This window comes from Anas platyrhynchos, chromosome 1, assembly GCF_047663525.1.
Source record: "Anas platyrhynchos isolate ZD024472 breed Pekin duck chromosome 1, IASCAAS_PekinDuck_T2T, whole genome shotgun sequence".
Classification (NCBI taxonomy): Eukaryota; Metazoa; Chordata; class Aves; order Anseriformes; family Anatidae; genus Anas; species Anas platyrhynchos.
The window spans coordinates 147,456,748-147,528,502 of record NC_092587.1 but is presented as its reverse complement, the minus strand read 5'-3'; the positions used below and the strand labels follow the sequence as shown (position 1 = coordinate 147,528,502).

The following is a 71,755-nucleotide window of genomic DNA, read 5'->3' as shown; positions in this document are numbered from 1 at the left end:
TAGCAGTTCTAAGGAAAATGGATCTGGTTAATTGCAAAACTACAAAACACATTCCAAAAGTATAGATTTATATCAAGCATCAGCAGTTGAACTACATGCATCTCACTTAGATGATCTGAGTGACTCCTGTCTCTACATTAGCTGTATAAAGTGCTTGGATACTTTGGTGCTTTCATAGATAGGTGCTTGAGGCATACAAAAGTAGTACATACTGTCCCTGCTGAAGAACTGAGTTTAACTTAGGTGTTGGTTTCCACATTTACGTATCCCACTAAAACGTATTTAGGAGCTGTGTTCTGCTTTAATATATCATGCATGAGTTTTAGCCACACAATTTTTGTGTACTTCACTGTGGGCTTTCAAAGATTCAATCCATTCTAGAATCATTAAGGTTGGAAAAGGTCCCCAAGACCATCTGGTCCAACCATCCAATTAATAGTTGTCATTCTAAAGTCATTTACCAGCTTAAATCTCCACTCCTAATAATGGCTAATGCAATTTTACTATCTGGTTAGATGAAAAAGTTAATTCTATAAAGAGCTCTTTTTGACTGCACAAATTAGAAACACCACAAAAAAGACCAATTAAAATATTTAACGCAAGTCCAGCAGGCTTAGTGCTTATATGTGTGTATTTTCCTGCAGCAGCATTTAAGGAATTATTGTCCAGGCCTATCAAACCTCATTCAGTAGCTCTTACCTGTCTGTCTTTCTTCTTTGTCAGGGATGTGGGGGTTTTTGATTTTGTTATTCTCTAGCAAAATCTCTGTGAATAAAATCTGTCTTTTTTTTTTCTCTGTCTTCTATAAAAAGTGGGTTACATTCAGTAATAAGACTTGACTGTTGACAAGTGGTGGTACTAAACAAATGGGGCTGGGAAGGAAGTTTTCTTTTTCTTTTTCTTTTTCTTTTTTTTTTTTTTTTTTTTTTACATAGAGATTAATTTCATGTATTCCATTCTGCCACATCGTCGTTCCTGCTTTCAAAACTCCCACCTTCTGCTTTCACCTGGAAAACTGAATTTTACTGCAGTATCTCATGTTGTTGAGCACGTGTTGCTGCAGATGTTAGTTTTGTTCTCAGTCCAGTGATTGCAACTGGAAGGCAAGGTGCTTTCTGTTACCACATCAGCTGATGTGTGGCTTGCAGGAAGCAGACTTTTGTGCTCTGCAGTTGCAGTGGATCAGCTGATGTATGGTAACTTCATTTGGTTGGTAAAGCTGATGAGACCTCCTCTAGAAGTGTGGGAACTGAATGGTCTAGGACCAGCAATGCCCAGTGCTGACCTTGACTGTCTCATCACCATAAGATGGGGAATCTGATTGCACTGCAGTTAGGTGATTTTTTTTTTTTGCAGCGTTAGCTTAAGTGAACTTTGACACAATGAGTGAAGAATGGAATTGCTAAGGAAAGAAAGGTAGATCCAGCTCCACAGAGGATGCTAAGTGTCAGATTTTGGTAGGCTGAAATCTGTGTGATTGTACCTAAAGATAAAACAAGCACTTGTCACAAGTAACAAGCCATGCTTACATTTATAAGATGATGTGTAATAACATTTTGAACACCATTGATAAAAATAATGTCTGTGAAATATTAACTTTAAAATATTCCATTTTTTTTGCCAGGCATTGCAAAATTAGAAGAAGGGGACGAACTTCAACTTACAATACCACGAAGACGAGCCAAAATATCCTTGGATGGCGATGGTACTTTTTTTGGTGCAGTCAGACTCTTCTGAAATCCTTTGATTCTGTTGTTATGCTTAGTGCAGTTTTCTTCTTTTCCAATGCATTTGTCAGGAAAAAAAAAATGAATTTTAATAAAGCTGCCAATTCAGTCTCTCTCCCACACCACCAGCTTCTGAAACCTTTTCTTCAGTTTAATAAGTGAACCCAAAACAGGAAACACACCAGACGTACTTGTGAGATAAAAAATATCATGTGATTACCAGAAAGCCAATTTATTTTAGACAATGGGAGACTCTAAACAACAGCTGTAAAGATATGGCTTTTGGCTTTGAAGTAATTTCTTGTCCATGAAACAAATCAAAGAAGAGTTGACCACAAAGTATAGCATGAGCAGGACCATTTTATTATCCAGAAATGGAAAACTAAAACACAAGTGCATTTTAATTTTGTTCCATCAAAAAATAAATAAATAAATAAATAAATTGAAGCATAAAGGATAAGGAAGAATCATCAAACACTAGATTACCTATCATGAAATGGTGGTGTCACCTGGTTTCTGTTTATTTATTTTTGTTTGTTTGTTTTTGTTTGACATTGAGATTTATTTTGGAAAGAAAGTCTAAATGTACAGGACGATTAAGTAAACTCCTCAGAAGTATATAGAATAGTAGCCACTAGCTTGCTTATCCTCTGTGGACAAAAGATATATACATTACTAAAGTCTATTAGTATTTACTGATTACAATTAATTTTACTGGAAAAAGGACACATAAGATGTTTAGACAGCTTCAAAGTATTGCTACCCATCAAGGAATATGTACATACATACATGTAAACAAGGCAGGCATAGAAAGAAATGTAATGAAATTAGACACAATATAGTAGGTATAATTGGATTTCTGACTCCATAATTTCTGCAATAATATATATATATGTTGTGTATATACAATAAATATATATATGTGAAAGTATATGCACACACATTTGAATCTTTGACAATTTTTTTTTTTTATAGAATTTTGTCTTCTTTTGAACAGATTAGTCTATGGAAATATAGTTGCATACATATTTGTTGTATTTCTCTTGCTTTTGCTATGATCCATTCTCCGCAATACAGTAAAGAAAAATTCAACAACCCTGAACCAACCATAAAAATTAAAAAAATACTTTTGTATCCCAGAAATCTGGACCCAATCCCTAGGATAACAATAGGGCTTTTTGTTTGTTTGTTTGTCTTGTGCAATTTTAAATATATTGTACAAATCTGTTTTAAACAAACAAAACAGACCTGTAAAAGGACTAAGTAGATTTTCTTTGCCTCTGTTTGTGTTTTTTTTTTTTTTTCAGTCAATGAGATTTCTTTCTTTTCCCACCCAATAATCCACGTGTATTGCTTCTAATAGGGTGGTCGAGGCTTCTAGCAGATATTGTAATGAAAACATTAAATACTTATTCCATTGATCAACAAAGTATGGAAGTGCTACTGAGGTAGATAAAATATTTAAAGCCACAGTAATGAACTGTGCTTAATTTGAAAAAAAAAAAAAAAGTCTAAGAATTGTGTCATATAAGCTCATTCAGTAAAGAAAAGACGCTTTGTATATTGCAGCCTCCTCGTCTCTTTTTATAGTGCTGTTTGATTTGAGTTCTTATGGTGATAGACAATAAATAAAAGTGATATAGGGCTAGGAATTATTGACTATGGTAAACTGATGAAACTGTTCAACTTCTCCATGCTTCAGAAAGACATTTCATCAATGAGGATATGTGCACTGGATTACCACACTGGGATTTTTGTGAGGCTTAACTAAGGTTTCAGAATGTCTGGAAGTCCTCTTTCTACAAATACTTTAAAATATTTGTTCTTTATTTATGTGTCCTGGAGGCAAAACTGAAATTTGTTGTTACTATTATTAGTAGTAGTATTTTGTAACTTTGATGTGCTAAGTTTGCCACAAAGATATCTTAAATCCTCTACTGGAGACCTCAATTTAGCCAAAGTTTGTGTGAGTCCCTGTAGATAAAAGAATTATTGGCATGCAATGAGTTGTCTCCTATTACTGAAGTACATTAAAGAGATGACCTGAATCTCTAATCAGATGTTTGTTATTTTTGGTGCAGTGTTGGAAGGGAAGGGAAGTTGTTTTTCCTTAAACATAGTGGCTAAACTTGCAAAATTAATTTTTGATATGTAAGTTTTCCAAGTGGATTCAGTAGGCTTGCTTGGCTTAAGCCAATTCTGAACCAAAGTGCTTGGCACTTTACAAAACGTAGCTTTGATAATTTAATTTATATTTATATATATATAATGGATTATAGATGTGTTTTAAGCATTTAGCAAAAGTGCTGTGAAGCAAAATCTGTTGTCATCACTGCCCCATTTCTTAACTGTATTTATTCCTTCTGCTTTCAACACACATGGATAGTACAGAAATTTTGAAAAGTGTTTCTGATGTGTGATGTGGGAAATCTTTTCTGAGAGAAAATATTTCAAAAGTGTTGCCTTCCTACAGTAGGATGGAACAGGACCTCAAGTTTCTTCACAAAAATTCTGAACCATGAATACTCCCACAAGTGCAAACAGTGCAAGACAACAGTCTGGTCAGATATTTCTACTGACAAAGCGGGCAATTTTGTTGTTGTTGGGTTAGTTTTCTGCTGGCTTCATGAGAAAACTTGTCTTCTTAAAATTGATCCACTTCTACACAAAGTTGAATTTTAACAGACCAGCATTTTCTGACCAAAGCAGGAAGAAAAAGAGGATATATCATTCCTGATGGTTCTGCTAACAAACTGACGATAGATGAGATAGCAAAGTCCATTCCGACCTCAGTCATGCTTATGCTTCAGTTAGTGGTCGTTACTGAAAACTCCTGCACTCAATAAGTGGTATTAAATGCATGATAGGTAATAAGTAGTATCTAGTTGATTGATATCTTATTTTACATTCTTATCACGGACATTTAGCATTTAAGATAGGTTTCTGCAAATTCAACAAACTGCAAATACTATGGTTCTTTTACATGCGGTGTGAAGCAGCAGCATGGCAGACATAAGGGAGATGAATATTTTCCTTTCAGTACATTTTAATTGAATGTGTGAGGTTGTATGTTCTTTCAGGCTCAAAGGGTTATAGCAAATGGGGCTACATCAAGCTTGCAGCCACTCATTAGTGGAGTTTTTTTAAATGTTTTTATGAACAATGTGTGGGTTCTGGACTTGAATGCACACTAAGTTTCCAAATGACAACAGGAGGAGCTGTCAACTTCCTCAAGGGTAGAGAGGCCTTGCACAGAGCTCTTGACAAATAACAGGGCTGGGCAATCACCAACTCCATGAAGCTGAACAAAAACAAGTGCCAGATTCTGTACCTAGGATGGGGCAACCCTGTAAATACATACAGACGCTGGAGAGCTGCCCTGCAGAAAAGAAATCATGTGCGTTTTGGTTGACAGCCAGTTGAATATGAGTGAAGAGTGTGCCCTAGCATCCAAAAGGGCCAACCGTACCCTGGGGTGCATCAGGCACAGCGTTGATATCTGGTTGAGGGAAGGGATTGGCCAACTCTGCTCTGCAATAGTGCAGCTTCATCTCAAGTACTGTGTGCAGTTTGGGGCACCATAGCGTAAGAAAGGCATAACTCTATTAGAGATTGTCCAAAGGACAGCAACAAAAACAGTAAAGGGTCTAGAGTGGAAGACATATGAGGTGTGGCTAAAGTAATTCTTGTGAGTCCCTTGCAACTCTGGATATTCTATGTTTTCTATGTTAATGATGCGCAGTTGGCAGATAACATAGCTGCTTTGAAACATGCAATTTATATATTAAAATGAAAATATGTATGTTATGTAATGTGCAGTCACACACAAGGTCCTTCTGCCTCTGATCATTTCTCAAGTTGCTCATCTTCTGCCATTCTAGGAACTTAATTTCAGTTGTCCCATATCATTGCCAAGCTTATACTGCTGTATCTGTTTTATGTCAGGATGAATTGTCTTGGACAACTTCAACCCCTAAAGTTCTGATGGTCTAAAGATGAGATTAGGGAAAATGCATTGCTTTAATTGTTCTTTTAATGATTTGAGTATTTTTCTTTGGAAAGGTCAGGAGACTCTGCTTTGAAAGAAGAAATGTGTGTAATGTGGGTTTTTCTTTGTTTTAATCAGATGTGGCTTTTTTTATTTTTGTTTTGTTTTCTTCTTTCTTGTGAATTTGTACTTGGCCAAGATGTATGCTTTTGAAGAATATTTTATGATTGCTGTTTGAAAGTATATTCTGTCTCCACAGCATTTTCATCAGGGAGAGGGGCAAATATAGCAGCTTTGTGGAAAAGACCCAACAGCTTCTGGGGTAAAGCAAACTAAACGTAAGTCCACAGTAGGCCCTGTCAGAGGTGAAGACTAGCAGCATGTTCAGATGTATTAACAGGAGAGTAAACAGTAGATTAAGGGAAGGGCATTTTTTTTTTCTTTCCTTGGCACCTTTCAGAGTGTATTTAGAATCATAGAATCATTTAGGTTGGAAAAGACCTCTAAGATCATCTGGGCCAACCTTTAACAACCTTTAACAAGCACTGCCAAGGCCAACATTAAAACATGTCACTAAGCACCATATCTACATATTTTCTGAAGACCTCTAGCATGGTGACCCAACTACTTCCCTTGGAAACCTGTTCCAATAAACATTTAGAACAGTACATCCAGTCTTGGACACACTACATCCCAAACACATGAAAGACAGTTAGAAACTTGAAGGGCGCTCTTTGAAATGCAAGAGGATGGTCAGGATGGAGCACACACCTGCGCTACAATTTGGAACTGAGGAAAGAGAATGGGTTTGTCCAGCCTAGAGAACAGGCAAGGGGGTCCTAATAGCAATACCTATTAGGAGGTTGTCAAGAAAACAGAGTAATACCCTTTCAGAGGTCTACAATCGTGTGAAATAGACAATGGGCCCAAATCAAACTTGGTATAAGGAAAATAAAGCTTGGTATAAGGAAAAAGAAATAATTACCATGGGGACAGTCAAATGCAGTCATTCCTGCCCAGAAAAGCTATGGAATCTCTGTTCCCAAAGATTTCAAAGACCTTAATGGGTAAAGCCCTGAGCAACTTGATCTGAATTCAGTGTTGCTCCTGCTTTGAGCAGGCTGAACTACAGATGTCCCAAATGATCCATTTGGCCTGAGTGATTCTGTGGTAAGAAATCAGAAGGGGGTGAGGGAGGGGAAGGACTGACACTAGAAGAAACAGATCAGAAAGGACCCTGCTGATGAAGGAAGAGAGTTCATTTTCTGAGAACAAATGAGACTTGGATTCCTCAGTGTGAGCTTCAACAGTGTTAGCAAGTATTTATGTAATGCACAGTGCAGGTTCCAGTAAAGCACAGCAAGCTGCTAGCACTCATCATGTACTGCAAGACCTGAAGCTCAGGAGTGCAAATTGAATCAAAACACTTGGACAACTAATAATCTTCATTCACTCACTTGCCAGGTTCCTTTGGCTTTTTTTTCCTGCCCTGCCTCCCCTATTCACTCAGTGAATAGGAGACACTTTTATCACATGGAAAATGGGATATTGATGGAAAGTGTTTTAAGTTGGGCCACAGCCTAATTCTCAGAAATATTGGAAGGAAGTAGTAAATGAGGCAGAATATACTGGAGTGGAAACTGTGATATCCTAGTTAAAATCAGAATTGTATTCTCTTTCTCACTGTGAGAGCTGAAAAGACAAGTTTACTTTCCACAGATTTTGATTATTGTTTTTATTTTTTAATTCCAGGGTTAGTTCAAGCCTGACCTAAAACTGTATCTCCCAAAATATTTTTTTTTTTTTCACAAGTTTCAGTTCCTCACATCCTTTCTCTAATCCTGATGACTAGTAATCATCCTTATGCCTTCGGGAACTCCTCTATATCTGTATATCGGTGAGTTGCCTTTCCAGACTGAGCTCAGGAAGGGCACTCACCTTCTAGAACTTCTTGTCCAGGTGAATAGTCTTGATGAGCTCCCTTGACACTGATGGTCCCAAGCAACCTGCATATCCCCCAACACATCTTTCAGATGTCTAAGCTGAGTTCCCTCTAGACCTCACTTTCGACCTGGTGAAATTTCCTTCAGTCTGAAATACTTTAAACAGAATGTGCTGGACTCCACAAAGTGGTGTTTTTCATGTAGCTCTGTTTGTCTGAAAATTTCCAAGCTGCCCTTGGCCTTACCACAGAGTTCCCTAAACCAAATTTTTCACAGGTGGTCACTAATTGAATGTTCCTCATTTTCTGGCTGACTGACTGATGTCCTTGTGGTCTGTTTTGCAGAAGTGTTGAAATTCATTGTGCTGAAGTGTTGCAATTTCAGTGCAACTGAAATTAGCTGTGCTTTGAGTATATGGAGGTTTGTATAATTACGCTTAGAAATTCTACAGCAACAAATATTCTGAAAAAGACATGGGGAAAATAATTTCTGATCTGAAGGCAGAATTAGTTTAAAGTGTGCAGTCAGCCAAGGGCTATGCTTTCAAAAAAGTGAGAGGAAAAATTCTTAAACTATTGGTGGAGTGCTGAACCCTGTGTACATTCAGTGTGATAAGGATGTTAATGGGAAAGACAATGTGGGGTTCTATAAAGTAACTTCTATAACAGATGCAAGGAAGAAGAACTGAGATTCTGAAGACAAATTTGGCTAATCTTCGTTGTAGGCATTTAAACATTGCATTGGAAAATTTGGTGGGGGTGAAGACAGAGAATGCCCAGAGATTTGGTTCTATTTCTTGTACTAAAAGAGAGGTTCTGCTCCTCACAGACCTTGCAGAAAATACTAAGTGTAAGAAGCAGTGATGATTCTACCTGTGCTTAGACAGGGTTTGTCTCCCCGTTATGGGAACTGGAGAGCAACCACTTCATAGTTACTGACACCACTGCAGAGCAACCATAGCAATTTTAAAGCAGGAAGAGTAAAGGGAAAGTTTTGCCAGAGCACTGAAGATAGACAGTGTCTAGCAGCAGACTGCTGGCTAAAGGTTTCTTAACTAGTTTCATTTGTCCTCTGAAAGAAAAGGTCACAAGGATGACACATCTTAAAGGCTATATACAGCTCTGTTTCACAATAATCATGTTACTGATTTTTTTCTCAAACGGGAGATTTGCAGTCTCCCCCCAGCCCCAAGCAAGTAAGAGTCAAGTGAGGGGAGAGGCATGCCTGGTGCTGTATTGAGTGTGAGGGGGGCAGAAAGGCAAGGCAACAACAAGAAGACTGCTACACTGCTGCTGCTGCCCGTCTTACCCAACTGTCTCTGTAGCCCCATGCAATCTTTCAGCTCTGTGCTAGTCCAGACTTTAATCACAAGTGTTTTAATTTGTTTGTTTGTTTGTTTTTGTTTTGAGACCAAGTTCAGCTCCTTCATGAGGGGAGCAGAGGGGCAGGTGCTGAGCTATGCTCTCTGGGGACAGCGACAGGACCTGAGGGAATGGCATGGAGCTGGGACAGGGGAGGGTCAGGTTGGGGGTTAGGGAAAGGGTCTGCACCCAGAGGGGGGTCGGGCACTGGGACAGGCTGCCCAGGGCAGTGGTCACAGCACCGAGCCTGCTGGAGTTCACTAAGTGTTTGGACAGTGCTCACAGACATATGGACTCAGTAATTCTTGTGGGTCCCTTGCAACTCTGGATATTCTATGTTTTCTATGTTAATGATGCGCAGTTGGCAGATAACATAGCTGCTTTGAAACATGCAATTTATATATTAAAATGAAAATATGTATGTTATGTAATGTGCAGTCACACACGAGGTCCTTCTGCCTCTGATCGTTTCTCAAGTTGCTCAGCTTCTGCCACTCTAGGAACTTAATTTCAGTTGTCTCATAACATTGCTAAGCTTATACTGCTGTATCTGTTTTATGTCAGGATGAATTGTCTTGGACAACTTCAACCCGTAAAGTTCTGATGCTCTAAAGATGAGATTAGGGAAAATGCATTGCTTTAATTGTTCTTTTTGTGTTTGGACAGTGCTCACAGACATAGGGTTTGATTTTGGGTGGTTCTGTGTGGTGCCAGGAGTCGGACTCAGTAATTCTTGTGGGTCCCTTCCAACTCAGTATATTCTACAATGGATCATACTCGTGTCTTTAATCGACTCTCTGTTTCTACTTTGCCACCAGTGGAAGCAGTGAGCAGTGGAACACATGGTCTGCCACTTCGTCCATCATTTATTTGCTATCTTCACCTGTTCTGTCTTTTTTTCCTATCACCACCAAACTCAGAACACACATATACACACATACAAAATAAATAAATAAAAAGAACAAGCAATGTATTTTACAGCATAAAAATAGCTAATTTAGCTTGCGACCCTCATTAATTATTGGTGGATAGCCTCACATAACCATAATCTTTTTAGTAATGGTAAATTCAGGGAGATTAATTCCTTCACTCAGATGTACGGACAGCCTGTCGCCCACCAGAGGGCAGCGGTGCCCACAGTAGTCGGGATTTCACATTTTCACAGAACTGCAGAACCACAAAGTGCCTGAGGTTGGAAAGACCCTCTGGAGGTCATCTGGTCCAACCCCCCTGCTCAAGAAGAGACACCTAAAGCAGTCTGCCCAGGACCGTTTCTGTCTGTTTTAATATCAGCACAAACCAAACTGGTAGTAAAAATCTTCTCTTTCTTCTGAGTGTATCACTTCTGATTCTGCAAACAAACAAAAATAAATAGAAAAAGGAATTGTTTATGGAGCACCAATGCCAATGAAGCAATCTTTTTATGAAAGTGAAGTAACAGTGAGCCAAAGCCTTCTGTTATGTACTGCATTTGCTTCTGAGGGCAACAAAACAAAACAAAACAAAACCATGCTTTCTTGAACTTCCTTTGTTTTACCTAAGAGAAACTTTATTATTTCTCAGGATACAATATTTAATTGAGAAAAAAAAATAATTTGGAAATATTATTTAATTGAGAAACAACTCACCAACAGACTAGAGAAGTCAGAAACTAAAAGCAAACTGGAAATACCTTTCCCCATACACCCTCTTCCACCTCTTCCCCCCAAGTGACACAGGGGAACAGGGAATGGGGGCTGTGGTCAGTCCATGATGCTTTGTCTCCCCCACTCCCTCATGGTCCCTCTCTGCCCCTGCTCCCCGTGGGGTCCCTCCCACGGGATGCCGTCCTTCCTGATCTGATCCTGTGGGGGCTGCCCATGGGCAGCAGCTCTTCAAGCACTGCTCTCACACAGCTCCGTCCCATGGGGTCCATCCATCCCCCAGGAGCAAACTGCTCCAGCACGGGTCCCCCATGGCTGGGCGGCAGCTCCCCCCAGACCCCCTGCTCCTGCGTGGGCTCCTCTCCACGGGCTGCAGCTCCGGCCCGGGGCCTGCTCCTGCGGGGGCTCTCCATGGGCCGCAGCCTCCTCCAGGCCACATCCACCTGCTCCACAGGGGGCTCCTCCACCCATGGGGGGGCTGCAGTGTGGAGATCTGCTCCATGTGGGACCCATGGGCTGCAGGGGGACAGCCTGCTCCACCAGGGGCCTCTCCACAGGCCACAGGGGAACTGCTGCTGTGTGCCTGGAGGACCTCCCACCCTCCTGCTGCACTGAGCAAGGGGTCTGCAGGGCTGCTTCTCACTCCTGCCTCCCAGCTGCTGCTGTGCAGTAGGTTTTTCCCTTCCTTAAATCTGCTCTTCCAGAGGTATAAACAACATCACTTACTGGCCTGGCTCTGGACAGCAACGGGTCCCTTTTAGAGCCAGCTGGAGCTGGCTCTGATCTGACATGGGGCAGCTGCTCGGCTTTGCTCACAGCGGCCACTCCTGCCGTCCCCTGCTGCCAAAACCTTGCCACATAAACCCAATATGGTGACTAAAATGGCTTTCTTACCACTCCAGTTCTTACCCCTCCAATTATGAATGCAACAGATCAGATCAGATTGGCTATGTTTAATCACCCAGGATACACCCAATCTTCTTCTGATTCAGCGAAGACGTGTAATGAGGATGCATCCATATTCTGAGGCAACCATTAAGTATTCCACTATGGTCCATGGAGAAAAATAGGCAATTCTGTGGCACTGTTCATCTCCTAAAACAAATGATTCATGGGTTCAGGGAATCATACTGCACATGAGCTTTTTAACCTCCATGGCTGTCAGACCCTCCAGTTGCAACCTCACACAATGTAGCTATCAAAATTTAGCTCATAATCTCACCTACTGCAGCAGCCATTGAGCTCAAAAGGGAGCATGGTATTTTATTAATGTAGTTTCACATACAGGAAAGAAACGTGACTATTGCTGAATGTTTTCCTTGTTGCAGCAAGAAATATGAAGGTTAAGAAAGAAAAAAAAAAAAAAAAAAAGCAACCATTTTGTTATACACCAATGTCAGACTCGTGTATAATAAGATCATGTTATTATGCTCAGGAGCAGAGGGAGAATTGTGATTTAATTGGAATTAACTGGTTAAAATGAAAATATTTACTTGGAGATTAATTGGTTTAAGAAGCTTTGTGGAAGGAAAAAGCAGCAAATCTGTAAAATGAGAAACAATGGCATATAAAAACAAATGAAAGAGAATGGTATTTATGGCATCATTTGTAATTTGGCATTAAGTCAAATCTAAAAAGGTGATCTTTTTTTCCCATTATTTAAGATCACTTCAGAAGAGGTTTATTGGGCAATATTTACTAATAAACTGTGTAGGCAAAGTAGCCAAGGAAATTCTGAGTGAGTAATACTGAACTGGAATATAACAACAGTCCTGCTAAGACTGTAAGTGTATTCAGAGGTTGTTTCTAATCCAGTATACTGTTAGTGGATGGAAAGCTTCAAGAAAAGATCTGGAAGTTCTAATACACTTTCATGTACTTTATATATGTATGTGTACATTTGTATATATATATACACTGATATTTAAAGAATGAAGTGGGAAAACATACAGATTCTGATTTAAAATTTATCGAAGACCTTACATGTATTTCTTAACAGGGTCTTGGTCTTGATGTATGTGGAGTTCTAAGGCCTATACAGGAAAGGCAGTACAGATCTATACAGTGACCTTGTTTTCCAGTTAACTCTTCTCACTTCTGGTCTCAGACCCCTACCCAAGCAATTAGCTTGTGAAATAATCCTTCCTCCTGAAGGACTCTGGCTATATGAAAGCTATAGCTTTCAGGTCTCTTCTTGTGCATTCACCTATGGGCGTATTTGCTCTGATGTGTCCCATTCTGCTTATGCTAATCACATAATTTAAGCTATTTGTACTATATCATATGGAACTTGTGTTAGTTCAAGATCATACTCCATGTTTTGAATAAATTATTTCAAATCCTTTTTTTTTTTTTTTTCTGTTTTCTCCCTTTTCCAAAATTTTATCAACCTGAAAATACTTTTGAAGACACAGATTGGCATTTTTTGTATCTCACTTCCAAATACATACACCTAATCCATCTACCTTTTCTTCTACATCAATAGCATTGCTTTGCTGCAATCCTTCACGTTACAGCCCACTGTTATTACTCTGTTCATGTTAATTTAGAGGCCTCACTGCCATCTAGGGGTTTGTGCTTGCCGCTTTGTATACACTTGATGAGAAACCTTTTGCCCCTAACAGCTCTACAATCTCAGAATTGCAGGGGACTGGTCGCAAAAAGGAGAGAGTGTCTTTCACACATTGTATTTAACGAACTGCATCACACGCACACACAAAAAGTGCACTGCTCATCTAGGAAAATATGGGGTATAAGCCTTATATTAATTTGTAGTCTCATGGAAAACACTTTTACTGTCTGCTTTGTATAATGAGACAGATACTGTAATTATTTGAATATGAACTTTATATCAAATCTGAAGTACTGATTCATTAACATCATTTTTCACAGCCTTTTAAGAGGGCTTACAAAATATTGTAACACTAGAGCAAGCAATTAATGAGAAATAGCTAGTCAGGTGTAGGTACAGATAATATGGAAGGCTGAAAGGAGATCTTTAAGAAGCTGAATAAAACTACACAAGATTGATTCAATTAAGATTTTGATTTCATCAGGTGTTTTTTGCTTGCATAAAATTACATAATTGTTTTCAGGTCTGACTCTTAAAATTCACATCTAAGTGAACACACCCAACAATGACTGTTGAAGAACCATGAGTAGGATGTTAATTGGATAGATAGAGACTATATATGCATTTACTGTCAAATGGACTAAGAGCAATTACTCTGCTCATGATTCTTGTGCAGATTGATCACAACACTGGGCCATCTTCAGTGGCTACAGAAGCGCAGATCAGGAAACCCAAAGTGCTAAGGTTGAATCCTGGCAGCATGAAAGAACCCCACAGCTGGCTGCCTATCCTTCTCTGGTGCTGTGGCTGGTGCTCGTCACTAACACAAAATAACCTAATTTGCCCTTTTCTTTTTTTTTCTTTTTTTTTTTTTTTCCTCACTTATCTTGCTGAGGTAGTTTTCTGTCATCCATGTGAGCATAAAGTGACTTTGGCTTGTAAAATCTGATAGGAGAGAGAGGTTTCCCTAGTGGATGATTCAACTGCCTAAACTTGATGCTTAATATAAATGCAGTGCCTTCGTGTCTACATTTTGTGCCCAGCAATATTTAAGAATCAGATAGCTTCTGCTGTACCTTGCTAAATGTAATTTTATTTTCTATTCTAGATCATGTCATATATGATAAGAGGCTAAGAGCTTCCCTCCATCTCTGTGGCTTTGTTTCATGTTGCAGGCAGCTAACTGACTAATGAACATCTGTACATATTTTTTACCCAACACAGTTCCAGAAAGCTAATGATAATGATCCAGAAAGCCATACACTGCATCCTTCCATCATATCTTATTGTGATTTTTACAGCTTATTCATCCCAGGGTGCTCTGAAATATCTTGTCTCTGAGTTTGATATAACAGACCATCCTAGGAAGAATAAATAGCAGGAGACAGTACAATTTTCAATTCTACAGACAGTTCCTGCAATTAAAGCATATATATTCCTTCTCTAAAGCAAGTTTCCAAAACCACCATAGCTTTAAGTGCTGTTTTCCCAAAAATTACAAAATACTTAGATGTAACAGGGAAATAAAATAAAGTAAATAAATAAATAATTTAAAAAAAAAAAGTTCGATTCATATACCTTAAAAAAGGCTGACACAAAGCAATTTATTGATTTATTAAAACTACATAATTAACTAGCCATCAATGAACTATGTGACCAGGATCAACTGCAACAGACAAACCACAGTACCAAACATAAAATGTTAATACATACCTTCTGGTTTCTAAATACCTTTTATAGCATCCTGTGCAGAACTCATCCCCACACATACCTCCATTGACAGTATTTTCCAATGAAGAGTTTGGATTCATTACCTGGTGAGCAATGAGCCAATCCACCTGCTAGGTCAAGATATTGTTTATTTGAGAATTGTGCAAGTCTGGGTACGAGGTGGTTTCCCACGAAGCTGGCACTCTTAGGACCTTCTGCACTACTCTTTATGCAATCCCTTATCAATACGTTTACATGTTTGTACAATTCCCTTGTCTCCGACTGGTTACCTAATTAGCACACTGCTGACATGACACAATCATTCTGCGCATCCTCAGAGAGGGAGGGTCCCTTGTTGCGCTGGGGTCTCACACCCCAGAGAGACTTAATTTTTTACTATTATCACGAGGTTTGTTCATGGATAGTTCACATAAGAATACTCCCAATCTTTGTTTTTCAGTCAGCTATTCACATTATATTTATTGGTAACACATTCAAGGGCCTAACCAGAATGTTTCCCTCAAGAATGTCAACATAACAGTTTGTCTGATTACTAGTTCCTCAGTTAATCATCCATCAGACATCTCCAAGGTCAGGGTCATCTTGCCCTTTCCTCAAAGCACATACTTTATCTCTTCCACACAAAACAAAGTGAACAAAACAATCAAGCTATTTACTGGTATCAACAGGCCCCGCCACCGTGGGTGCCCCTTGTGCACACCCCTCCTTGTGGGGCAGGTGCGTGCCCCAGCCTTGTGTCATTCCCCGGGCTGCTTCCTGCACCCACTGACCCATGCCCTGGTGAGAAAGCCCCCATGAAGCCCCTGTGCCCACCCCACGCTCCGGTGAGTGCATAGCTCTGTTCCCCATCTCCGTCTCCCAGTACAAATTTCCCTGCCTACTTTATACTGCTTTGCAAGCTGACTCCTGTTGCGTCAAAAATTTCTTTGTAATTTGCAGGTTGCTTTTTCAATTTGTTGAAGACTTTTTCCTTTTGAGTATGGCTGAACGGGTTTGGGTGTGATCCCTGTCACCCCCACCCCAAGCTTTTCCTATTGTATTAGCTGTTGTAATCCAGGCAGTTTAGTAAACAGGGAACCATGCAAGCACTCTCAACCACTCACAGTTTACATATGAAAATTGTTTATCAGAGTCTCGCAATTCCTTTTAGATTGGACTGGACAAGCGTCTTTTTTTTTTTTTTTTTTTTTTTGTTCTTTTTGTTTTCCCTGTACAAGTAGTTACAGTATTGCTTTATGTGGACTGTGAAGACCAGCAGAGCCTCTGCTTAGCAATAAAGCTGTAGGTGCTGAGCACATCTTAAGGGTATCCCCAGCAGAAGCAATAGAGTTCTGGCTCTATCGCTCTATGGCCATCTACTTGTACCTGATATAGAAGGTAGCACCCTCTCCCTCAGTCCTACTACAAAATCCTTTCACTGTCCAAATAAAGACTCCAGCACCATTGCACTCTGTTGAGCTTTCAACTAGTTTTTCAGTGCACAAAGATCTAAATTCCACTACTCATTCACCCAGTTGCAAAACACTCCCCTGGGAGCAGGCTCCAATCAGTGCCTCTGCATAGGCAGTTAGGAACATCCTGCATAGCTTCTGAACTGGCTTCTGAACTGGCTTTACTCAAATAAATAAATAAATAAAACACAACACTTTTTAGGAACTCCTCAGTAGAGGTCCAAAGAGAATCATGAAAACTGAACATGAGGCTAAGTTATTGAAAGTCACCAAAAACATCATTCTTACTTACTTAAAAGTAAGTGATTTCAGTGCGAGTATACGATTCACCTTAACTCCACATAAGTATTTTGGCAGCCTAAATAGTGACATGGCCATATGCTTTCAGCTCTCCATGGGTAAAGCTCCCTCCTGACAAAATGTTCTGCCAATTCACATGCCCCAGGGCAGCTAAATGGCATGTCTCAGTACTTATCTCAAGCCTAAATCTATTCGACATTCATTATCTAGTCACCCCTACTTATGACAGCACTGAGTATGACACATTTTCATTCCAAAACATGGCCACAAGAGGAAGAAGTGGTGGTCTGACCTTATTATACATAAAAGCTTAGTGGTTAGTGCACTTGCTGAACAAATAGGGCACATGAAGTTCAGTGATCTCAATAGTCTGATAAAGGAATCAAACATGTCCCTCAGGTCTCCTCTCACCCTGCTTGCTCCGAAGGGAGAGTAAGGCTGTCACACAGCTTCTCACAGCTGAAGGTAGGATGTGAGTACAGAGACTGGGATGCTAAAATTCAATCTTACTTGAATAATGAAGTAAACAATTTACAGAAGTGCCTAAGTACAGTCTGATAATTCCCAGTTTTATGACAATGCCTACAGGCATGCTAAGTGATGACTGCTGTAAACCCCACCACCTACCTGTGTCTAATGCTCTGTTGTGGTGATGCTGAACATTTTTCTGGTGTGGGTGGTGAGGTCTTAAGATAGTTTCAGTGTGCTTTGCTTTATCCTTCAGCATTAGAATCAACATCCTTCAACACTAGAATCAAAACATTTAGTACAATTTATTCATTCAACCAAAGTAAATATCAGGGAGATATTTTCTCCAAGGAAATTCACACTTCCTGAGTTTGTCTATGAGGATGTCATGGGAGATCACAGAATCACAGAATTTCTAGGTTGGAAGAGACCTCAAGATCATCGAGTCCAACCTCTGACCTAACACTAACAGTCCCCACTAAACCATATCCCTAAGCTCTACATCTAAACGTCTTTTAAAGACTTCCAGGGATAGTGTCGAAAAGCTTGCTGAAATCAAGGTAGACAACATCCACTGCTCATTTACCCAGTCAGTCATCCCTTCATAGAAGGCTATCCAATTGATTAAGCATGATTTTCCCTTGGTGAGTCCATGCTGACTACTCCTGATCAGCTTCTAATCTTCCACGTGCTTGGAGATGACCTCCAGGATGAGCTGTTCCATCACTTTTCCAGGGACAAAAGTGAGGCTGACTGGCCTGTAGTTGCCTGGATCCACCTTCTTGCCCTTTTTGAAGGCTGAAGTAATACTGTCTTTCTTCTAGTCCTCAGGCACCTCTTGTGCCAGATTTTTTCCAAATGGGTCTTGGCATTCCTCATCACATCCCTGCATACTCTGACAATGCTCGTATATTCCTCCCAAGTGGCCTGGCCATTTTTCTACATGCTGTATACTTCCTTTTTCTGTGTGAGTTTTGCCAGGAGCTCCTCGCTCATCCAGGCAGATCTCCTGCCCCCTTTGCCTGCCTTCTTACTCATAGGGATACATCAATTTTGAGCTTGGAGGACATGATACTTGAATGTAGAACAGGTGGAGGAATGGGATAACCAGGTTTATTGGATGGTGTGGATTCAGTAGTCTGGCACATCAGACCCGCAGAAGTGTAAGGCTTGAGTGGGCACCAGTGCACAGTGCCCACAAAATGCCATCAAACTGTATATGGGCAGACCCCATTTATATTTCTGGAGTGATGTGGGATCCCAACAGATAACTGTATTGGAGGCTGAAAGGAGCCAAACTGGGAAGGAGTGGCAAAAGCACCCCACTGTGACTGGCCCCAAGGCTCCATGCATGCTTGGCACAGACTACCTCAGAAGAGGGTACTTCAGGGACCCAGAAGTGTACTGGTGGGCTTTTGGCATAGCTGCCTTGGCAACAGGGAAAATTAAGCAGCTGTCTTCCCTGTTGGAGGGCCCTTGTGTTGTGGGGTTACTGAAGATCAAAGAACCCTCAGCAGGTGCTGATTGCTACCATGACAGTGCACTAGCAGCAATATCCCACCAAGACTCCGTGATTCCCATCTGTCCTGGCTTCAGTTAGGATAGAGTTAATTTCCCTCATAGTAGCTGGTATGCTTCAGTCAGCCTGACCTCGGGCGGTGCCAGGGAAGGTGATGGAACAGATTATCCTGAGTGCAATAACACAGCATGTGCAGGACAACCAGCATGGATTCACAAAAGGCAAGTCCCATCTGACCAATCTCATCTCCTTCTATGACCGGGTGACCCACCTAGTGGATGAGGGAAAGGCTCTTGAAGTCTACCTAGACTTCAGTCAGGCCTTTAACACAGTCTACCACAGTATTCTGGAGAAGCTGGCAGCCCACGGCTTGGACAGGTACATTTTTGCTGGATAAAAAACTGGCTGGATGTCCAGGCCCAGAGAGTGGTGGTGAATGGAGTGAAATCCAGCTGGTGACCGGTCACAAGTGGTGATCCCCAGAGGTCAGTGTTGCGGGCCATCCTGTTTAATATCTTTATTGATGATTTGGATGAGGGAACTGAGTGCACCCTCTGTAAGCTTGCAATGACACCAAACTGGGGGGAGTGTCAATATGCCAGAGAGTAGGAAGGCCCTGCAGAGGGACCTGGACAGGTTGAGTCTGACACAGTGAAAATTCAGTAACCAAAGTTATTAAGCAGGTATTCTTTATTACAGCGCCAGGTGTGCGGGGCATCACTCTGCCTAACACACATACCAAGGGTTACTGCTGGGGTGCTTATATTAACAGCATATATACATATTCATCTCCCTTCCCTGTAAATCTCTTGTATATTCATTAGGTATCCAAAGAGTTATTAACATAGGTTCCCGCCCTATTTGCACACAGTCCTTGGGTGGTAGTCCGGTGTACTCTGGTGGTCTTTTGATAAAGGCCAGCAGCCTTCCTCACTGCTAAACTCCTGACCCTTCCTTTCTTTTACAGACTTCAGCAGCCCAAGCCAGTTCTTTCTGGTTCTATTATGTGTGTGTATTATGTACCTGTGTTTTCTTCCCTTATCTTTTGGGGTCATCCCACCCTCGTGCTCCCTGCCTCAATCCTGTCCTTGTGGTTGATAGACAGCACACTCCCTGAGTTAGCTAAAACTTGCACAGACTGCGCATGTGGCTAATTAGCACACTTAGCATAATTAGTGTGTGTGGGCTGGGGGCGGAGCCTCGGGGCTGACCTATAAATGGTGCTGAGTAGGGCAGGGTGGTTTTTGGTGGTGCCTGGGTTTGCTGTGTGCTCCTGCCTGTTCCTCTACCTGGGGAGCTGGGGGCTTCTCAGGCTTGCGTGGACCAATGGAGCTGTCATTAGTGCCTTTTTGAGTCTGTGGTGAGACACCGAGGCTGGAGTAGTCTCGTTACTCTTTGGGAGGCAACCTGTATGGTCACCTCTCAGGGCTGGGGTGGAGTGGGGTTTGGTACATGGAGGTGCTGGGATGGGAGCAGTGTGGCACAGCTGAGCTGTTGGGGATGGGAGGAGTCTGGCATGAGCAAGAGGAGGGCAGGGCACTGCAGGGGTGGCCAGAGGGAGGCTGCAGGTCCTGCTTGGTGCTGGTGAGGGCTACATGTGCCTTCCCCAGGCTGGGCTGTGGCTGTGTATTCACTTATGGGCTCTTCAGTTGGGCTGGGGGTGAATAGCAGGGGCCTCAGGTCTGGGCCAGGAGTTGGGTGGGGATTCTTGGGGAGGGGGTTTTCTGAGCACGGTGAATTTGAGGGATCAGTGTGTGTGTGTGTGCTGGCTTAACCCAGCTGGCAGCTCAGCACCATGCAGCTGTTGGGTCACTCTTCTTCCCCTAGTGGCATGGGGAGAGAAGGGCGGGGTGGAAGGGCAGCTAAGAGCTTGTGTGCTGATATAAAGGCAGTTCAACAGAATGGAAGAGGAAAAAAAAGTAATAAAATCTGTACAAATCAAGCAATAATGCAATTGCTCGTCACCCCCTGGCTGATTCCTAGGCTGTCCCCACACAGATGTCTTCAAACCCTCTGGCTAGTCACCTCTTGAAAATGCTCATCAGGAAGCCGCATCTGGAATATTCCTGAAGCCAGCCAGGGCTCAGTTGTCCTGGTTCTGTCCCCTCCTAGCTCCTTGTGTGCCCCCAGCCTGCATGCAGGGTGGTGTGAGAAGCTGAGAAGTCTTTGGCTTTCTGAAAGCACTGCTCTGTAACAAAACACCAGTGTGTTACCAACATGAGTCATTTTAAATCCAAAACACAGCACCATACCAGTTACTGGGAGGAAATTAATTCCAGCCCAAACCAGGATGGAGTGTTGCCTGAGAACTGAAGCTGGAACTGCTGGTGAGGAGGAGAGCTGTGAAGTAGGTAAGGGGTCTGAGATGTGGGTTCTGGACAGCCAGAGGGGCCTTTTTTTGGTGTTCAAGGATCTGCAGCTGTGTATGTTCCTGTGAAAAAGCAGAGTGCTGCATGCGTGCCTGCGGTAGTGGACTTGTATCCTCCCTAGTTGGAGAGGAAGAAGGGGACTTGACCGAGTCTTAATGTTTCCATTAGTTGTTTTGAAGATTGCCTTTGGCTCAGGCAGCTCTGTTTGTGTGTCCCTTGTAACTGTGCTCAGCTGTGTTAGCATTCTAACTTCTCTAAGTGGAGCTGCATTACGCAGCCTGGGCAGAGGGGTTCCCTTGGGCACAAGCAGTCATGCAGGAGCAGTCCTGGGCTGGAGGAGGTGGCCATGCTCTTCACCTCACTTAACATTAGCAACTTCAAACTTGTGCCATGCACACTTCAATGTCCGCAGTGAGAACAGGTCAATGTTCTAAAGAGACTGGACCCCTGTGCACAACTGCGATGGTTCTTTGTGCAAAGGCTCCCGAGCTTCAGGGGAACTGGCTCTGCCAGTGCCCTGGACTTGCTGGGGCAGCCCCATCATACTTCTGAGAATGCTTGGGCCTAACATGTACAAGCAGGTAACCTCAACATTTGTTTCTGTGTCAAACATAATGCAGGCCAGACCAGCATTGAAGTCCAGCTTATTTAAAAAATGGCAATATTTGACATAGGTCACACTGGTGGCAGCAAATAGCATCCCAGAACAGAAAAGCATGTGGTAAGACGGGCTGTTACTGCTGAGAACATAGCTACCTTCTACAAATTTAGAGCAAAACCAAACAAGCTGTTTGTGGCTTAAGAGCTCTTAAAAATGTTAGCCCCATTTCTCCCATGAGGAGAGAAATGCAACACATGGACCCAGAAGGGAAATACCTCACTGATGGGAAGAATTTTATTTCTGACTTAAAAAGGTCAAGCCTTTATGTAAACATGGCAATAGGTGATTGCAAATTTAGAAACACCACAGGTTGTCAAAATGTTTACAGGCACTTTTGACATAGGTGTGTCTTCACTGAGTGTGCCTTTACCATTTCATTACCTGAAAATATGTAATGTTCACTGTATTTTTACACTATGTGGATGCTAGCTAGCTGCCCTTCTTGTAATCGCTTCCTATTCTGTTACTGATGTTTGTGGTTTTGTTTGGTTTGCAGAAGCTTCCATGTATTTGAATCTCCAAAATGTTTTGCCTGTAAATGACCAAGATGAAGGGTAGATCTGAGAGATACAGTTCCTTTGCTGTGCTACCTCTTGTAGTTGTTTTAGATAGAGAAAACAGGATAATGGACTAGTAAAGGTGTCTCTTCATGCCAGAATTTCCTTGTTTGGTGTCCTCTAAAGATGGTTTGAAAATACAGATGTATTTCTTAAGTCCCTAGGGAGTTACAGAGTAGATGCAATCAACTATTTCTTCCTAAGGGCAAAGAAGTAATGTGGTTTAAGGAAATGGGAAGGACTTGGAGTAGATTGCTTGAGAAGCCCATATTCTGTCACAGTCAAGTACAAGGGCAATTCAAAAGACAGGGCTTTTCAGTATTTTATTTGTAGGGTGTTTGGTGAAATGGTGAGGGGTTGCTGGGTAATGTGGTCATGGTTGTCATTTGTGCTTACTAAACCAAGCACCTTTCTGGCAGCTCTTGACCAGCTTCCTAGTTCAAGAACTGCATTACCAGCATCTTTGAAACAGTCCTTCAGGGTTTCTCTATCTTCCCTAAAATGCCTCCAGAATCTCAGGACTCCTTTAGGCCTTTTAAACAGAAAAATGAGTCTGGTGGGGAGGCAAACAAAGGTGACATAGCACTTCCAGAATGTGCCTGTGTCCTCTGTTTCTCAGTCCTCTTTTAAAAAGAAGAATGATGATAGGTGTAGGTAGTGAAGGCACTACACCTTGTTTAATTTTTTGGGTGTTGGGGGAACACACTGCATGCTACTCTGAAAACTGGGTCATTTCATCTCCTGGCTTCTCTGGGCACCATGTAGTAACCACCTGTGCTGTCTTTGCAGCTGTGGTTCTGACAGCATGGGGGAAGACCTTAGCAGCAGCAGCACCCCCTGCTGACCACCTCCTCCTTTCTAGCCCTTTCCAGAAGGTTCTGGAACATGGGCTGCTCATGTGGGGGTAATAAGCATATGGGGTGAGGGCTGGAGGTGGAGACTTGGGGGACTGGCTTATAAATTGTGCAGCAAGTGGTGCACTGGTGGCTGGAGGGAAGCTGCAGGGGAACACACTGCATACTACTCTAAATGACCCTTTTTTTTCAATCTCCTGACTAGTTTGGGGAATTTCTTCATTTTTAAAGTGAGAGGAATTCTAGATGCATAACTTCTTCACTTTTGTGGCATGAATCTCAAATGCAAACTACTGGCTTTCACTCTGCATGGTACCCCAAGATTTCATACACATAGTTATCATACTGTGACAACTTAATCTTGTCTTACCAGTAATATTCAAATTGATCAGACAGTTGTCCAATTGCATTTTTCAATACAACAATATTCAGTTTACTTAGCTGCTATTCTGATGCCTTGTGGAAGGAAACATCTAACAGCAGTTGCTGTACAAAGCTGAAATTAATGTAGCTGTGGTGACAGAAATATAATGTCCTACACTGCCCCAATTTTCCTTTGTCTCTTTTTCTCTACTTTCCTGAGCAGTTCTTGGGTCTTTCAAGATGTCTGTTCTTGTCAACTGTGCCCTTCTTTCCTTTTGTGAGTGGCTATCCATCACTTGTTTCTACAACATCCCCTACCTCTGCATTTTCTGTGAATCAGTATGCTTCTGCTCATCTGTCCGTTTACTTTGATTGTCTGTTTCCAATTCTGTAGGTCTTAGGCTTTGGTCCCATGATGTTATGGAGAGAACGATAACTTCTGAACAAAAATGAAAATGCTTGCTGCTCTTCTGGTGAAAGAATGCAAGTATAAAAGTAACCCTTCCAATTGGGTGGACCAGGTTGTGGTTACAAATCCTTTTTAGAAGTCCTGTAGAACTGTTTGCTTTGACTCCTGTAGAACTTCTTGCTTTCACTCCTGTAACTTTGCTGTTACATGAAAATGCTTTCATATTTTCAAACACTTTCAACTCTTATTTTCCTTTATGAAGCTAGTAACTTCTTGTTAGAGGTTCAAGGGAGTATTTTAAGGTTTAAGAAGCCAAAAGGTGATGTTCAAAATGAATTGGATGCTTCTGAGAATTACCTCCAGTTGTGTGTGAAATGGGCTCAATTGTTTCTGAGGCTGCTCATTTGGAGGAAGATAGAAATGAGTATAAATAATGCCCATGGCTGGTTTTTGAGGTCAGCACTAGGAAATGTGCATAAAATGTCAGAACTTAAGATCTACCTAAAGCTATCTAAAGATTGAAGCTTATTTATAACTAATTTTTAATAGTTTATTTAATCATTTAAGCTTTCAACTAGAGTTAAAAAAACACACGAGGGCACTTGGAACACTTCAACATGGAAAATGGTTATGAGGTGTGGCATACTGGAAATGACAGTACTCACAGTGATGAATGGCCATTCTCAATAAAAATTGTATTTGGAAGGGTTGAGGAAGTCTGTCCAAAACAAGACACATTAGCAGGAAGAGAGGATCTTTCCACAACTTGTTTTAACTAAAATAATCACATGGATTTAGTTCCCTATAAAGAAAAGTACCCTTCTCCCCCTGTGGAGTTCAGAGACCTTGGCTCTGAATCTGGTGTTACAGGAGAAAGCATGCAGGGCCTTGAGCAAAAAACAGGATCCATAAAGTAAATCCAGTTTATGGATACGTGCTGATGTCAGTCCCCTACCCTGAACATGTAACTCACTCTCTGAAAAACACATACTATAATGTGCATCTCTATTTCCTAGTGGGTGTTCCCAAGATAAAATGGCAACGTACTGTACTATGAGGTAGTTGAGCTTTTCTCTCTTAGAGAAAGAGATAAAAATTAATGTTCTTAAGATGGTTTCTTAATTGCTCGGAGTTGATCTTGGTGAAGGTGTTGCTTCCATGTTAGCACCGGGTTAACTACCCCTTGTACTTTCAAAGGAATAATCTAGAAATACTTGATAATTTGTCTTTTGAATTTTTAAAATTTGTAATAGTTCATTGTACTTGTAATAAACCTAGGGTTGCCAGGAAGCATTCTTTCTCTGAAGATGAGACGCAACTGGTGGTAGTGATGATTCAGCCCCTCCTTGCAAGTGCACTGCTGTTCATGGGGTCATCCAAGGGATGGCAGAAGTAAATCTTGAACACTTGTTCCCTTGGAGGGCACTGACATCACAGGCAAAGGCTCCCTGCAGCTGTGGGTATCCAGGCCTGTGTGAGCATCTCACATCAACCTTGGCCTGTAGAGTCATTGCCCTTCCTCCAATGGAGGAGGCTGTCACAGCATGGAATGAAAACTTCTCTGTATTTGATTGCAGGAGTGCCTGTAGGTCATGCATGTATCTAAAATCTCTGCAGAAAGCTGCCTTTCAGCTACATCCTTTGCCAGAGCCATGGGCAGATTAATCATAGAATTATAGAATATCCTGAGCTGGAAGGGACCCACGAGGATCGAGTCTAACTCCTAGCTCCATACAGGTCTACACAAAAATTCAGACTATATAATGAAGAGCACAGTACAAATGCTTCTTGTACTCTGACAGACTTGGTGCCATGACTACATCCCTGGAGAGCCTGTTTGAGTGTGTAACAACCCTCTTGGTGAAGAACCTGTTCCTGATGTCCAGCCTGAACCTCCCCAGTTGCAGCTTGATGATGTTCTTGCGAGTCCTATCACTGGTCACTAAAGAGAAGAGTTTTGCCTGCCCTTCCACTCACCCTCAGGAGGAAGCTGATTGCGGGGGTAAGAGTCAGGCTTAACTACAGTCACAGAGTAAGAACTGACTTTACACCTCTGGCTTGGGACGTGCTGCAGTACATTGCATTTGAGACTAAAACAGGCTATTTTAGGCTATTTGTTGTGGTCTAACCTGCAAGGCAGCTGGTCACTGATGGGGGTGACTGGTACTGGCATAGGTAATTCTCTGGCCCAGCTACAGAACCTGTCATAGGGGTTGGAGTGGGCTGAGGGCTGCCTTCTCTTTGTGTGGGGTGGTGGTGGGGTGGTCACAGGGGTTGGATTAGCATGGATGGGCCAGGCTGCAGCACACTGCTGTGACTCATCTTTCTGGAATTGTCAGGGTGGTATTTGACTAGAGAGAATTGAATGATACTGTGCAAAAAGGGGATTTCTTCTGAGTAATTCCAGTGCTTCCAGTGAATTTGATGGCAGAGCTGGCTCTATCCCTTGGAGGAGGGGGCAGTGAAGCTATGTAAGCTGATGTGCAAATTTGCAGGGAAAGGGAATGGGAGGCAAATGCATTCTGTGAAATCCTAACTTTTGCTAAAGGAGCTATTTTGGAGCTCTTTAGTTCTGTCCTGTCTTTCATTTAAGTTAGCTGCCCCTGTGATAATGTGCCTGTGTGCACATGTATGTGTGCGTGTGATGGAAGATTTGCCCATAGCTATTCCTTAGTTTTGGCCAAGCCCTGGTTGGTTGTGGTGCAATTGTTACTGTGGCATGCACTCAGAATGTCAACCTGGCTGTTGATTTCTTGATTTCTCTTGGGAGACACTTTTACCATTTGCTTCTTAATTTCTTTTCCAAAACTGTGTTGCAGATGAAGCTTGCTTTCACTGTAGAAGAGATCTCGGAGATGGCAATGTCCTCCAATTTCCAGTCCCAAGAAATGGATTCTAACCTGTAGATCCTACCCACTCTCGAGGACTCCTGAAGTGCCCTGGTTCTGGCAGTGGGAAGACCCTGTCCACACTAGTCCCCCTCAGTTGCACAGAGGGGGGACCCCAGACAAGTTAGTGATTTAACTTCTGTATTGTTGGACAAGTGTGGGAGGGTTCCTCAGAGTTGTGGGAGGGGAACTAGTAAAGCACAAAGCTACTTCATTCTGCATTATCCAACTGTTTACCTCAGGCTGGCCATCAGAGCAATTCTGACTGTGGATATAAAAAAAAAATGGCACAGCAAAGTTAAGAAAAGAGGAATGACAGGAAAAACAGAACAGCTGCTTCATTGTTGTGGTTTAACCCAGCTGGCAGCTAAGCACCACACAGCTGTTTGCTCACCTTCCCCTCTGATGGCCTAAGGTGCAATGGGTCTGTCCAGCTATGAATAATTCACCCTTATGTTGCCAGTCCGTGTCCACCTGAGCCACTTCAACCTTAGCAGCCTGATCCACCTGCTGGTGGTTCTCATGTTCTTCAGTAGCCTGATTTTGGGGCACATGAGCATATACATGGCATACCTTTACAACCAGATTCTCTACTCGGGCAGCAATATCTTGCCACAATGCAGCAGCCCAGATGGGTTTGCCCCTGTGCTGCCAGTTCTGCTTCCATTGCTGTAACCGCCCCCACAGGGCATTTGCTACCATCCATGAATCAGTACAGAGACAGAGAACTGGCCACTTTTATTGTTCAGAAATATCTAAAGCCAACTGGATGGCTTTCACTTCTGCAAACTGACTCGCTCCACTTTTTCCCTCAGTAGCTTCTGCAACTTGTTGTGTAGGACTCCATACAGCAGCTTTCCATCTCCAGTGCTTCCCCACTATATGACAGGATCCATCAGTGAACAGGGCATATTTCTTCTTATGTTCTGGTAGCTTGCTATATAGTGGGGCTTCTTCAGCATGTGATATTTCAAAATATTTGTATTCTGGCCAGTCCATAATCACTTCCAAGATTCCTGGACAACTGCAGTTTCCTATTTGAGCCTGCTGAGCAATCAGTGTGACCCACCTGCTCCATGTAGCATCAGCTGTGTGATGTGTAGTGGGGATCCCTTCCTTTGAACATCCAGCCCAGTACTGGCAGTCAGGGTGCCAGGAGGATCTGTGCTTCAGTACCAATCACTTCCAAAGCAGATCGAACTCCTTCGTATGCTGCTAATATCTCCTTTTTGGTTGGAGTGCAGCGGGCATCAGATCCTCTGTATCCCTGCCTCCAAAACCCCATTAGACTCACCATTAGACTTTTTTACTGGCCACATGGGACTATTAAAAGGTGAATGAGTCTTGCTTGATCACTCCTTGGCTCTTCAGTTGACAAATTAGCTTATGGATGGGAATCAGGGAGTCTCGGTTGGTGTGATATTGCTGCATGGTTGTGGTTGTAGTGATTGGCACCTGCTGTTCTTTGACCCTCAGCAACCCCACAACAGAAGGGGGTCCTCTGAGAGACCAGGCAAGGTAGACAATTGTTTAATGCCCTCTGTCTCTAAGGCAGCTATGCCAAAAGCCCAGCAGAACCCTTTTGGGTCCTTGAAATATCCTCTCCTGTGATAATCTATGCCAAGGATGCATGGAGCATCTGGGCCAGTTACAATACGGTGCTTTTGCCACTCATTCCCAGTCAGACTCACTTCAGCCATCAATACAGTCAACTGTTGAGATCCCCCATCACTTCATAAATACAGATGGGTTTCGTCCCTTTATAGCCTGATGGCATTACAGTACACTGTGCACCAGTGTCTACTAAAGCCTTATTTCTGTGCATCTGATGTGCCAGGCCATCAAATCCACACAGTCCAATAAACTTGATTGTCCCTTTTCTCCCCCTGGTTGGAGGCAGGGCCCCTCTAGTCCTGGTTGAAATCTTCATTTCTGTGTCTGAAGGACTGCCTGATGGAAATTGGAGCAGCAAGCTTTTCAGAGAACCCCCTTTTCCCAGTTGTTTTCTTTTGCAACCCCTGTACCTGTGCCTCTAGGGTCGAGGTAGATTTTCCATCCCATTTTCTCATGTCCTCTCTATGGTCATGAAGGTAAAACCCCAGGGTGGTATGGGGTGTGTATTCTATTGTCTTCCTTGCACAGAAGGATGCTTACCCCTGATAGCAGAGACACTAGTTTGTACAGGTGGGGAGGAAGACAAGTTCTCTTTAAGTTGGTGGACCTCTTCAGGAAGTTTCTCCACAGCCAAGACACAGCCTTATAGGGAAGAGGAGAGACTTTCTTCGTGTTGACAGAGTTGTTTAGCCAATTCATCCACTGTGGGTTCATCATGCTCTTTCCAGGCCATTACTGCCAATGAGCTGGCATATGATGATGGTGCACTCTGTACAAACTTCTGCCACATGGGTTGTGTACTTGACTTCATCTGGATCTGTGGATGTTCATCCGTTGTCTGGGTCCTCATAAATCACCTCCCGTATGGCTGATTCCCTTCTCCATAGTGGTCCATTTGCCTGGTAGGCATACAAGTTCTTCCTTTCCCTTACAGCTGACAGGAGACGCCTCCAGAGGCTATAAGGTCTTACTCCATCTCCAATTACTTTGTCAACGCCTGCATCTCTAACAAGGAATCCCAGCTGCTGGGCTTCTCTGCCTTCTAATTCCAGACAATTGACTCCAGTGTCCCAGCACCAGAGCAGCCAAATGATGAATTGCTCACCTATACAGCAACTAAAATATTTTTGCACATCTCTTAGCTCATGCTGATATGGATTTTGGCTAGATACTGCTGGTTTTGCGACATCTTCATCCTCCTGTTCCTCTGATGGCCTGGCCTCGTCATCTCCATAGCTAGCAGGAGTTTCTCTGTGTACTAAATGATCCGACTCTATACCATTTTTTTAACCTTGGTTATGGGTGCAACCTACACTGGCACAATTTGTTTCCCTGGCTCAGCCTTGGGGCCTGTTTTAGGGCTTGGAGTGGCCGCTGGGCTTGTCTCAGGTTGAAGTGGCCGCAGGGTCTGTCACTGGGGTTATATTGGCATTGAATGCAGCTCGGTAAGCATAGACCAAGCCCCAGCACATTGCAGTGATTTCTGTATGTCTGGTACTGCCAGGGTGATGACACACCTCTTTCAAGCACTCTACCAGTTATTTTTTTTAGTATTTTCAGTTGTTTGGGGGTAAATTTCCAAAGCACTGGAGGTGCCCACTGCTCTACAAGCCTGCCCATATCCTCCCATGCTCCCCACCACTCACAATTATCCTGCCTCAGGACAAATCTCTGGATGACACTCTTAAGTATTTGTTTAACCTTAGACAAAACCTAAAGGTGCATTCAGGAGACATAACAAGGAGAACATGCTGGTCTGAACATCCCGAGGATATTCAAAGTTTTGGAAAGCTACCGTAACTTGCCTGGAGAGATAAAAGGGAGAGTGAATGAGTGCAAAAAACTATCTTCCCTTGACCCCTCCATAGATTGGCTCCCTGAAGAAGAACCATGAAAGGTGTAGTTACTAATAGTAACTAATAGTTTCTGAGGTAGGGTTCCCAAAGCATGGAGTTGATGACAAGGCTGAGTACAAATACCAGATTAGTCTCACAGCTGGTGATTTTATCATATTGTAAGCCAGTGTTATATAGTACAGCAAAATAATAACCCTGTCCTGACCTCCAGAAATGATAAGCAACATGACGGGGGACACATACACTAAGTAATGTGCTATATAACTTGATTTGGAAAACAGGCACAGCAGACTTGAGATCACAAAGTGGCATTGTGATTAGCAACTACTAAAGTGATGTAATGCTTATAAGAATCTTGTTTTAACACACTTCCAGTCAAATCTGTTGCTATCTCAACCCTTTGTGCCCCATGCTGGGTGTCAAAAGGACTGTTGCAGTTTAACCTGGCTAACAGCTAAGCAGCACGCAGGCATTTGCTCACCCTCCCTCTCTGGGATGGGGGAGAGAAATGAGAAAATGAAGCCTGTGGGCTGAGATAGAGACAGTTTATTAGGACAGAAAATGATAATAGTACTACTACTAATGCTGTGCACAAAACAAGTGATGCACAATCAATTGCTCACCGCCCACTGACTGATGCCCAGCCTATCCCTGAGCAGATGCCCCCCCCCCCCCCCAGCTACCCCAATATATTGTTTAGCATGATGTCAGATGGTATGGAATACCCTTTTGGCCAGATTGGGTCAGCTGCTCTGGGTCTGTCCCCTCCCAGCTCCTGCTGCACCCCCAGCCTGGCTGCTGGCAGGACAGAGTGAGAAGCTGGAAAGTCCTTGGCTTAGTGTAAGCACTGCTCTGCAACAATTAAAACATCAGTGTGGTATCAATGTTGTTCTCATCCTAATCCAAACCAAAACACCCTATCAGCTACTAGGAGGAAAATTAACTCTATCCTAGCTGAAACCAGGACAAAAATCTTGGCAAAGCAAAGTTGAGAAGAGAGAGAGAAATGACAGGAAAAGCAAAACAGCTGCTTCCTTCATGCCACTGAGGAGGATTTTATTAAATACAGTCTATTAAAATGAGAATGTATTTTACAAAATCCTTTCCTAGCTAAGAAGCTGCTGTGGGAATGTGGCTATGTGGACATCTGATTGTGAGTGCAGAAATGTGAGTGCAGTAATGTGAGCATTTGTTGGGGGAGCAAGTGTTCATTGGAGTGGCTTGGCATGTGAAATAGCATGCGCTAGGCAATACTAACAGTGTCTTGAAGAGGGAAGACCCAGGTAGATTGGAGGAAGGAAGAACAATGGCCAAAATAGCCATGGCTATTGAAGATCTGCCAATAGCTCTTGTCCAGCTCTGGGCAATCTTGGAGCACAGACTGTCCTGTTGGTCTGTGCCATGCACTCAGAGTGTTCCCCTCAGGCTAGCTGTCAGAAACAGCCAGACAGTGGTGACAACCCCTGTGTAGGAACAGGCAAAGCAAGGTCAATGCCCTTCAGGGCCATCAAGTACAATTGTCAACCTGACTTACTAAATCCCATCACTAAGCCATGTCCCTTAGTGTAGTGCTACATCTGTGTCTCTTAAATCCTCCGCGGCTGGGGGGGCACCGCCACTTCTAGGGGCAGCCCATTCCAATGCTTGACCACCCACCCCCCTCTGTGAAGAAATTCTTCCCTTTATCCAATGTAAACCTGCCCAGGTGCAGCTCAAGACTGTTTCCTTGTGTCCTGTTGCTTGTCACCTGAAGAGAGTGACACCATCCTAGCTGGTATCCTAGCCTGCTGTTCCAGGGAGACTTCACTCTCATGGTTCATTTCATCACACACAGCACAGGTTTCAACACTCATGGGTCACCTGTGTTGCTGGCCTCAATGGTCAGGTCCACCCCTCCATCACAAGCACATCGATCTGGATGTGGCATCCCTCCCCCTATGTCCTGGCACTTCATGGGCCCATTGAGCTACAAACAGCTCACCCTTACCATCCCCCTGTCTGGATCCACCTGAGACACGAGTTTTCAAAGCTCGGTCCACCTCTTTATTCTGATGTTCTCTGGGGGTGTGACTCTTGGGCATGCGAGCATCAATGTTACATACCTTCTCGACTGATGCAGCAATATCCTGCCACACCTGAGCAGCACGTACAGGTTTATCTCTGCAGCCAGTTGGTCTGCTTCCATTGCTGTAGCTACCCCCGCAGAGCATTTGCCCTCTCATTGCAGATGTGCTGTGAGGTCACAGTGGGCCCCATGAATTCATGCAGCGGTCCCGTAGCATGCCCTGTCATCCCCACCTTGTGCTCACGGCCTGGAGGGTGCAAAGCAGGTTCTGGGTGCTGGCAAGTAGCATGGGGCAAGCACAGGGGACCGCTACTCGCTGCCGCCGCCTGCTCTTCCTTCTCTTTGTTCTCCTCCTCTTGGTGGCCCCATGTCCCGGGGAGACCTTGAATATCCCACGGTTAGGACTGCACCCAGGTAGGGTTGGCAGTGATGGATGCTCTGGCACTGCTGGCTCTGGGCCCAGCACTGCCTTCTGGGGACTGCCTGGCAAGCAGTCTTGGCCGGCAGGGCCATAAGGGAAGCCACTGGCTCTAATGGGAGCTTTGCTGCCCTGTGCCTGGTTACAGCAGGGTGGGGGGCAGTGGCTCTCAAGCATCTCCCCATATCCCAGCTTGGGGCCTCAGGGATGGCCTGGAGGAAGAGCTCAGCTGCTGCTGACTCCAGGCACAACAGCCTTTCTACTGTTCTCCTGCAGCACCCCCCGACAATGCCAGGTCTCTCTGCCAGGACACCTGTTGTCCTCCACAGCTCCCCATTCAGTTTTTGCTGCTTTGGGGAATGTAACAGGCCCCCAGCAGGCAAGCACAGCCCTGTCTATCCAGCACGTCTTTGACTGCTGGTGCCTATTTCCCTGGGTCAGCATCTGGGGAGCTTCTGGGTCCCACATGTGGATCCCATCGTCCCTGTGCTGTCACTGCACATCCCATGTGATGAAGCCTCTTACAATGTGTCACAGAAACTTTCCCCTTCTGTACTCCATTGCAGGTTCTCCCCTGAAGACTGGTTCTGAGCCTTGGGGGAATCCCAGGGGTGAGTTGCCCATACTGTTGTCCTTAGGCATTTGTCTGGGCCCCAGCCAGGGCTCATCCAGTGTCAGCCACGTGTGGCTTCCATGGCATTATGCGATCCCTTCCAGCCTCTGCAGCCCCTTTCCAGGGGAGCCTAGCACAACATGGAGAGAAAAACTTTGTTGTCTCTGCTTGCTTACAGCTTTGCCTACAGGCCACCCATCTCGGCGGTACAGTTTTCTTAAGCCTCAAGGCTTTTCCAGGGGTAAGCAGCCCACCTTTATTGGCTTTGCAGTGTCAGCATTTATTTCCAGTCTTGTTTTCAGGGGAATGTACCTTCATACAGTCTTTGCTGATGCTCAGATATGTGGAAGAGCAGAATGGGAATCGAGCAAGGCTGCTTTATCTTGTGAAGCTGCGTTGCAAGCTGCTGAAGCCTTGAGCTTCTTTGAGCATTGTCTTCAAAGACAGCAGCTTTTGGGGCTGTTTAGAGCCTGGGTGAACTCCTGGGGGTCCTTTTCCCCAGGATCCGTGCACATGGTGAGTTTTGTGCCAATACAGTGCCTGTGCTGGCATCTGGTACCACGCTGCCATGTGCTCGTCAAAGGAAGGGGGAGATGGGTGTCAGGCAGTAGTAGTGTTTCCTGCCATTCAAAGCTGAAGGAGTTGATTGCAGTATGTGACAGGAGCTGTTCTCATGTGCCTTTGGTCGCAGATGTGGCAAGGTACTGGCTCTGCATCTCTTCAGTGGAATTCTGAGTCTTGGAGAAGTCATCTGGGTACACTGGCTCTATGTATTTCATAAGGGAGCTGCCAGGCTGCACCCAGGAGGTCACCCTGGCCCCTTTGCAGGCATTTCTTAGGAAGCAGCGTATTGCAGCATTTCATGCTAGCTTTCTTCCTCCCTGTTTGCTTTCAGCTGTTCCCATGAAGAATGTTTCATTGAATTTTAGGATGGATCCTGGTTTTGAGCAACAGGGACATCACAGGGGTATATTGCCAATGCTTCTTTAGGAGTAAGAGTAAAGGTTTAGAAGAGGATGACAGGTGTTGGGGAGTAGCTATGAGTTCAAACTGGATTCACTGCCATTCAAAGCTGGAGATGTTTGTTGCAGTATCTTACAGGAGCTGTTCTTTTTTTCTGCCTTTGTTTGCAGATTTGTCCAGCAATGTTGGCTCTGCATCTTCTCTACAGGATAGCGGTATGGAGAAAGGGAAAAACTGCATGGGTAAGGCATGCATATTCATTCCCAGAGACGCTGCTGGAGCTAGCCCTCATTCAGCCTCTCTGTCATGAGAGGGCTCTTGCTCAGGAGGACTGTACCTGGTCATCCTTTTCTTCTGGTGCTAATGCATGAGAATGAGGGAAAGCAACCAAGTGAAGATAACTGCTCGGACTTGCCAAAGACATTGTGAGACTGTCGGTGGTACAGAACTTGTAAAAGTGTATGACTACCCATTTCCTCCAGGGGCTGGTGGTGAAAAAAATGCAGAGGCTTTGGATCACAAATGGATGCCAGAGCACACTGCAGTTGTGGTGCTGGCCATCCTTGTGTGTCTGTTCCTTCTGGCAGCTTTGGGCTACTCAGTGAAATGGTTGCTGAAGAGGAGACAACGGTGAGTGGGTTTTCCCAGCAGTCTTTGCTAGATTGCTGCTCTGTGCAGGGAAGTGTTTCTAGCGAGAACATCATGGAGCATAGGGAGCTCTGGGCAGCTCTTTGCTGAGATTTCTGCTAAGAGACTTCTTTACCGTTAATCTGTCAATTCTTATTAACATGTTTTCTTTTTGAAAACGCTTCTGTTCTGTCACAGAGAACCACTGCTGGGTGAATCTTACTTTCCTTTGCGGAGTAAAGATCCAGACGATGTGGAAAAAGAAAGAAAAATGGAGGAAATTGCTAAAGAGATCGAAAGTCTGCCTGAGGGACCATGCACATTACTAAGACCTCCACCAAATGCCCTGCATGAGAATTAAATGTCTGTGTGCAGACAAAACATTACACTAATCTTGCATGTTCAAAAGTGATTCTGCAGCCATTTCAGAGGTACAACAGTGGGGGTTGTGTGAGAAACAAGGTAGTGTTTTTGCACTAGAAGTCATTTTTGCAGTGGAAAATCAACTAACCATGCACAATTGAAAGTGACTGTGCAGGCATGACAGTACCACAGCCATGGGGACTATGTTAAGCAGGTAACGAGGAAGGTCCCATTGTCACAAATAAGGAGGATAGCTAAGAAAAACAGAATGAGCAGTACGAAATCAGTGAAAACAAAAATCACAGGCCCTCTAGTCAGTAGAGAAGGAGAAAAAGGAGAAATTAAGAGTTGGTCAAATAAAATTGTACGTATGTGGTATAGAAGGGCACCGAGCCCAGGGAAGTGGTGGAGTCACCATCCCTGGAAGTCTTTAAAAGACGTTTAGATGTAGAGCTTAGGGATATGGTTTAGTTGAGACTGTTAGCATTAGGTCAGAGGTTGGACTCGATGATCTTGAGGTCTCTTCCAACCTCGAAATTCTGTGATTCTGTGATCGAGTAGGTTATGAACCTGTAGTATTCAGCCAATGAGGAAAAGGGAGAAATCAGGTGTCAGTAGTAGGGAATATAAGGTTATGGTCAACTTTTACTGCATGCTCCTACTTGCAGGATGCCCACCATTGCAATAGCAAATAAAACAGCTTCACAGAAGATCCTGTCTGAAAAAAAAAAAAAAAAAGAGAATACAGGATAAGCAGTGAAAAATCAGTAAGAACAAAAAATCATAGGCCCTCTAGTCCTGAGAGAAGGTAAAAAAAAAAAAAAAAAAAAGAAAGTGACCAATTAATGGTTGGTCATATGCAATCGTACAAATATACAATACATATAGCAACAAGTGTCAAGTAGTTTGTGAACCTGAAGTACTCAGCCAATGAGGAAATGGGAGGAATTAAGCATCAGGTAATAGGGAATCTGCACTCCTGCTTGCAGGATGCCTGCCAGTGCAGTTGCTAACAAAAATGCTACTTCACTGAGATCCTTGCCTGAGCCTGTGTTGTGTTATTGGCTCTTGTTTCTCACAGATGCAAGGGGTAACATGGAGGACAGAAAGTGCAGATAAGGCTGAGGCACTGCATGCCTTTTTGCTGTAGTCTTTGTCTTGTACAGAATTTATCAGACAATCAAGTGATCAGCTGTGCTTAGAACACGTTTATCAGAGGTAGGTCCTGCCCAGCTCACTTGTGGACATCATCTACTAGAATCTTAGTAAATCTTTTCAGAGTGTTTCCCGTGGTATTCTCCTGCAGAGACTGGCTTGAAGAGGTTTGCTGTGTGAAGAAGTGGCTGCATGGCTGGGCTCAGAGACTCAGTGCACAGAGTTCAATCCTGTTGGTGGCTGGTCACCAGAGAGGTTCCCCAGTGCTCCATCCAGTTTAGTATTCTCATCAATGATCTTGAGAAGTGGGTCAAGTCCACCCTCTGTAAGCTTGCAGACAATACTAATTGGGCTCTCCAAAGCCATCCTATCCTGAAGCAGACCAACTCCCTGACAGTTTGCATAGGCTACGTCAATAGGCCAAGTCTGACTAAGCGACAGTCAAATGTAAATGCTGGGTGCTGCATTTGTACCAGAACCCATAACAGTGGTGTGGGCTGGAAGGTTGCTCAGCGGAAAAGGGCCCAGTCCCAACAGCTGGGCTATGGGTATGAGCTGTGAGACATACAGGAAGATTTCTGCCATCATCTAGGTGAGCACCCTGTCACCTGGTTGCTCCAGTGCAGGAGTAAGAAGGCCAGTAGCCTGGAATTAGAGCACAGGGAAGCCAAGCAGCTGGATCCCTCTGAGGGAAGGTGGTGTTGACAGAGCAATGGGACAAGGGTCACAAATCATCAGCATCCAGAGGCAAGTCCTGTTAGGTGTGGAAGAGAAGTATCCCTTCAGGGAAGATGTCACCCAAGCAAGTGGGCCTCCATAGAGATGGATCCAATACTAAAGGAAGTTAGCCATGCTGGGGGGTTTATGGTGACCTGCAGTACGACGACCCGTTCTCCAAAGATCCAGTTTAAGTCAAGCACATGTGACCACTGCAGCAGAAGTTTGTATAGAGTGCACCATTGTTCTGTGCCAATTCATTGGCAGTAATGAGCTGGAAAGAAGAAGAGGAACATATGCCAGATTAATTGGCTGGCCAACTTCAGTAATGCAAAGAAAGCCTCTCTCCCTCCCAATGGGCTCGCATCTCAGCTGTTGAGAAGGTTTCCTCAAAGGCCTACCAATCAAAAATGCTGTGCAGAAACTGCCCTGGAAGTTCCAGCAATTCAACAAGGTTATATCCTACTCCCTACCTGTACAAATCTCAGCTACTAGGAGCAAGCATTCCCCTCTGCTCAGGATATAGTGGGTACACAGCATATGCCACCCTGCAGTTTTACCTGCATGATCATGGAGAGGACATGAGAAAATGGGATGGTAAGATCTGCCTTGACCCTAGAGGTACGTGAATTACAAGGAGAACAACTGCAAAAGCACTGTCTGAGAGAACTGAGAAGTGTCTGAGAGAACTGCTGCTCCGGTTTCCGTGGGCAGTCATCCAGACACAGGAATGACCAGGACTAGATGGGCCATGCCTCCAGCCAAGTGGAGAGAAGGACAACCAGGTTTATCCAACTGTGTGGATTCAGTGGCCTGGAACATCAGCCCCACAAGACTTTAAGACTAGTGGGCACCAGTGTACCCTAATGCCAGCAAGTTAGAAAGCAGCAGACCCCATCTGTATTTGTGGAGTGACAGGGGGATCCCAACAGCTAACTGTACTTGAACTTGAAGAGAGTCTAACTGGAAATGAGTGGCAAATGCACCCCACTGTGACTGGCCCCAAGGCTCCACACATGCTTGACATACACTATCAAAAGAGAGGGTACTTAATAATCCCAAAGTCACCAGTGGGCTTCTGGCATAACTGTCTTGGAAATACAGCAAATTAAGTAGCTGTCTTTCCTTTTGGAGAATCCTTTTGTTGTTGGATTGCTGGAAATCCAATAACCCTCAGCAACAGGAGGCAGATGCATGGTACTTCGCTGTCTGCCAGGTTACACCATAACAAATAGCCCCAAACAGCCTGTTTTAGCCTCAAATGCAAAGCACAGCAGCATGTCCCAAACACAAGGCATAAATAAAGTCAGTTCTTACTCTGTGACATCAGTAAAGACTGACTCTTATCCCTGCTACCCACCCATGGCTCAAAGGATCTACCTTAAAGGCAGGGTAAACAGCTTTCTGGGGAGATGTTAGATACATGCATGACCTGCAGGCACTCCTGCCATCAAATACAGATGAGCAGAGTCTTCATTCCAGGTTGTGACAGGCTTCTGCACAGATGGGGAACTGCAATGACTCTAAGGGCCAGGGATAATTATGTGGGATGCTCACACAGGCCTAGATATCTACAGCTGCAAGGAGCCTTTGCCTGTGATGTCAGTGCCCTCCAAGTCAACAAGTATTCAAGATTTACCTCTGCCATCCCTTGGATGACCCCATGAACAGTAATGCACTTGCAAGGAGGGGCTGAAGCATCACTACCTCCTGTGTCTAGTCTTCTTTCAAGAAAGACTTGCTGGCAACTGTAGGTTGATCACAAGTGCAATTAACTATTACCCATCTTAGAAGGTAAATCAAGATGGATATCTTTGAAATTACCAGCAGGAAATGTGTATTATAGGTGAACCTATGTTCTTCTGTTGGAGCTACAGCATCTGAAAATGTAACTACAGCAGAGAGCTCAAGTGATTGCATGTCAAGCTGAAACATGCCCAGCTCCTCCTGCTGTCTGTGTCCCATTCCAGAGCCACTGCTAATTCACCCCACATGTTCAGTCCTCTCCTGACTATTTCCAAGGACTTAGCGCAATTTTTCTCAGAAATCTCCCAAGTAGAAATACAAAAGCTTAATCAACAGACATCCTAGAATGACACCCGGTGTCCAAGGAACTGGAAAGTAGTATGTATTATTTAGAAGTACAAGGCATATTTCACCAGGTAGCTTACATGGATGGAAGTGACACCTTGACCAACACAAACACTAGAGAAGTAAAAAATTTGAACATCTCAGGAAATGTAACCTTCCTATGTTAAGAGCTTAACTAACTCATGGTACTGTACGATGCAGTTTTATCATCTTGTAAACACCCACTAGAACATAGAGATGCACATTGTAGAGTATTTCTCAGAAAATTAGTTACATATTTAGGGTGCAAGATTTATGTCAGCATGGATTACTTTACAGATCCTATTTTTCACTCAAGGCCTTGTGGATTTTCTCCTGTTACACCAGATGCAGTGAACAAATGCTAACGTCTCTCAACTCTACACAGAATCTTTCCCTGACTTGTTTTAACTGAAATAATCACATCTAAAGGAAACTATCCTACCTTCCCATTTTTTAAGGTGTCCTTTTTTTGTACAGAACATCTTTCAACCGAAGTACCACTTCTTTCAAGAATGGCCAACTATCTTTGGTCAGTGTGAAAACTGTAGTTTCCAGTATGCCACATATCACAATGATTTTCTATGTTAACATGTTCAAGTGTCCATGTTAATTTTTGAGCACACAGTTAAAAACTTAAATCATCAAAAGAACAAATGATTAATGAAGGCTATCTAGAAACTGAAGCTTAATTCATTAAGTCTAGAGTTAAAGACTGAAGTCCTGTGACATTTTATGCACATTTCCTAATGCTGACCTTACCAACCAGCTTTGGGTACTCATTTTAATTTTTGAACAAGCAATCTCAGAAATAATGGAGCCTATTTCATGTACAAGTGACTCTCAGAAGTGCCTAATTTATTTTGAACATCTTTTGGCTCCTTAAGCCTTAAAATACCCCCTTCACCTTGTAACAAGATTCTACCCTAAGAGAGGAAAATAAGAGAGGAAAAGAAGAGCTGGAAGATGTGCAAACATTTTCAAGTGCAACAGGGACAGTTACAAGAGGAAGAGCAAGGCGTTCTGCAGGACTGCTAAAACAGGTCTGTAACCATATTAATGTAACAAAATAAACACGCTTACAGCGATGAGGCTAACAGCAAAGCTCATGTTTTCTTTCTTGATCCACAGTTAATTCATGGTACTTCAGCAGTCATTGACGTAACCAGTCAGATGTCACTCAGCTTGCTGAACTGCTGAGTTAAATATAAGAAACAGCTTAGTTTTATGTTGACAGGGAATACTAGGAGTTTCAAGTACCAACCATTTGGTCTCTCTAAAGTATTAACCTAAGCCCCCTGACACAGTATTGTTAATACCATATGCTAGTTTGGAGCAATGCATCCAAAGGTATCAAAATCACTTGGGTTACCTTTTTACTTGCATTCTCTCACCAGAGAAGCAGCAAAGGTGCATCCATCAGTATTTCTTTTCATTTGGAAGTTACCATTCTCTCAAAATCCTTGGGCCAAAACCCGAGAACAGAGCAAGTGAAAACAGAATCAATAGCAAGTTGGAGGATAGAGATGAACAGAAGTATACTGCATCACAGGGAATATGGAGGTCAGAAAGTTGAAGAAACCAAGATGGATAGTTGCTCAAAAAAGGAAAGAAGGGCACAGGAAAAGAGATCAGACATCCTGAAAGATAGTCAGTTATAACCTAAGATCTACTCAGGAAAGCAAGAAAAACACAGAAAAATCCAGGCAGTGTAGGAGGTGAAACTTCTATCACTGCAGTTAGTTTACTTGAGCTCTTTGTGGAGTGAACGCTGTTAAATATTTTCTTCCTGAAGACATCAGAACAGCAGCTAAATTAGATAAACGTTATTAGATTGAAAATGCAATTGTATTATTGTTTTATCAGTTTGAACACTGAAGATATGACAGGTATGAGTTGTCAAAAATGGAATTCCAATGTGTATGAAGTCTTCCCACACCATGCAGAGTGGAAAGCCAGCCAGTTGTTTGTGTTTCAGACTCATACCACAAAAACTAGGCAGTCACGCATCTAGGATCTCTCACTTCTAAAATGAATGAATTCCTAAAACAGGTCAGGGTCATTTCATCTTTTTTCCGGATTAGCATGCAGTTTGTTCTCCCCCCCCCCCCCCCAAAAAAAAAAGAAGGCATAGTGACTTCACTCCCTAAAAGCCTATAGTCATTCTCGTTTTTAGAGAACTGAGGAACAGAGAACAGATGCATTCTAAAAATGCCAAGTCACGACTTCACCTTTGCCTTCCCCCCAAACTTATTTCTCCCTTTCAAAGGTCTAGAGGAGTTCTGAGATTCTTAACGCATTTAGGGAAGACAGAGAAGCCTTGAAGGACTGTGTGAAAGGTGTTGTTAACTCAGTTCTTGAAATACGCAGTTCAAGAGTTAACTCAGTTCTTGAAATACACAGTTCAAGAGTTGAAAGGAAGGTGCTTCCTTTAGAAAAGGCAAATAATCATAACCACAACATTACACAAACATCCCCTCAGAATTTCTAAGAACAACCTCCTAATAGAGTTCAGATACTGAGAAGTGCTGTGTTACCAGGTTACCTCTTTGCCTTCAGGAAAAAATAGTTGATTCAATCTGCTCTGTAACTCCCTGTAGACTTCAAGTTATTTTTAAAGCATTCTCCAAACACCTTCAGGGGACACCAAAGAAAAAAGTATTTTTGGCATGTTTGGAGAGACACCTTTACTAATAAGTTGTCCTATCTTCTAAGGCAAATGGAGCCAAGCAGCTGCAAGAGGTAGTGCAGCATAGCAACAGTATTGGGTAGATCCACCCTCACTCTTGGGGAAGAGCACATGCACGTATTCCAGTAGTTTATAGGCAAAAAGTTTGGGAGATTAAAATACATTTAAGTTCCTACAAACTAAACCAAAAACACGTGAATATTAATAACAGAATAGGAAATAATTATAAAAGGAGCTACTGGCTGGTATCCAGCTAGTTCAGGAAAAAAATATGTTACTACTTCATAAAAAAATGTACAAGGGCACACTAAGTGACTCAAAAGAAACATGTCAGAAGTATGTACAGGTACTACTGGAAAAGTATAGAGTATCTTAATGAGCAATTACAGAATTGGGTGTTAATGTAAAAAACATTTGACCTTTGAGTTGCAAGTAAATTCTCATGAGCACCTTAGAAGTAGGCAAGTAGCAAGCAAAAACCATTGTTTTAGTTAGTCCTGCCAATTTAATTCAGATGCACATTTTCCACTTAAGGCAGACAGACATGTACAGAGGACTTCCAAGCTTCACCATCAGGCCAAACTATCAGAACACCAAATAGAAGTCCTGTTGATCCCATTCCTTTGGGAGATGGGAGCTATGCTGTCTGCACAGCATAACACACCCCACAAACACTGCCTGTGACCCTGCTTAGGCTGATGCCCTTGTAGCTAGCTGTAGAGCTCTAGTTGAAGCTCTGCGTAAGCCTCCCACCTTGATGTTGTGGTCTGTGTTTCAGGATTGCCTGAGTACAGAACATTTAAGATATGCTGTTCAAACTCCAAGGCTGAAATTCCTGAAAAAGCCTTTAGAGGACAGTGAAGAATTGCAAATGACACATTTTCAGCTCTGGCCTCATAGTGATCCTTAAGGATTTTTAATACACATTTTGAATTCTGACTTAAAATGCAGGCTAGTTCTGACTTCTGTGTTCATGTGTGCTTTTTATGTGTTATGGCTTCTTAAGGTTGTATTTTTGATTTTATTGTGTGCTTCCCTGCTAAAAAGTAGTCCATGCTGTTATATCCATTTCTGTTGTCTTTAGCCTTGCTAAGCTAAACCAATGCTGAGCCAACTGCTCTATTGTCAAAAGGAGTTCAGTGTCTCATGCCCAGATCTAACGAACAGTCACGCTATCCTGACAACAGGACACCGGTGCCAATGCTGGAAGCCACAGTGATCCTAGGTTTTGACTACGAGACTTAAAATCAGTGACAAGTTTTCCTTCTGGGTCCAAATATTGCAATTCTCTGTGGGAAAAGTTGGGCTACATTTTCAAGAGCTGTAAACCACTACTACATTATCTTTAGTTTTACGCTGAATTAGGTGGCTAGGTTTTCAACACTTACCAGATGTTTTCTGCACTTTGGGATGCTATTTGCTGCTACCAGTATAATCGCTGCAGTGCTTACACTAAGCCCAAGGCTTTTCAGCTTCTCATACTACTCTGCCAGTGAGCAGGCTGGGGGGTGGGGGGAAAAGGAGCTGGAAGGAGACAACCAGGACAGCTGATCCAAACTGGTCAAAAGGGTGAGGCTTCATGCTGAACACACCACTGCTCAGGGATGGGGGTGGGTGTTTTTCAGTGGGTGGTGAGCGGTTGCAGCACGCATCACCTGTTTTGCACCATGACTACTGTTACCATTTTTTGTTTTCCTGGCCTATTAAACTGTCTTCATCTCAACCCACAAACTTTTACATTTTCCCCCCATTTCTCTCCCCAATCCCACTCACATGGCAAAGTTAAGGAAAAAACTATATGGTGCTGAGCTGCAGGCTGGGTAAAACCACTACAAACACATCCCTCAAGTACACCATGCTCACAAGACACCCGAGAATCCCCACCAAACTCCTGGCCTAGGTCCTGGCCTAGACCTAAGGACCCTGCTGTTCACCTGGTCCAACTTCAGAGTTCACAGGTAAATACAAATGCACACCCCACATACCTCAGCCCAGGAAAAGAAAAACAGCCCTCACCAGCAGCAAGCACACATCTGACCTGCAGCTTCCCTCCAGCCACCAGTGCACCACTTGCTGCACAATTTATAAGCCAGTCCCCCAAGTCTCCACCTCCAGCCCTCACCCCATATGCTTATTACCCCCACATGAGCAGCCCATGTTCCAGAAACTTCTGGAAAGGGCTAGAAAGGAGGAGGTGGTCAGCAGGGGGTGCTCCTGCTAAGGTCTTCCTTTCCCCCATGCTGTCAGAACCACAGCTGCAAAGACAGCACAGGTGGTTACTACATGGTGCCCAGAGAAGCCAGGAGATGAAATGACCCTGTTTTCAGAGGAGCACACAGTGTGTTCCCCCAACACCCAAAAAAAGTAAACAAGGTGTAGTGCCTTCACTACCTACACCTATCATCATTCTTGTTTTTAAAAGAGGACTGAGAAACAGAGGACACAGGCACATTCTGGAAGTGCTATGTCACCTTTGTTTGCCTCCCCACCAGACTCATTTTTCTGTTTAAAAGGCCTAAAGGAGTCCTGAGATTCTGGAGGCATTTTAGGGAAGATAGAGAAACCCTGAAGGACTGTTTCAAAGATGCTGGTAATGCAGTTCTTGAACTAGGAAGCTGGTCAAGAGCTGCCAGAAAGGTGCTTGGTTTAGTAAGCACAAATGACAACCATAACCCCATTACCCAGCAACCCCTCACCATTTCACCAAACACCCTACAAATAAAATACTGAAAAGCCCTGTCTTTTGAATTGCCCTTGTACTCGACTGTGACAGAATATGGGCTTCACAAGCAATCTACTCCAAGTCCTTCCCATTTCCTTAAACCACATTACTACTTTGCCCTCAGGAATAAATAGTTGATTGTATCTACTCTGCAATTCCCTAGGGACTTAAGAAATAGATCTGTATTTTCAAACCATCTTCAGAGGACATCAAACAAGGAAATTCTGGCACGAAGAGACACCTTTACTAGTCCATTATCCTGTTTTCTCTTTCTAAAACAACTGCAAGAGGTAGCACAGCATAGGAACTGTATCTCTCAGATCTACCCTTCATCTTGGTGTTGAAGCACATGCAAGTACTCCAGAAATTTACAGGCAAAACACTTTCCCAAGTTTGAATGCTAACATGAGCTGAGCACAGTTACAAGGGATAAACAGGATACAAAAGGTGTATCACCCAAGCTGCCTGAGCCAAAGGCTATCTTTGACACAACTCACGGAGACCTAAGACTCTGTCAAGTCCCCTTCTTCCTCTCCAACTAGGGAGGATACAAGTCCACTACTGCAGGCACGCATACAGCACTCTCCATTTTCACAGGAACACACACAGCTGCAGATCCTTGAACACCAAAAAAGGCCCCTCTGGCTTTCCAGAACCCCTGCCCATATCCTACACCCCTTACCTACTTCTCAGCTCTCCTCCTCACCAGCAGTTCCAGCTTCAGCTCTCAGGCATGACTCCATCCTGGTTTGGGATAGAATAATTTTCCTCCCAGCACCTGGTGTGCTGTTGTGCTTTGGATTTAAAATGACTCACATTGGTAATACACTGATGTTTTAATTGTTACAGAGCAGTGCTTTCAGAAAGCCAAAGACTTCTCAGCTTCTCATAGCGCCCTGCCAGTGTGCAGGCTGGGGGCACACAAGGAGCTGGGAGGGGACAGAACCAGGACAGCTGACCCCCAGCTGGCTGAAGGAATATTCCAGATGTGGCTTCCTGATGAGTGGTTTCAAGGGGTGACTAGCCAGAGGGCTTGAAGACCTCTGTGTGGGGACAGCCTAGGAATCAGCCAGGGGGTGATGAGCAATTGCCTTATGCATTGGTTGGTTTGTACAGATTTTATTATCTTTCTTACTCTTCCATCCTGTTCAACTGCCTTTATGTCAACACACAAGCTTTTAGTTGCCCCCTCCCCTCAGAAATTCCACCAAGGGAGGAAGGGTGACCCAACAGCTGCATGGTGCTGAGCTGCCAGCTGGGTTAAACCACCACACACACACTGGTCCCTCAAGTACACCGTACTCAGAAGACCCTCCTCCCCCCCCAAGAATCCTCACCCAACACCTGGCCCAGACCTGAGGCCCCTGCTATTCACCCCCAGCCCCACTGAAGAGCCCACAGGTGAATACACAGCCACACCCCAGCCTGGGGAAGATGCACACAGCCCTCACCAGCACCAGGCATGGTGAGAAAACACAGAAAACATTTAATTTAAACAGAAAAATTAAAAGCACAATTATCTTTCAAACGCTTGCTTTGCTTTCTGCAATTGAAAGATACTAATTTTTGAGTGGGTTACGCACAGAGAAGATTGCATTTAGGAGTGCAGTGAATTTACACATTGCCAGCAGACAAATCCATTACAAGGTTTTGGTAGTATTATCTGTACTTAAAAGTTGTGTGCAATTCATTAGCAATTGCCCTCAAATAAACCAGGCCTGTGGCCATTTTTACCCCTTGCCCTTACTTCACTTGTACCCTTGAGAAGTAGAGGTCCTTGCCAGGCCTTTCAGGTGAGGCTGCTGTGAATAATAAAGGAGGTGAACTCTCCTGGGGATGTGTGGCAGGGTACTCCTCCCACCCCCAAACTGACCTTTTTCACCCATTACCTTACTGAAGCAGTAACAACCGGAGGTGGCTGCATCTGGCTCGTGTTAGACTGGGGAGACAGATAACACAATAGCCAAGGGCTAACTGAGCATGAACCAAACAAATACATTTGGTATGCAAATATGACTGAGTCAATCATCTTACCCTACAAACAGGGAATGGCTTGGAGCCCATTGAGCTCTCTGAAATGGCAGCGGGCTGCACACTAGTTTCTTCCCTTGAGTGAGGATACTTCTCAGGGTTATTCAGTGAGGTTGACAGATTACTTATCCACAACAGATTCTTGGTAAGTGACTAATAGCTGGCATGCTGAAGTTTTCTTAAGTTGTATTTTGGATTGATTGCATGTATAATCCATTTTAGACAAAAACTCTTGAGCAAGTCTGGGACTAGGGTTGGGTTTAGCCACACCTAGACTCCTCTGAGAAGGAGTTTAGAAAGCAAGGGGGTACATTCTGAACCTTGTGTCTCAACAGGAGGATCTCTTGGTTGAATGAGTGTGTTTGATCCAGTCCTCTATACAGTAAATAGCCAAGTGTCCTGGTTTCAGTTAGGACAGAGTTAATTTTCTTCCTAGTAGCTGGTAGAATGCCATGTTTTGGTTTAGGATGAGAAGAGTGCTGATAACACCCCAATGGTTTAATTGTTGCAGAGCAGTGCTTCCACCAAGCCAAGGACGTGTCAGCTTCTTGCTCTGTCCTGCCAACAGGCAGGCTAGGGGTGCAGCAGGAGCTGGGAGGGGACAGACCCAGGACAGCTGACCCAAACTAGCCAAAGTTCCGTACCATCTGACATCATGCTAAACAATATATCCCACCTGAAAGTGTGGGATTTCAACTTAAACTTAAATCTGGACAATTAGATTTATCACTTCAAGAGGAAACCCTTTAAATCAAATCCAAAGGAACAGATTTACTTCCTAGCCAGCTGCCAATCCCTTGAAAAAAAAAATAATCTGCTGAGCAATAAAGACTTTCCACACTTGGTAGTTGAGCAAAAGCACTATTTTGCCTCCTGCAAGTTCCAATGTAATATGTCCTGTACTTTTCACCAGAATAACCTGTGTTATATGACCTGCAATTTACACTGCCAGTCTGTTCTATTTGTCTGTCATTTTGCTGTCTCAAATATGAGGATAATCTCTCCTCACTGATTTAGGCAGGGGGTATATCTGCCTGATGATACAAAGGTCTGGTGCAGTGTAAAATTAGGATAAATTGGTGTTAGTCTTCTGAAGCAGTCAAAATTCAACCTCTAAGATTAGTAAGCAATTTTACTAACAAGATAGGAACCTGCCCTACATCAGCCAGCTCATTCTGTCCAGAGGGATAGCTTCTTCCTCACCTTTGTTACAGGATTATTGTGCTCTGTCTCACCTGGCCGACATAAACTCTGGTGTGATTCTGATCTTTTTTTTTTTTTTTTTTTTTTTTTTAGCATAAATACTCGTTATATGAATGTATTTCATAAAAACTGACCTATGTAAAGGATGAAATAGGGATAGGAGACCTGTAATACCAAGCTCTTATGTCTTAGGTCTTCTGTGTGTTTACTGAAAAGTGTGTCTTGTCTTTACCTTCCTTTCCCTTTCTTCTGTTTTTCACTTTCTTTAGTTGACTAAACAAGCTTTAACTGAATTCTTGCCATGTCTTGCCTGGTAGCAGTATAGCCCTCTGCTCTTCCCTGGCTCCTTGGAGCCCTCCTGCAGCAAGTTCCTGGGACTTGCTTGGTGCTTCCCTAAGCCTTAGACAATGTTAGGTGAGAATTGTGGATGACTTCAAAAAGCTTTATTTCCTTTTCTCTTCTGGGGTTTCTTCTTGTGTCTCTTAGCTGTAGGTAAAGCTCTGTTTCTCCTATAAGACTGAAGTCAAGTTTTTGCTTCCTTCTCTCAAAACTGACTAAAAGCTTGCATCTTTATTAAGCCATTTCAGCAACTCTCTGGCTTTACCATTTAAAGTTATAAGATCAGATCTGCTGTAAGGAATCAATTCTCCACTCCTGAGAAATAAAATATACCGTTTTTTTGTTTGGTTGGTTGTTTGTTTTTCCACTTACGGGACCTACCAGTGCAGCTTCATGGGAGCACTTGCGGGCAGCATTTCAGCCAGGAGAAAATTTGGTCAATGAAGTAAGTGATTCAGAAAGTGTGGAAAGCTGAAGGATTCAGAAAATTTCTAGTTTAGAGAATCATTGATTTAAGTCACCTCTGGAAATCGAAGTGCTGCTACAGATGTCTGACATACGTCCTGAAGAGCTGATAACTGGCTCACAGTTTGGTATATGTTGTCACAGTTCTGTGTATTGTCGTCATTGCCACATCAGCTTTGGCTATTTGTAAAAACTGTGTTCAATAATAGGCATGCATAAGTAATTTTATGGTTTCTTTATGTGTTCCTGTAACTGTTGCACAAGTCTCAGGAGGTAGAATGAACACCCGAGTATTCTCTGCCAGCTGATCTCATATCCAGTGCTTGCAACAAGCTCTGTGTTGGCAGATCTAGATACTCAGAAATCAGTGTGATCACCAAGGACTTGCTCCGTTTTAGCCATACTTGTTTATTTTGGAGAAAGTGGTGATTTTCTTAGCTCATTTCTCACTGCTACTTAAATGCTCTTAATATGCAGTTACTAATATGCAGTCCAAATATCAGCAAATACCAAGCCTAACAGAAAAACTTTTAAAATTATTAGTTTTGTTAGCATAAATACAAAACAGAACCTGGCTTCCAGTGCTTGTAGAACCAAGCCACAGTCACACAAGGTAAAACGACAAATGTTAAGCTCTTGTGGTACAAAATGACTAGTGCTAAAATGACGCAGTAAGATTGCAGCCTTTACTTCCTTGCAAAACAAATGTGAGGCAAGTACTGTAGTTCTTGCAAGTTTTTGTTTCTGAGCAGCAGCAGTGGATAACAGGTAGTTGTGAAAGTTGCTCATGGTTTTAGGATTTGATAGAATTTAAGAAGTTCTGGTGGTCTTATCATTCTTTTTTTGATGTGGAGTTAGTATAGAATATCTCATGAGCAGTGTCAGTTAATGTTTGTTCTCTTCAATAATGTTTCAGAAAATGACAATGATATATTGGCTTCTTAATTGAAGCCAATTAAAAAAGTCCTGGAATGATAGAATTATAGCAACATTTAGGCTGGAAAAGACGCTTAAGATCAAGTCCAGCCATCAACCTAACAGTACAAAGTCCACCACTAAACCATGTCCCTAAAGAGCACATCCACATTTCTCTTAAATAGCTCCAGCGATAGGGACTCCACCACTTCCCTGGACAGCCTATTCCATTGCTTGACCACCTTCTCTGTGAAGAAATTCTTCATAGTATCCAATCTCAGTCTCCCCTCGTTGTTCTTCATGATCTCCAGCCTTTGTGTTTCTCTTGCACTCCCCTCTTGGAGGGAATCATGTAATTCCATATATCGGATGGGGTGGATTGTGTATTGCTGAAAATATTCGACATCCTTGTGTAATCTCTCAAACTGATATGACATTTCATTTTTCACTTTGTTAGTGTCTCTGAATGAGTGAAAGTCCTTGAACTTCACATTTTGTTGATTTCTGAAGCAATGAAAGTAACTTCCAAGTTACCACAAATGAATGCACTGTGGAGCCTCTCTTTAGATTGTCTCTAGAACTGCTTTTAGGGCTATAGCAATCATGACTCTTAATGAGCTGATTCGGTGAGATGCAGCCAAATTCTCTCTTACCCTTAAAGCCTATCCAAGTAGTAACAGAAGGGCAAACAGAAGGAAGGTCACTGCTGTCTTCATAAATACCTTGTTCCTGTGTCAGGTGCTAAAAGCTTTCTTATTAAACAGTTAGGAACAGGGCCTTTAATAAGCACTGATTTGGAGTGCTGCAATTTCAATATTCAAGGGAGACTTGCCAAACTTTGCTAATGATTTAAATTTGTTGTTGTATTTCAAATTTTTATCTCTACATGAGCAGTCTGGGCTTTGGAGAGCAGGCCTGGGCTCAAAGCCACTTCCCCAAAGGGGACCTTATCATCTAGATTGGGAGCCTGTAGGAACAAAGGTCTTGGAAGAGCTTACTGATGCATTCAGGTTATTGCTATTGCCATGTTAAAGGAATTTCTTCTACCAGTGTCCTGAGCTTGACCCTTAAAGCAATGCATGCCATTTCTTCCCACTGTTCCCATTGTGGAAGGCTTGTCTGCCACAAAGTTACTCTAATGGCTATTTACACCACAACTATTAAAAGAAGTGGTTCTATAATCAGCCTACATGTATATGTTCCTATGCCAGCACTAACCTAAATTACATTTCTCTTCTTTCATCCTCGTGTTCACATAGGACCACATGAAGCCACACAGTATTGGTGTTGCATTCCAGCTAAGCACTGCTTCATTCCTACAACAAATGCTGTGCCAAGAGAGCACACGAAGCTCACCCTTCTCTGCAGGTCCTTCCCTTGGGCTCCCACCACTCCCCCAGACACTGTGCTTGGGTGACAGAGGTGACAGCCCTGCTTAGTCCTTTACTATAATCTCTGATGTATTTGCTTTCCATGAATTCTTCAAAGTGCTCTTTCAACCTGAGGGAACTACCTGCCACCTGCTGTGGAAAGAAGCACCCTTCCCTCTCTGGTTTAAGTCTGTCTTGTACTCCTTTCCCTGAACACCTTCTTTTTGTACCATGGGGCTTGGGGACTGACAGCTCAACCATTACTCCCACAATTTTAGAAAGATCAGCCACTGCCCTGAGCTTCCTTAGTCTCAAGAGACTCAACCTGTCTCTTTAAGCCTTTATTTCTGATTACTCTTGGACTGCATTTGGCCCCTGAAGGAAGATTTTGGACATAATTTTATATAAGGAGGAAACTTTCTTTTCCTGCCTGATTTGGTAGGAAACTAAACTTCCATCCCTTCCAACCAGCCACACCCTTGTTTTGCAACTCCAGAGACTACAGTAAGAACTTCCCTCCTTACCACTCTCATTTCTTCTTTTCATCTCTCTTCTTTCCTGCTTTCTTGTTCCTTTCCATGTCAACTCCTATTTTTAGTATTGTCCTCTTTCCTGTTTTCAACTCTTCTTAACAGGAAAAGAAGTAAGACTTTATAGTGCTCCATTTCCTGGCTTGACTTCTTTCTTAAGTAATAATTACCAGCCTTAAGAGCTTGCTGCAGTATAAGACCTGAGGCATTCTGTTTGCTGCAGAATATTTCCCAAATAGCCCAGAATAATCCCCATGTATGGAAGATGAGATGCTAACTCCACCTCACTGAAAAATTCTTTGTGGTCTGTTTGGCTAATTCCAGTGCAGTAGGCATAGGTGGTGGGTTAGCTCTGGGTAACAGCCAAACTCCCACTGAGCTGCTCATTCATTTCACCTTTTAGGAATCAGAAAAGCTTGACCAAGCTGGTATAGATAAGGCTTTATCTGGTTGCAATAAAGATAAAGATGGAGAGATCACTTGCCAATTACCATTATAGGAAAAGCAGACTTGTGTTGGGGAAAACGAATTTATTGACAATTAAAATAAATATTTACTGATTTGGGTATTGGGGAACAAAAAGACAAACATTATTTTAATGTATTTCCTTTCCCCTCTCCAATGTTCAAGTTCACTCCTTCCCTTCAGACTCCTATCCTTCATTCCTTATCACTGTGGATGCACTCAGTCCTTCCAGCAAGGCAATGAGCTGTGCAAGGAGGAGGGGAGGGCAGGCTGTTCATCAGTGCATAGCAGTTTATCTGTGCCACTCTTTCCCTCTCACATCTTTTCTCTGCTCTGGTGTGGACTGTCAATGGGCAATAGTTTCTTCAAGAATACCTAACTGCTCAGGTGTGGGGTCCTACATGGGCTGCTCCTGTGCCTGGAGCATCGCTTCCCTGTCTTTCTCTGACCTTGTTGTTTGCACTCCTGCTTATTGCTCTTTTTTCCCCTCCTCTTCTGCCAGTTCTATAGTTTTTGCCCTTTCTTACATATGGTATCACAAGATGCCAACAGGGTTGCTGATGGACTCAGCTATGTCCAGCAGTAGGTCCACTGAAACTGTCTGGAAATGTCCGTGTACAGCAGAGGACAACCCCTGGTCTCTTCTCACAGAGGCCACCTCTGCAGCCCTCTTGTGGCTGACAGCATGTTATTTATTCCCAATACACCATGTTCCTTTGGCATCTAAAAATCTTCTTCAGAACTGATCTCTAGAAAAAAAAAAAAAAAAAAAAAAGAGTATAAACAAAGATATCTCAGTGTAGTAGAGAGAGATTTCCAAGACAAGCGACATTTCCACTGGGCTCCTCTTCTCTGTATCCAATAAATACCATTCCTATCCATAGTCTACTACCTGCAGACTGAAAATTTTCAGTTTCCCACTGAAGATGTGCTGCAGAAGGGAATCATAGATCACATGGCTTTACTGCATTATGATTATTATTATAAGGAGCATTACTACACTTAATTTTCTTTGTTCTATAAAATACAATTCAGCTGAAAAATGCTGCTTCGCTAGAACAATTTTTGTGAGCTTTAATTTGTAAAATGTTCTCTTAGGATCTGTTTGAGGAACTATGAAACTAAATTTGCACTGTTGGATTTGAAAATTGCTTCAGCAAATAGACCATTAATTTTGTACAGCATCTCATTCTGAATGCTCAAGTCTTGCCTTACCAGAGTTTTCCCTTGTATTCAAAATAACTCAATAGCAACAACAAAATCTGCCCTGTTATTTCTATAGCTGAGGTCATATAGCGATGGAAAAATGTTTTCTGACTTTCAGCTAAACAAAACCCAACTATAAGGACTAAAGTAAGCATTCAAAAACAGCATGAGGCGAGATGTAGTTTACAAAATTAAGAAATACTGGATCAAGAAGCCCAAATGATACCAGTCATGTGTTAGGTAAGACTCAGTTTAACTTCACAACAGTACATTGCATAGATATGGGCAAGAAGACAAAGTGAATTTTATTGACTCAGTTCATTCATTAGTCTAAATGCTGGTATGCAAGCAGACTTGACTGGATAACCTTGGGAAATACTTCACAGAATGACTTGGGTTGGAAGAGACCTCAAAGACCACCCAGTTCCAAGCCCCTTCTGTAAGCAGGGACGCCACCCACTAGATCAGGTTGCTCAGGGCCTCATCTAACACCTCCAGGGATGGGGCATCCACAACCTCTCTGGGCAACCTGTTCCAGTGCCTCACCACCCTCTGAGTGAGGAATTTCCTCCTAACATCTAATCTAATTATCCCTTCTTCTAGTTTAAAACCATTCCCCCTCATCCTGTCATTATCTGATTCAGCAAAGAGTTGTTCTCCATCTTTTTTATAAGTCCCCTTCAAGTACTGAATGGTTGCAGTGAGGTCACCCCAGAGCCTTCTCTTCTGTAGGCTGAACATCCCCATCTCTCTCAGCCGCCTTTGTTAGGAGAGGTGCTCCAGCCCTCTGATAATCCTTGTGGCCCTCCTCTGGACGCACACTAACAGATCAACATCCTTCTTGTGCTGGGGGCTCCAGACCTGTATGCAGTGTTTCAGGTACTCCAAATACTTATCCTGTCCAGTGAAATGTGAGGAATATTTCAAGCAGAATGTCCTTAGAAGGATAATGAAAATGAGTACTCATGTTCAATATATTAGCTGGGGGGATTATGCTTGGAGTTGACCATCTTCTACATAGTGGAAGTGGTCTGTTGACCACTTAGCTTGGATATCACAGCAGAAAACCTGAAATTACAGGAAATTACAGGACACTGTATTGGGTAAAAGATGAGGAGGAGCAGAAGGTGCCTAGCATTGCGTTAGGGCTCCATACTCTTTCTTACAGGTATTTCACCTGGGTTACCATATTGGAGCTAAAAATTATAAATGGACATTTTTTTATGCTATTTACATGTAGGTGCTGCTGCTCCTTACATTGAAGTGATCTATTTGCTTTTATTTAGGACTAGACAGATACAAGAGAAGCTTCTGACAGCCCCTTGTTCCTCCTGCTGTGGGGAGGTAGGGGCTGCTGCCAGGCAATGGAGAAAGAGCAATCTTCATTCTTCAAAATGCCAAGAGGACCAGAGGGTACAATCATTCTTCTCAGGCCCATCAGGGGAAAACTGAGCAGAAGGGGTAGTTTACCCTGTTTCTTTCTCCTCCTTTTGCAAACAGATGGTTTGGATGTAGCTATTTTTCTAACATTCAGCATTCACTGCTGGAGTTTACATTGGGGAAGAGCACAGTAGGCATCACACACCCATGTACAACTTAACTTACTCCCATTTCCCCTACAGTTAAGAGTCATTAAGGAAGATCTGAAGTGGAAAGAATTTAAATGAAACCAGGGCAGAGAGTGCTCTCAGAACATGAACCATCACTTCCCTCTGTGCAATGATACTTTAAAATACAGCTTTATATATATATATTACTTATGCAAAAGACACTGCTTTACCAGTGTGTAGTACCCAGTCTGCTAGGAAAGCACAGATTGGTCTCAAATCCAAAGGGGGATAAATAACCACTAGTCCATGTAACTGCAGTAGGCCACTAGTAATAAATTATGCTCCAAGGATGGGCTGAACCGTGCCTTCTGGTGACATTTTCAAACTGTCCCGAAGGACATTCTAACCACACCACCTGCATTACAAGGCTACATGTTAGAGTGACATCTCTCACCAGACACTGGTGAGTGAACAGAGGCTGTGTCTGCAGCTAAAAAACACTGATTTTGTATCATCTGGATTTGGGATCTGTTTAAACAGATTTCTTCAGATCATAGAATCACAGAATCATTAAGGTTGGAAAAGCCCTCCAAGATCATCTGGTCCAACCATCCCCCTACCACCAATGTCACCCACTGAACCATGTCCCTAAGCACCACATCCAACCTTTCCTTAAACACCCCCAGGAACCATGATGCCACCACCTCCGTGGGTAACCCGTCCCAATGCCTGACTGCTCTTTCTGAGAAGAAATGTCTCCATTTCCAACCTAAACCTCCCCTGGCACAACTTGAGGCCCTTCCATCTAGTCCTATTGCTGCTTATTTGTGAGAAGAGGCCAACCCCCAGCTCCCCACAGCTTCCTTTCAGGTAGTTGTAGAGAGCAGTGAGGTCTTCCCTGAGCATCCTCTTCTCCAGACTAAACCACCCCAGTTCCTTCAGCTGCTCCTTGTAAGACTTGTGTTCCAGACCCTTCACCAGTTTCATAGCCCTTCTCTGGACACGCTCCAGGGCCTCTATGTCCTTCTTGTAGTGAGGAGGCCAAATTTGAACACTACTCGAGGTGCAGCCTCAACAAAGCAGAGTACAGGGGGATGATCAGCTCTCTGGCCCTGCTGGGTACACAATTCCTGATACAAGCCAGGATGCCGTTGGCCTTCTTGGCCACCTGGGCACACTGCCGGCTCATGTTCAGGTGAGAATCAACCAGCACCCCCAGATCCTTTTCCTCTGCACAGATTTCCAGCCACTCTGCCCCAAGCCTGCAGCGCTGCATGGGGTTGCTGTGGCCAAAGTGCAGGACCTGGCACTTAGTCATGTTGAACCTCATCCCATTGGCCTCTGCCCATTGACCCATCCTGTCCAGGTCCCTCTGCAGAACCTTCCTACCCTCTGGCAGGTTGACATTTCCCCCAGCTTGGTGTCATCTGCAAAGTTCCTGAGGGTGCACTCAATTCCCTCATCCACATCATCAACAAAGATGTGACAAAAAGACGAATGATAAATCATGATGTGAGTGGATGACTTGTATTAGCAAATCTTGAAAAAAAAAATAGTTGAAAGTAGTGGTAAGTGAATTTTTGTATATGATTTCAATGTTTTTCTTCTGAAGACTTGGAAAAATATATCTTACTGGCAGTAGATTTCAGTAGGTAAGGACTGATGTAATTGTATGCATAGATCGTTTGATTTCTTCAGTTGTACCATGACCCCTTTATCATGCTTTTAGTGAAGAAGAGTGAAGAAGATACTCTATAAGTATGGTCTTTATATCATTACATAGAAAAGGCATCTGTGTTGCTATAGAAAGAATGACTGGGAGTGAAAAGGGTCTTTTTTTTTTCTTCTGAAAATTCTGAAGTATTGCAAAGATAGGCTGCCTTGTCAATGTAGTTCATAGACAACAAAGGGAAGTACTGTTCTGTTGCATACTTTATTAATTATTCCAAATTCCACTGGTAGTTTTAAGTTTGGGCACAAACTTCATGCCTTTAAGAAGGCAAAAGAACTGATAAAATAGTGTATTTCTTCTGCATATCTGTTCTTTCTCATTTACCTCTAAAATATATTTTTCCCAGTAGCAATACTCCCACAAGCACAAGGAATATCTAGCTTGCAGAGTCACAAGCTGTGCATCAAAAGGTGTTCCTTCTAGTGCTAATCAAGGCAATTCAAAACCAAAATTTTTACTTGTGAGGTTGCTCTCATTTCCTAGGGACAAGGCATGAAGCTAAAAGGAAAGCAAGGCTGGCAGGCTATACCCTGCAGGGGGACAGGACATGGAGTGGGATCCAGGCTCATGGCCCAGCTGGTGCCCACGCTGGGCTCTGTGCACTGACTGCTTGTACAAGATCCCTGTGCTGTGGCAATGGCTGTGACGTTTCCTTTCAGCATCCACTTCTTTCTAACAACCACACATCTGAGAAGTGTGAAAGTCCTTGCAAACTCAAAAGCAAATGGAAGAACCCAGGCCACACAGTGTAGGCGCACACTGTGTGACATGACACCAAAATCCTGCTCTGACATGACACCAAAAGTCCCTGGAAGTAATGGAGAAGAGGGTGGACCAGCCTGGCTTGCTCCAGTTCAGGCTGGGAGACTGCATTCAGGTCCAGCAAAGTCTGCCAGTCTTAGCAACCCAAACCTGTCTGTGCATCCTTTTATAGGCGCAAAGTCAGTCATTCTCCCCTTGGCCAACTGAAAAACTTTGTGCCCTGTAACAGGTACCACAGAATCATAGAAGACCTTGGGTTGGAAGGGACCTTAAAGATCACCTAGTTCCAACCCCCTTCCATGGGCAGGAATGCCACCCTCTAGATAAGGTTCCCCAGGACCTATCCCAGCCTTGTCTTGAACACTTCCAGGGATGGGGCATCCACAGCTTCTCTGGGCATGTAGGTAGTGAGGAACTAGGTACTCATCAAGGCAGTCAAGAAAATAAAGCACCAGTCAAGAAAATAAAGCACCTGCAGAGTCAGGATCTTGACCTGACTTCCTACATTAGAAGAAGGCGGCCAGTATTATTTTGAACATCAGTCCTGCTTTGAACTTGCCAACCTGCAGAAAGTTTGTCTGAAAGTCTGTCTTATGTCTGAATATCAGTGTATGCAGAGCACAACACAGAACCAACTGTAAAACTAGGGTAACAGCTTACTCTGAGACTCAGCTTGGTCTGGAACCGGTAGCAGAGTCTGGACCAGCTTTGTAGTACCTGCAAAGTATAACATGGAGGGTCATTGCAATCTGCCTTGGCTTGTTCCCCTCCTGCTGTGTAAGCAGCTTATCCACACGTGGCTCTAAAACCTCAGGTTTACGAGTCTTCCAGTTAACACAGACTCAACTGAGCACACTTTGCTTTCCCCAGTTCCTACTACAAGTCCTCCAGTGGGCAGTTCAAAACATTTTGCTTTTACATCTTTGTAATCTGCTCTTCAAAGATTTTAAGAGAACATATGAATTTATATCTCATCTGAAAAAAAAAAAAATGCTAAAAAGTGTTTATACTTTCAAATAAATAACTATTTAGTATTTTATCATGGAATTGCCTCAAATCAAATAATTCCAAAAATGCTTTCCAATGTAAATTTAGTTTGGTAAATTGTACAGTATTAAACACAGCACCACCTACTCTGCAAGCACCAGAGTGTGGGAAATAACTTGCCTAGCTGGAAGAGAGGTGGGGACATCAAGACACCATGGGAGACCTTGCTATTTAATATCACACAGGGAAAAGCATCACTCTCATGCAGCTTCTGCTTTGTGTAGCATCAGGATTATTGTGTTCCGGCAATACTTTCCCACTGGCCAGAACATCCCAAATTTAAGGAATTATTGTATCATGTTTTCCCTAGCTTATTGAGTGATTATTTCTTCAACCTTCACGTGTATGTTATGTTCACATGTACCCATTTTGTTACTGCCCTCCATAAGAATGAAGACAGAATCTCTATGGTCATCATGTATCTGGGCTAGCACACATAGCTCTGTCCTTAAGTAATGCTGTGCCTTTAGAGGGGACGCTGGCAGGTAGTTCCACTGGGTGACCAAAGATGGTGCTTTCAGTGGCTGTTTATTTGCCTAACTTAATTTCTTACCCTTGGTAAGTCCATGTTGTCTTTTCTTACTCACCTTCTTGTTCTTCATTTGCTTGGAAATATCTTCCATGATGGCTTGCACCAAAATTTATTAACCCTTTTCTACTTGTATGGTACTCATTGATCTGCAAGATCTTTACAAGATGATAGAAAGTGGTGTTGCAGTGAGGTCAGCCAACTCCTTTAGCTCCCTCAGCTGCATCACATCAGGTCCCATCGGTTTTTAAATACTGAGTTTGTACAGATGGTTCCTAGTTCAGCCCTCCTCTACTGTTGGAAAGAACTGCCTATCTACATTTCCTGTTCTTCTAAAACTTCAGATAAATTGCACATTGTTAAAATGAACATTTCCTGCCACTGAATATTCTTTAAACAAATGTAGCTTTTAATTTTTACTTTCATTTTGTTCTGATTATGATTATATATTTCACTTGTTAAAGAGAGAAGACTTTTATGCCATTTGACACATCTACAATGCAGCTGCAAATAAAAACACTTTTTTTTTTTTCTCACGTAGATGTCATTAAGATATTTTTTATAGATGAATGAAACCAGGTTCTACACTACTAGTATGTGATACCTGAATACAGCCAGAAAAAAAACGAGGAAGCACTAAATGACTATGTGAAGATAATAGAAAAGGCAAGTATTATTATAATTATTCTTTAAGCATTATTTGTTCCTCAGAGGTGAAATTCAGCGGTTAAAAAAAAAAAAAGTGCATTCCTCCATGGGATGCGTGTGAACTTTTGATGTGTATGGATGATTATATGGTTTCAGTGCCACCCACAGAAAGGCAGCTACTGTTGCATGAAGCACTGATAGCTGTGGAAGATATGCCACCTGGTGGAAAAACAGTAGCAGCTCAGGGGGCTGACGGTCCTTCAAAGGTGCCTAGCTAGGAAAAGCTTTTGAAAGCTTTTGAAAATGGCATGTTTGGATACTGAGGCAAAGAGCAACGCAGCGAATAGTGAAGGGAGAGGAAGGAAAAGCACAAGCACGGTCACTGACATGGCCGTGTATAGTCTATTAAGACCTATCAGTTCACAAAAACAACTTAGTAAAAGCAGGGGACTTCACCTTTCAGGCCTGACTTGGGCAAAATTTCTCTTGAAGTCAGAGGAAGTTCTGCCTGTATGAAAACCAGGACTGGTCCAGGATGAGTTTGGCCTCACCATACCCACGCAGAACAACACATTACATTCAAGAAGGGTATGCAAGTTCCAACACTAAACCAATGACAAAGCTGATTTTGAAATGGTTTTAATGATAGAAAATCTGCATACCAATTGACTCATTTGCGTATACGATGGCTTGGAACAATACCAGAGAAATATGTAAAAACTCTGTAATGCTCTGTGACAATAGCTTCCAAGTATGCTGACCTTTGGTAAATCAAACAAAGGGAAAGTACAGTACTCCTTTGATGAGGCATTAATGAAGGATTAAGAACGGATACAGCTGCATCACACGAGCACTGTTTTAGACATACTGTTTTCACTCTGTGCCTTTTCCATAATTACACCAGAAGCAATGTGCGAGGCAGTCAATAGGCATATGCTGTAACATGTTTCTATTTTACAGCAACCAGGAGCAGCATGGAACAGCACAGCATGACCTGACCCCACCACTGGCACAGGGAGGCCAGCCCGAGCACCCCAACATGCTCCAGCACTGCTTCTGGGGCAGTCCCAGCTGGGACTGAGGACAAAGTGGGGATGGTAAGGGGTCCTGCTCACCTCTGCAGAGGGGACACCTGAAATGCATCCTGGCCAGCCACACCACTGAGATGAATGAAGGTAGGGTAAACAGATGAGAATATGAAGCCTAGGGAAAAGAAAAATATATTAATAAGTGAACATGAAGGACACAAACACTCATGTAACTACTTTGTCACCAGGGCTCCAATGCTGCACAGCTGCAGAGAACAGGGCTCATGGAGGAATTAGTTGGCTGGACCACAGCCTTTCTATGTGCAAAGCAATCTTCTAACCTGCAACTGCCCCCATCCATTTCAAGAGATTCTAGATGTTTGAAGTGGTGCTCAAATCTTCTGAGGGTGAGTGGTGACTACTTACATTTTTGTTCTTGCCTTGTTGCCTTCCTTTGATATTCACCTCCAGAGTAGGGAGGTGTGCTATGTATGTATGAAAAGTAAAGTATATACTTTTTTCTTTTTTTTAATCTTTATACTCTGTTTCTTGCAAAGCTTATTTGTAAGGAGTGGGCTGAATAAAACAGAAGCTGCCAATGTGTCCAGAGGCTTTCTATTTTAATTAAATAACTTTGAGCAGACACTACTGCTCTTCTTCCTGGCTCTTCCCACTGCCATGTATCCAAGGTGATCAGGGATCTTTGAGCACCATGTAAAAGTCTGCCCTTTTTTTCTCCTATGGAGGTGGATCACAGAATCACAGAACTGTAGGGGTTGGAAGGGACCTTGAAAGATCATCAGGTCCAACTCCCCTGCCAAAGCAGGTTCCTCAGAGCAGGCTGTCCAGGTAGGGTAGGCGTCCAGACTGGCCTTGAACATCTCCAGAGAAGGAGACTCCACAACCTCCCTAGTCAGCCTGTCCCAGTGCTCTGTCACCCTCACTGTGAAGAAGTTCTTTCGCATGTCAGTGCAGAACTTCCTGTGCTCTAACTTGCAGCCATTGCCCCTTATCCTAGCCCCACAAACCACTGAGAAGAGGTTGGCTACATCCTTCTGTACCCCACCACTCAGATATTTATATACACTGAGGAGATCTCCTCTCTGTCTTCTCCAGCCTGAGCAGACCCAGGTCTCTCAGCCTTTCTTCATAGGGAAGATGCTCCAGGCCCTGTATCATCTTTGTGGCCCTCCGCTGGACTCTTTCCAGGAGATCCCTGTCTTTCTTGTACCGGGGAGCCCAGAACTGGACACAGTACTCCAGGTGAGGCCTGACCAGGGCAGAGTAGAGGGGGAGGATCACCTCCCTTGACCTGCTGGCCATGCTCCTTTTAATGCACGCCAGGATCCCATTGGCCCTCTTGGCCACAAGGGCACAGTGCTGGCTCATGGTCAACCTGTCGTCCACCAGGACCCCCAGGTCCTTCTTCTCAGAGCTTCTCTCCAGCAGGTCGTCCCCCAGCCTGTACTGATACTTCGGGTTGTTCCTTCCCAGGTGCAGGACTCTACACTTTCTCTTATTAAATCTCATTTGGTTTTTTCCTGCCCATCTCTCCAGCTGGTCCAGGTCTCGCTGAATGGCAGCACAGCCTTCTGGCTTGTCAGCCACTCCACCTAGCTTTGTGTCATCAGCGTACTTGCTGAGGGCAGACAGTATTCCCTCGTCAAGGTCGTCGATGAAGATGTTGATCAGGACCGGACCCAGCACCGACTCCTGGGGAACACCGTTAGTCATGGGCCTCCAACCAGACTCTGCTCCACTGATCACCACCCTCTGAGCTCAGCCAGTCAGACAGTTCTCAACCCACCTTCCACTCCTCTATCCCACACTTTCTCAGCTTTGCTAGCAGGATGTCATGGGAGACAGTATTGAAAGCCTTGCTAAAGTCAAGGTAGATGACATCCACCACTCCCCCCATCTACCCAGCTGGTGATGCCATCATAGAAGGCAACAAGGTTGGTCAAGCATGACTTCCCTGTAGTGAATCCATGCTGACTACTCCTCATAACCTTCTTCTCTTCCAATTGCTTGGAGATGGCATCCAGAACAAGCTGCTCCAATACCTTTCCAGGGACAGAGGTGAGACTAACTGGCCTGTAGTTTACCGGATCCTCCTTCCTGCCCTTCTTAAAGACCGGAGTGACATTGGCTATCCTCCAGTCTTCAGGCACCTCACATGTTCTCCAGGACCTTTCAAAGATGATAGAGAGCAGTTCATCGATCACATCTGCCAGCTCCCTTAGCACACGCAGATGCATCCCATTGGGACCCATGGATTTGTGTGCATTGAGCCCGCTCAGATGCTCCCGAACCACTCCCTTGTCTACCAGGGGGGAGCCCTCCATTTCCCAGACCCTTTGTCCTATTGCCAGGGGTGAGGAGTCCCAGGGGAGTGTCCCTGAAGCAAAGACCGAAGCAAAGAAAGCATTCAGTATCTCTGCCTTCTCAGCATCTCCCATGACCAGGACACCCCCTCATTCAGCAAGGGACCCACATTGTCCCTAGTCTTCCTCTTGCTGTTTACATACTTGAAAAAAACCCTTCTTATTATCCTTTATCTCTTTTGCAAGCCTCATCTCTAGGTGGGCTTTACCCTTCCTTGTCATGTCCCTGCAGGCACTGACAACACATTTATACTCCTCCCAAGAGGACAGGCCCTTTTACCACATTTCATAGACCTTCCTCTTCCTTTTGATCTTATTTATGAGCTCCTTGCTCATCCACGTCGGTTTTCTGCCCCCCTTCCCCAATTTCCTATTCTTCGAGATGCACCGATCCTGAGCATGGAAGAAGTGCTGCTTAAATGTAGCCCAGCTCTCACAAGCACCCTTGCCTTCTAGCAGCCTATCCCATGAGATATTCCGAAGCAGGTCCCGGAAGAGGTCAAAGTTGGCTCTTCGGAAGTCCAGGGTAGCAATCCTGCTTTTAGCCTTACTTCCTTTGCCTAGTTCCACATGGAACTCCACCATCTCATGGTCGCTGCATCCCAGGCTGCCCCCAACCTTCACATCCCTAAAAAGGCCATCCCTGTTGGTAAGAACAAGGTCCAGGAGCATCCCCCGCCTCATCAGCTCCTCCACCACCTGCGTCAGAAAATTGTCCTCAACACATTGTAGGAACCGTTTGGATCATTCGTGCCTGGCCGAGTTGCTTACCCAGCAGATGTCTGGGTAATTGAAGTCCCCCATGACGACCAGCGCTCGTGATCGTAAGGCTACTAGCAGCTGCTTGTAGAAAGCCTCATCGACTTCCTCCTCCTGATCTGGAGACCTGTAGCAGACCCCCACCACTGTGTCTCCCATACCAACCCACCCCTTAATTCTTACCCACAAGCTCTCCACTTGTCCTTCACCATCCCCCAGCTGGAGCTGGGTACGCTCTAATTGCTCCCTCACATAAAGGGCAACCCCACCCCATCGCTTCCCCAGCCTGTCTTTCCTGAAGAGGACATAGCCCTCCATGACTGCGTTCCAGTCATGCGAGCTGTCCCACCATATCTCAGTGATTGCAATGAGATCGTGGCCCCGCGACCGAACACAGATCTCAAGTTCATCCTGTTTATTTCCCATGCTTCATGCATTGGTGTGCAGGCACTTTAGGGAAGCAGCAGGTGCAGTTACCCCTGGGGGGGTGCAAGAAGAAGATTCTGGCCAGGGGATCAGGAAGGCTACTTTCTCTGAGGAGCCCTCAGACAATCCTATGGGAGAGCTCAGAAGTTTTTCCCTGTCTTTAACAGTGACAGCAGTGATGACTTCCCCCAGCCCTTCTCTGTCACCTTTAGCTCCCCTCCCTTCCCCCATCAAACCTAGTTTAAAGCCCCGGTAATCAGTCCAGAGAGGTTGCTCCCCAACACACTTGTGCCCCACTTACTCAGTTGGTGTCTGTCCATAGCCCACATACCCGGCCTCTCAAAGGACAGCCCAAGATCAAAATACCCAAATCCCTGGTCCAGACACCACCCCCTCAGCCAGTCATTTACCTGTCCTGTTCTGCTCCTTCTATCTGCATCCCAGTCACCCAGCGGGAGGACAGAGGAGAACACTACCTGAACCCCCGATCCCCTCAACAACCTCCCCAGGGATGCAAAGTCCTTTTTAATATCCTTCATTTTTCTAATAGCAGCTTCCCGAGATCCAACCTGAATGACTATGAGAGGATAGTAGTCCTCCGGTTTAATAAGTCGTGGCAGAGCCTTCCTAACGTCTCTGACACATGCTCCAGGAAGACAGCACACTTCTCTGGCTAGGTTATTTGGGTGGCAGATAGGAGCCTCAGTGCCCCTCAGCAAGGAGTCGCCAATCACCAGGACTCTCCACTCTTTTGTTGTGGCACAGGTTACAGGTTACAAGCAAAGGTTCCATCTCCAAGGAAACTTTATTCAATAAGACTTCTTAGCACGCTAACAGCGCTTTGGTAAGAGGTATGTACGGTGCTATAAGAGGTGCTAGCAGGATGATACTGGATAATCCACCCCATAAAGAGCTTATAGTCTCAGAGAAACGATCACTAGAAATAGTAGGGTTGTAACTTCTGATTTTGGCTTGGTTATGGGAGCAGTTTAAAAATACCTTGTCACAGAATCCACCAGAAAATTAGTAAATGAACTAGAGGTATATCAGCATATAGAATCAGAATAAAGACCCTGAAAATTGCAAGCTTTTGGGAGTCAAAAAAAGTGAAAGGGAAAAGTCATATAAATCTAACCTATTTGAACTTTATTGGTAGTATTAGCCACATCAATAGTGAAGAGTGATCCAGAACATCCTTGGCCTGTCTTTGTAAATAGCCAATAGTTGGTATTTTAGAAGAGTGTGGAGAAAAATACAAAAAAAGTACAAAGTACAGTCCTCCTGCAAGATGATGAACAAGTCCTGACCACCATATTGAGACATTTAATGTCTCGATGGCTGGAATACATAATTAAGAAAAAGGGAGCAGTTATCCACAAAGTAGCCTACCTTTGTTCTTAATAGATACTTCTATCCAGGCTACCTTTTGAGAACAAATATCCCCTTTTTTTAAACAGCATGCCATAAGGAGACTGGACTGATTTTCCTCCTCACTTTGAAACCCTCTGAAACACATAAATTGCCATACTGGCTCAGCCCCAGGCTTCATTTACTACAGTGCTCTGCACTTACATGCTCCAAAGGAATCATGGAAATGCAGCAGATGATGGAGTCTCACCCTGTGCAGTAAAACAGGATCTAGTATACCCAAACTAATCCTGAGAAATGTTTGTTTCTCCATTTCTTAAAGAGCTCCAGCAGCAGAAATGCTACAGTGCACTGATTTACACCTTTTCAGTATTTTGCCATTGGATTGGAAAGTTTGTTTACTAGCTTCAATCTCTGGAGCAGAATAATCTGCAGGGGTTCTCTTCTCTTCCCTTACTTGGGAGATTTTCAAGCTAGCTGGGGATTTCCAAGTAATTCAAACAGGAGGGCAGCTCTGAAGGTCAGTAAATTATAGTAGCTGAATGTCCAAACAAGAAGAGACAGTGAATTGCATAGCTGGAGGTGGATGGAAAAGAGAAGGGTGGAGGTGATTGATAACAATAGGTGGTGAACAGACTGCTGTGACTGAAACCAGAGGCTTTGGATTCCCACGTTTCTTTCTAAGCCACCCCACACTTGTTTCAAGTCAGCTGAACAGAAGCAAACCAAAGCTGTGTAAATGTGGATCTGGAGAGGTTCATGCATTTTGGTAAAAGTGAGTGTGCTGCTGTTACGTATAATTCATGCTCCTATAATTCATGTAAGAAAAAGAAAAAAGACCTGGAAAAAATGTCCAATGTGACAGAGAGTAACAGTTTATTGAAGGTTAAACGTTTTTTTTTTTCATAGAATGCCTAGTGCAAGATAACTTACATTACCAATTGCTGATTTATTTAACTTTGAAAGTATACTTAGAAAGAGACCTGCAATTTGGCAATATACACTGCATATAAAGTAATCACTTGTTTTAAAACACAAATGATGCTGACTATTATAATGTGAACTGTTTTCCAGATGAAAAGAATTAAAGGGATGTAATTGGAGAAGTATGCAACAGTGGCTAATATGCTATTATTTGCAAAGAGATATTACAACTTATAATCTTCTTTCATGGGTTTATGTTGTTAGTGTTTAATCAGGCGTGTGAGTGTATTCAGGTGTTAAACCATTCTATTAGCTAGGAAAATTGCACTATTATTTACTGAGCTGTTTGTGATATATTGTTGTTGGATTTTTTTAGTTTCTATTTCTTGTCTTCATGCAGTTTAAGTAATTGTCCTTTCTACTTTTGTCTTGTACAAAGGCTTGTAAAGTGTCACTAGGGCAAATAAGGCATGTTAAAAATCAGGGTTGCTTTTTTTTTTTTCAGATGTTATATGAATTAATCTTGATCCTGTCTTGTCATCACATCACAGGTACAAGCTTCTATCTGTGAGTTTATATCAGCTTTCCTCTGGGAAACTCTTACATCCCCAGACATCTCCAGTGCTCAGTAATGTTAACAGAATTAGAGAAGAAGGGCTTAGTAAAACAGCATTTGCTCCAGAGCCCAGGTCATTGGGAAGTTCATGGTGATGAGAATGGGCAAGGTCATGCCAGGAGGTCAGACCGTGGGGCAGGGGCTGAGTGTGGGTCAGTGGGCTGCATGGTGGGGCAGGGGCAGGACTGCAAGGCAGACGGGGGGATGTGGTCATGTTTGAAGTTAGGTGGGAGGTATCCACAGCTGCCCAAGCATGGTACTGTGTGCAGGCATAAGACAGCACTTTAGGCTGCCTGCAGCTCTGAGCAGCCTCCCCATCTCCTCAGAAGAAAGGTGGTGGGCTGGATGGACCAGTGCTGTGAGCAACATTGTCCCGACTGATGATGCTGATCTGCAGTGCTGTACTTGGGAGGAGCTTGCCTGTCAGTTCCTGAAGAGGAATAGCTTTGAGCATGTACTAGGTGCTTTTCTGAATCAAAACTGGGCCCCAGGAATTCGTGAGGTCAGCAGGCGATGATGACGACATTGACTACCTTTTTCTTGGATAAGTCAGTAGGACTTCTAAGTAGACTTGCAGTTCGTTATTTTAAAAATCCTAAAACACTTCAGTCTTTCATTAAACTTTCAGGTCTCTCTTTGTCCTGAAGGCTGTCATGATTCCTGCATACCACCCAGAGCTGCTCTTAACCCTATTCTCTTCTGGTGTCTGATCTAGTTCAAGGGGAAGTTCTGTCCAAATCCCTTAGAAATGGTAGTCATGGTCTAAGCACATTTGACTGTTGATGAAAAGAGATACAGTCAGTGCAAATGCACCTGTTGCTATTTTTAAAAATATGGCCAGGGAAGATTTAGTACCTGTGAGACAGAGGTACCCTGTCTCAGCAGTTAGAGTAATACCCTGGAAAAGAAGATAGTCAAGGTGAGTGCCCTGTCTGGTCTTAGAGAGTTTAAATAACTACATTTTACTGTGAGTAAAGGTTCATCGGGAGGAAATAAACAGTGTATGGATTTGTGTGTAAAGGCTGATTTTAGGAAGATGAGGAACCAATCATATTATTAGGGGTGCATCCAACAAGCTATTTTTGGAAGGATGCAATAACTGGTATCAGTGACACGCAGAACACTGGAAAGCCCTTAATAAGAGAGCTGTTTCACCTGTGTCAAGAAAACAAAGAAAGTGGTTCAGGGAAAAATCACCAGGGTGATAAAGAATTTGTGTATTCATGAAGAGACCTAAAGAGCTGAGCTTGCTTAGTCTGGCTGAATGAAGATCCAGAGGACTGTTCAGCATCACTCTTTCAGGGAGTAAGCAACAGGGAAAGCACCAGAATATTATTTCTTTAAATCAGTCATGAGTTATTTTAATCTGAATTTAGAAAAATATTTCCAATCCTCAGATGGACTCTGAACTCCAGTCTGTAAGTCAGACCACTAAAATTATGCACAGCTACTTACTTGACTTGTACACATCTTCTCTTCAGAACTGAACCATAGTTAAACTCTGACTTTATTTATTTGTTTGTTTGTTTTTTTAGACTGGAAAGTATCCCTCTTGCCTGTTCCATGAACTCTGATTGTGTTTATGGCATGCCTTTCAAACTACACTGTCTAATGTCACTTCCAGTCTAGACTACAGTGAGTGACAGAATTGAAGGAAAAAGCAAAGATGATTCATGAAACTTGTCTGATATAAAAGGGGTCCCTACCCCTTCTTGGTTGGGGTCACTGCAGCTTTCCTCCCTTCCGGTTCTATTGGCAGCCTGTGATACTAGTTTAAAGTTTTGCTTCCAACTTTAAAAATGGAATAAAATTTCCAATAAAGCCCCTGCTATACTGGTGATTACATTTCTGTGAATTGTTGATGCAGCTGTATTCTTTTTCATCATCACACAGCAGAAAATCCAGGATAAGCCCTGCAAGAGGTGAGACCAAAGTATAATGACTGCAAGAAATTCAGTTTGAAACAGCCATCCAAACGACGCTAGTCAAACCAAGGTCTGTCTCTTTGATTTCCTCTTTGAAAAGTCCTTTCCACTAAGAAACCTTTTTACTAACCCTTGAATTGTCAACCTTCCATCTCATCCCCCTAAAAGGCAATAAAGTTGAAAAGAAGGAAATTAATGATACTCTCTGCAATAAGAGCTTTATTTTCTCCGAAGGGAGAAAATACAGTGTTGTCAGTAAATCTATTCCTCTGTGTTTATACATTTCTGGTGCAGAAGGAAGACATGGACAGATTTTTCTTACAAGACCATCATTCTGCTGGAGCAAAACATGTGGGATGAGACTATAGATGCTCACAGGTCACGACATCATTTAGGTGTCTTCTGAAGAACTAGTCACTCAGGGCTGTTTTATGGTCAGTAGAGAGAAATAATCATTTATAGACCATGACCCACCTTACACACTTTAATAATTGACTGAAGCATGGAGGTACAGGGGCCCATGTAGACCTCTTCCTTTCCTTCTCTTTCATGATGCAACTCTCTTCCATGGAATTGATTCTTATTTTCTTTCTTTCATGAAGTTCACAGCTCCCAATTTTTGTCTTGGCAAGCAAAATAATGATGTCTCTTACCTTTCTGTACCTGGTTCATCATCAGACACGTGCACATTGTAATGCCTAACACACACAAGAGAATACACTGGTTATTATTTACCAACATTTGATAAACTCATGTAAAACAAAGTTTTCAAATATATGTAGAAATACACGTGTTCTTCTCCATCATTCTAGTGATAAGAGAAATACCGGAGTCTGGCAGTGGATTGATCCTGCATGGGTGGAAGAGCAGGCAAGGTAATCTGACTGTGGGGCTAATCTACTTTGCATGGCACATTTTGGAGACAGTTTTGCACAGGGAATGCTGTCAAGAAAAGGGAAGGATCAGCATCCTGGTATACACACAGATTTAGTGGCCCATAACCCTGTTGGAGTATACTGGAAGATAGAGCATTTGCTGTGGTGCCCACCAAAGGCCTGCAACGTGCATGAAGGCAGTGAGGAAGAAGTTCATCTCTGTCCTTGTCAGAGGTCTTCCTTGTACAAGGAAGGATGCATTTCACCTGAAGTGAAGCCTGTAATATTTAATTACTAGACACTACTGACAACTACTCAGGGGACAGAGATTTTTTTTTCATCTAGTATTATTTGTTCATTGTTGAAAGCAGCAGTTTCTCGTTGGGCTAACCTCTACTGCTGCTGACAGGAAAAGCAGAAGGGAAAATCCACAGGATGTGGGCAACAGAAGTAGTCTGGATGCAAAAGCACGTGAATTGTGCAACACAGAGAAACAGGGATAGCCCTTTTCAACGATAAAGGAATGAGAAGCAGAGCTACACCCTATAGTTAACATGACAACACATTGAGTATCTAATGATTATGAGTCATTTAGCTTAGTCTTCTCACTTTTAAAGCTGTCATGTTTTATACATAGCACCTAATATGAACTTTATTCTAAAATGAGTTGTTGAAGTGGGCTAAAAGGACTAAGTGTGATGGAAGATGAGGAATAAAAAAAAGGGGGGGGGGGTGAATTCTCACCTCACTGGAGTCAGTGGAAAGACTTCTGTTGCATTAGATAACAAGAAATTCACCCAAATTGACTGAAAATTTGTTAAGAGGTCATGTGAACGTGAAATTTTAGAGATTGGTCTTGTGAAGTGCTGAACACTTTAAACTCTTGTAAAGGTGCACTGAGTGCATTACTGGACAAACCTTGTTTACATTTTAAGACTTGTAGAACGCTTTTCCAGAGTTGGCCTGAAATCTTTCTTGAGATAAATCTTTACAGTGGAGAGTAAGATTTTAATAATTCCTCTGTCATGGTGATTTCAGATCCAGTGACATTGAACAGATTGAATAGAATGGGTTGGACAGGGCTCAGTAGGTAGTCACGATAGCTTAATACAGAGCCTTACATCATGGTATCTGCTTCTTTAGTTTGCTCCTGTGGCTGCTTTGAGAAGAGAGGTGTACTATGTCTGGCTGGGGTGGAGTTACCTTTCCCTGCAGCAGCCCGTACAGTGCTATGCTCTGCACTTGTAGCTAGAACAGCGCTGGTATCACACCAGTGTTGTGTCTACTGCCGAGCAATACTGGCACAGCACCAGGACTCCCTCCAACACCCCCAGAGCCAGCAGGCTGGGGGTGAGCAAGAGGTGAGGAAGGAACATCACCAGGGCAGCTGAACTAAACCAACCAAAGGGATATTCCATGCCATGTGGTGTCACACTCAGCACAAAAGGTGGCAAAAGGAAGAAGAGAGGAGGGGTGGGCTCTCATCGTGAGAACATCTGTCCTCCTGAGCAATGGCCATGCACATTGAGGCCTGCTTCAAGGACATGGTCAAGCATCACTTATCTGTGGAAAGTAGAGAGTAATTTCTTTCCTCTGTGTTTCCACACAGCCTTTTTTTCCCCTCTCCCCCTATCCCTTTTCCCTTTAGTTAAATTATTTGATTAATAATATTTTTCTGGTAATAATTATTCTTCCCTTAATTAAATTGTACTTATCTCAACACGTGAGTTGTTTCTTTCATTTTCTTCTTTCCATCCTCTTCTGAGGAGGGGGAGTGAGAGAGCAGTTGTGGTGGAGTTCAGCTGCCTAGCAAGGTAAAACCATCACAGGAGGCAATAGAAAAGGAGCTTTACCTCCAAACTAGCTAACAAGATGAAAAAGTCTAGTACACTGCTTACAAGCTGTAAGATAAACAGGTAGGAGCAAAGCAGGAGAAAGTATAA

The 71,755-nt window shown here is 43.4% G+C and overlaps 2 protein-coding genes across 4 annotated transcripts in view; both read left to right on the top strand.

The window, feature by feature from the left end:
* TNFSF13B (TNF superfamily member 13b) overlaps window positions 1-2,143 on the top strand; it is an 11,765-nt gene extending 9,622 nt beyond the window's left edge. The window contains 1 exon segment of the mRNA NM_001310341.1: window positions 1,625-2,143. Within this exon segment, the coding sequence (NP_001297270.1) occupies window positions 1,625-1,737 (113 nt within the window). The 3' untranslated portion in view covers window positions 1,738-2,143.
* Window positions 2,144-19,970: 17,827 nt separating this feature from the next.
* On the top strand, window positions 19,971-35,779 carry LOC106017755 (uncharacterized). 3 transcript variants are annotated; one of them, XR_011806155.1, is made up of 6 exons: window positions 19,971-20,063; window positions 20,948-21,054; window positions 25,719-25,918; window positions 26,736-26,927; window positions 34,504-34,963; window positions 35,159-35,779. XR_011806155.1 is itself a non-coding variant. In XM_072032066.1 (6 exons), the coding sequence occupies exons 1-6, from the start codon at window positions 32,537-32,539 to the stop codon at window positions 35,319-35,321; spliced, it is 708 nt and encodes a 235-aa protein (XP_071888167.1). In that variant the 5' UTR covers window positions 31,812-32,536. The 3 variants fall into 3 exon arrangements, 1 of the variants encoding a protein (XP_071888167.1); XM_072032066.1 differs by lacking the exons at window positions 19,971-20,063; window positions 20,948-21,054; window positions 25,719-25,918; window positions 26,736-26,927 and adding exons at window positions 31,812-32,753; window positions 33,324-33,368; window positions 33,549-33,611 and having other exon boundaries at window positions 34,504-34,575; window positions 34,816-34,963; window positions 35,159-35,321; XR_011806153.1 differs by lacking the exon at window positions 19,971-20,063 and having other exon boundaries at window positions 20,801-21,054.
* Window positions 35,780-71,755: the final 35,976 nt, after the last annotated feature.

Coding starts and splice junctions, on each gene's coding strand:
- LOC106017755 (XM_072032066.1), top strand. CDS start 32,537: ATGCAGCGGTCCCGTAGCATGCCCTGTCATCCCCACCTTGTGCTCACG. Junction 34,576..34,815: donor GAAAGGGAAAAACTGCATGG/GTAAGGCATGCA, acceptor CATTTCCTCCAG/GGGCTGGTGGTGAAAAAAAT. Junction 34,964..35,158: donor TTGCTGAAGAGGAGACAACG/GTGAGTGGGTTT, acceptor GTTCTGTCACAG/AGAACCACTGCTGGGTGAAT.